General features: G+C 28.8%; 4 protein-coding genes and 2 long non-coding RNA genes across 8 annotated transcripts; 3 read left to right on the top strand and 3 right to left on the bottom strand.

Annotated features, from left to right (window-relative positions):
- Nucleotides 1-10,742: 10,742 nt before the first annotated feature.
- Nucleotides 10,743-11,306, top strand: LOC136081478 (hydra actinoporin-like toxin 7). The gene has a single exon (XM_065798794.1). It carries the CDS (start codon nt 10,743-10,745, stop codon nt 11,304-11,306), a length of 564 nt encoding a protein of 187 aa, XP_065654866.1.
- An 8,832-nt stretch (nt 11,307-20,138) lies between these two features.
- Nucleotides 20,139-21,760, bottom strand: LOC136081477 (uncharacterized). The gene is made up of 4 exons (XM_065798793.1): nt 21,689-21,760; nt 21,053-21,611; nt 20,791-20,966; nt 20,139-20,717 (listed from the first exon to the last, which is right to left on the bottom strand). Exons 1-4 carry the CDS (start codon nt 21,758-21,760, stop codon nt 20,139-20,141), a joined length of 1,386 nt encoding a protein of 461 aa, XP_065654865.1.
- Nucleotides 21,761-22,005: 245 nt separating this feature from the next.
- LOC136081067 (uncharacterized) lies at nt 22,006-23,207 on the bottom strand. The gene is made up of 3 exons (XR_010638859.1): nt 23,081-23,207; nt 22,874-22,935; nt 22,006-22,121 (listed from the first exon to the last, which is right to left on the bottom strand). It is a non-coding gene; the product is annotated as an uncharacterized LOC136081067 (long non-coding RNA).
- A 1,069-nt stretch (nt 23,208-24,276) lies between these two features.
- Nucleotides 24,277-24,657, bottom strand: LOC136081476 (uncharacterized). Its single transcript, XM_065798792.1, has one exon. The coding sequence runs from the start codon at nt 24,655-24,657 to the stop codon at nt 24,277-24,279; it is 381 nt and encodes a 126-aa protein (XP_065654864.1).
- Nucleotides 24,658-30,057: 5,400 nt separating this feature from the next.
- Nucleotides 30,058-34,314, top strand: LOC136081946 (uncharacterized). 3 transcript variants are annotated; one of them, XR_010639265.1, is made up of 8 exons: nt 30,058-32,249; nt 32,707-32,804; nt 32,909-33,039; nt 33,111-33,244; nt 33,461-33,530; nt 33,654-33,744; nt 33,832-33,984; nt 34,129-34,314. It is a non-coding gene; the product is annotated as an uncharacterized LOC136081946 (long non-coding RNA). The 3 variants fall into 3 exon arrangements; XR_010639266.1 differs by lacking the exon at nt 33,654-33,744 and having other exon boundaries at nt 33,148-33,244; XR_010639264.1 differs by lacking the exon at nt 33,654-33,744 and having other exon boundaries at nt 30,076-32,249.
- A 25,080-nt stretch (nt 34,315-59,394) lies between these two features.
- Nucleotides 59,395-60,757, top strand: LOC105847619 (hydra actinoporin-like toxin 1). Its single transcript, XM_065800398.1, has 2 exons — nt 59,395-59,608; nt 60,095-60,757. Exons 1-2 carry the CDS (start codon nt 59,604-59,606, stop codon nt 60,672-60,674), a joined length of 585 nt encoding a protein of 194 aa, XP_065656470.1. The 5' UTR covers nt 59,395-59,603; the 3' UTR covers nt 60,675-60,757.
- Nucleotides 60,758-60,948: the final 191 nt, after the last annotated feature.

Raw genomic sequence — 60,948 nt, 5'->3', positions numbered from 1 at the left:
CCCAATTGAGCTCTAAAAGTTTACAAATCTCGCCGTTTATAAATCTCGCTGTTTATAAATCTCGCCGTTTATAAATCTCGCCGTTTATAAATCTCGCCGTTTATAAATCTCGCCGTTTATAAATCTCGCTGTTTCATCATGTTAAAGCTGTCATGTAATTTTTTCAATTTTAATTGTTAAAAGTGGATTTTGTAGTTTATTTATTTTGACCACAAACCGTTACAGCGCGCTGTAACGGTTTATGGTCAACGCTGCAACGACCTGAGGTCAATTAAAATTAATTGATCAACGCGTTGATAGCGAGTGTTTATTATTTATTAAATTACTAAAAGAAATGACTGGAGTATAAAATTTTAAGCAAGTTACATATAAACTTTTGTAAAGTAATTTATTAGTTAAATTTTCAAAACTTGGTCAAATTAACATTTGACAACATGGAGCGAACGGTGGGGTGGAGGAGGAAGGAGTGGGTAGTTGATAGTGGCTGGCAAGTGGGGGCAAAAAATATTTTTATAAAGTGTTAGTTAAAGTAATGAAGAATGCATTTAAATTAATTTCATCTTAACGTAATATAACGTATGGTAAATCTATTACCGCAAAAGTTTTTTTACATGAAAAATCGTAAAAATTATGTCTTAACAATGTAAAAAACCTGCTAAAAAGTTAAAAATATCTGCTTTTTTTTAGTAATTATAAAATTATAGGTAAATATGTATAGTGATTTTCAAATTCCATTAGGATAGATTATTTCTAAATATCACAGATGTATTCCCAATATTTTCATGCTTTTACGTTTTTCACACATACTTTAACAACTTTTTGACTTTGAAGCATCATTAAGGGTTTACAAAATTGATTAAGTGCATTATAAAATAAACATTCATTGCCATTAACATATGCATGTTAATTGCAGATGATTAAAAAAATCTTTCGTTTTGACCTTTTTGCTAAGCTCTGGCCCAATGTGCCTCGTAATAAATTTTGTTACTTAAATGAGCATAACTTTTTGTAGAATTGCTATTTTGAAATAAGACTTTCACTATTGTAATGATGATTTCAGCCTCTTTCCAATGATATTTAATGATCAATAATAAAATAAAGTTAAGAATTTTAACACACGTACAGTTAAGAGCATGAAAATACTCACAGTATTTTCATTTTTTAGTACTTTAAGTGTGTACACTCAAAGTACTAAAAAATTATTTGTATTTTCATTATTGGTCTTCTTCTGTATTATATAGAATGACTAATTTTTTATGTGTCTATATGCAAGAATGAAATAAATTAAGCATATTAAAATTCAATACATCCAAGACTACCGTTATTTTTGATAAAATGATTGTAATTGACAGAATGCATTAAAATTGCAGTGGTTGAATTGATTTTAAAGTTAGTTAATAAAATTTAAAGAAATTTTCGCAATTTTTACAGGGAAAGTAAATATAACTTCAATTATAATATATTCTTTATTTGTTTGTGTATGCTCAATGGCAAAAACCTTTTTTAAACCTTTCAAAGTGTGCTGAGGACGTCATTGTACACCAACAGAAAATAACATTATTATGAAGCACCATAGAGAGGGTAAATCTTACTCACATATGTATATAATATTTTCGGATGTTCATCAATAATAAACGTAATGAACGTAATAAACGTAAGACAACCGCACAAAAATACCGAAGAGTTGTAAGATATGTAAAAAGCAAACCATTTTCACCGGCCAAACAAGTCGAAGATGATCTTGAATTACATGTAAGTGATACAACTGTTCGTAGGGGCTTAATAGAGAACAATTTATGTGCATACAGTCCACGAAACTTTCTTTTGTTGACAAAAAAACATGCCGCTAAGCGTTTGCAATTCTCAAAGTAACATCTGAATTGACCCATCAAAAAGAGGCGCAACATATAGTGGACCGATGATTCGAATATCGTTCTTTATAGAGGTACAGGTTCAAGACAATATGTAAGACACCCAGCTTATAAAAATTTTAGAAAAATATACCATTAAGTCTGTGAAATATGGTGGAGCCAAAGTCATGGTATAGGGATGTTCTCATATAATGGTGTTGGCCCAATATATAAGATTAATGGTATCATGGACCAACATATATATTACAAGATTAATGGTATCAATGACCAACATATGAACTACAGTTTTGCGGCTAACAGACGTGTTTTATTCAGAGGAAATAATTATTTTTTTTATTTTTTTTATTTTTTATTAAAAAAAAACAAACTATAAAATTGTTAAAAACAAATATCGTTGTTCAAAAGAAATCTAACGAAACGGGGAATGCAGATAAAAAACAAATATCAACAAATGTTGTTCGCAAATGTTTTCAAAACAGCAGAAAGATATCTTTAAACTTATCAGTGGTAACCTAAAAAATAATTAACGATAAAATAAACGGGCAACTTGATGAAATACATAAATTAAAACAAATTTGCGACTCATTAAAAAAAGAAAACGAAAAGGTAAACACTAAACTTAAAGAAATTACCAAAAGAGTAAGAATCCTTGAAAAAACAAATAAAAATATCGAATAAAGCCTAACAGTTACTCAAGACATCCAAGAAAAAAGTTATGCGAATTAGAAAAGAAAATTATAAACAAAAGCAGTATAGGTGAAGAGGTAAACAAGAAATTACGACAGCTAGAAGATAGACTCAGAAGGAATAATCTTCACATCGACGGGCTTCCCAAAAACGATCAAGAAACCTGGGATAAAACTCAAAGAAAATTGCTAATTTTATTTGAAAATGAATTAAATATTAAGAACGTTGATATCGAGAGGGCTCACAGAGTTGGAAAAAAAGAAAAAAAGAAAACTAGAACAATTGTTGTTAAAATACTACATTACAAAGACAAATTTAAAGTACTACATTTATCTAATAGACTTAAAGGATCCGGAATATACATCAACGAAGACATCTCATTTGAAACAACGGTCATAAGGAAATAACTCTTAGAAGAAACGAAGATACATAGAAATAATATCAAATATTCTTCTATAAAATTTGATAAGCTTATAGTTAGAGAATTTAGAAAGAGAAAAGCGAGAATTTATATTTGGAATTTTTTTTCTTCTTCTTTTTTTTTTTTCTTTTCTTTTTTAAAACTAATAATTTAACAGTTTATAAAAAAATACCCTATTTAAGAATTAAGATAATGTTACACTTAACTCAGAATTTAATTCATTACAAAATAGAATAAGATACTTCTAGATAAGCAATCTGACCCGGATAGTAATTTTTATAGTAATAACGAAGTATTTCAAAATATTAATATATTATATTATGACCCTAAATCTGAAAACATAATGCCAGGACGGGATGTAAATTCATTTTTAATTTTGCATTTATATATTAAGAGTTTTTAAAAAAATTTTGAATTATTTAAACAATTTTTAGGCGAGGTTAAATTTAACTTTAAAATCATTAGTCTCAATGAGACACGGTGTACTGATGATATATCGAAACAAATACAAATTCTCAGCTACCAAATTGGTTCAAAAAAAGGTGGTTCATCAATTTAGAAGATCTGGAAAGAAAGGAGGGAGTTCGTGTGTATTTATGAGTAATTTTTTATTATACAAGCTAAAAAAAGAATTGTGCTCAACCACTAATAATTGTGAATCACTTTGCACGAAAACTGATAAATAAAATCACAAAAAACATAAACAGTCATAGATCAATTTGTCATCAATGAATTCAAATCAAAAATAAAAACAGGAATATTTAAATGCGACATTTCAGATTACTTCCCTGTATTTCTTATCTCACAAATATGTGATATCTATGCACAAAAAGTTAAAAAAAATACGCGAAATATAAATGAAAAATCCATTGCAAAATTTAATACTCTTGTCTTAAATTTAAACTGGGGTGACCTCCTTGATATTGAACACGCATATTGAAGGCATACGATAAGTTTATTGATAAATTTCAAGAACTTTACAATACGGCTTTTCCTGTAGTTACAAAATGTGTGAATTGAAAAGACATTAAATCCAGTAAAAAAAAAAAAAGCAACGACTTTATAATAAGTTTCTCAAAAAAAAAAACTTTCAATAATTAATCTAGTTATAAAAATTTAAAATTTAAAATAATTATCTCAAAAACTTATTTTTGAGATGATTGTTAAAAAGGAATATTACTATACCTAGCATTTAATAAAACATAAAAATAATCCGAAAAATACTTGGATCATAATTAAGGAAGTTATTGATACGAAGCAAACTGACGGAAATAGTCTTCCTATAAATCTAAGCATTGAAAATAAAACTATAACATATAAATCTTTAAGCGCTGAAACACTTAATCAATACTTTGTCAGTGAAGGTTTCACTTTAGCGTCAAAAATAGAAACTACTGAAGTAAACTTTGAGTCATATCTTACTCCTAAAAAGGACCTTTTAGATGGATAATTATGAAATTACTGAAAAGAAACTTTTAGATGCAGTAATTCTTTTAAAACTAAACAAAAGTGTGGGGTTTGATAATATTAATAGTAATGTAATTAAAAAACAGATAAAATACTTAACAATCCCTTTTTTATATATTTTTAAACTATCTTTAAAACTTGGTATTTATCCGGATAAACTTAAAATTGCGAGGATCATACCCATTTTCAAATCAGGAGACATTTCTAATCCAGAAAATTACAGACTAATTTCAACTCTCCCTTGCTCCTCTAAACTCTCAGAGTGAATTATGTATAATCAAATTTTGACTTTTCTAAATAAAAATAATATTTATAAAACAATTTGGATTTCACCCAGGGTATTCAACTGACCATGCCATTAATAATATTGTTCACCTTATATTTAAAGCATTTAACGAAAGTAAGTTTACCCTTGGAGTTTTTATAGATATTAGCAAAGCCTTTGATACAGTAGGCCATAACATTCTTATAAAAAAACTCGAAAGTTATGGTATTAAAAGTACATATTTAGAATGGCTCAAAAGTTATCTGAACAGTAGAAAACAATACATATCACATCAAGAAAGTAAAACTGATTACATGACTATAACTTGCGGTGTTCCCCAAGGCTCAATTCTGGGTCCAATATTATTTCTTGTTTATGCAAACGATTTCCATACGTTTTCGAACATTTTAAACATTTTTCCATTTTTATTTTATTCTAATGGAGATATCAAACTTTTATTTAAAAAGGCAGACAAGGAATTTTTTAATCTATCGGAATAGTTTAAGGCAAACAAATTGTCCTTAAATTTAAATAAAACTAAGTATACTTTTTTTCATTCGTTCGATAAAGAAAATATTCAATTAAAACTTCCTGATCTATTGCAGCTCTAAAATAATTAGAGAGACATCATTAAATTTCTTTGGAGTGATACTTGACAAAAACTTGAGATGGAGAGAACATAAAAGAAATGATAGAATATAAAATATTGGCATACTATACAAAGCTAAGCAATTACTAAACCAAAACTGCTTTAAAATCTTATATTTCTTTCTCATACATTGTTATATAAACTATGCAAATATTGTATGGTGTAGCTTTAGTGTAAGTAAAATTAAAAAATTGCTTGGTACACAATAACACGCAGTCATAATTATTTCAAGTGCAGGTCGATTTACACGTTCTAAAGAACTATTTAAAAATCATCACATACTCAATGTTTTTCAGTTAATAACTCCCATAATATTTAATACACTTTTTAATAAAATTAATCACGTGTACTCTACAAGATTTTCAAATTACAATTATGAGTAGCCTAAGATGTACTATTTGGTTTCTAAATTTTCTATTGCCATTTTAATTTTTTATTTATTTTTTAAGAACTATCTTAATTGTCCCTACTTTAAATTTTCTTTAAATTTTAAGCTTATCTTTAGTTTTTTAGGTGTGTTTATTTTTTTTTTTTTTTTCGCTGGTTTTAACATACTTGTAAATATATTGTATGTTTACCTTTTAATGGTTGTACACGCTTGCTAATGAAAGCACGTCGGAGCGTAGTGTTAAGGCAAATATTTTCTTATTTTAACCCCGGTTTGTGGATTTTATTTATATAACACGGCATCGTATTCTTTTTTTTAATGACAAAAGAAAAAATAATCAAAGAATAATAAAAAAATATGTCGACATCCTCAATAATGTCACGCTGCCCTATGCTGTTGAAGATATGCCGCTAAAATGGGTCTTCCAACAAGACAAAAACCCAAAGTACACTAGTCGTAAGACAAAAGAGTAGTTTCAGGTCAAAGGGGTTGAGGTTTTGGAGTGGCCTGCTCAGTCACCCGACCTAAACCCCATTGAAAACTCATTGGGAGACGTTAAAATAACAGTTTCTGCTGCTAATTCAACTAATGCTCTGCAGTTATGGATAGCTATTCAACAAGCATGGTACGCAATGCCCACAGAAAAATATCTACGCCTTGTTGACTCAATACATCGGCGTTGCGAAGCCGTTATTCAAAACAAAGGTTTTGCAACAAAATTTAACAACAAAAGAGTTAATATTATTATATTATACTTATATTTAACATTTCAATGTTAAAAAATTAACTTTTTTTAATATTTAACTCTAGAAAAGTTTTGTTTTTTTTCCATTTTCAGACTACTGCAATCTTTTTTTAATAATATTGTTTTGTTTCTAAAATAAAATGTAAATTTACTATTGATGTAATTTTTTTTATTCTATTAGATGTAAGTGTCAAAGAAAATATATTAAAAAATTTTTAGAAATTATTAAAAAAAAAGTGCTCAATAATATTCAAAATACTCCAGGTACTTCTATTTTCATGCTCAAAGCTGTACCTGCAATGATAAATAACTCGTTGAACAACAATAAACAAATTTCACCATTTTTTTTACAATAGATTAAATAAAGATAAGGTACAAGAGAACCAACAGACGGTGCTGTTTAACTTAGTCTTTATAATTAAAAAATCATTGTTTTCATTTAATGATTGCTAGCCAATTTATTAAAAAAAGTTTCACAGACGAAAAGTGGATATTTAACGGATTGTTTTTGCTTCAAAAATTCTGCTACAGGTTCTCGCTTGATGACTTTTAGTCACTACGTAAGACTGGTTAATAAAAAGTCATCATTGAAAAAATGCGGATAAAAGATTCAAAGTTATTTTTCTTAACATATATACGCCTTTAAAATTTCTAACTAACTTTATTTGAAAGAGATAGCAATTATATTTCTTCAGACTAACTTTAAACATTTTTTTATACAAAAAATATTTTTTAAATGAATTAAATTGATTTGGATACTCCTTGTTAATAAAAAGATTGCAGCTAAATAGCTTTAATATACAATAAACTATCGGGGGTATGTATATAGTCGTTTCAAACCATTAATAAACTAATTTTTTCTACAGTTGCAACAGTTACCATTTTATTCAACTACAAGTCCAATTTAAGTTGATACGCTGAAAAATCTTTGATATTCTTTCAAAAATTTAAGGACTTGTGAGACAAAACCTTTTAAAAACTTCAGCTTTTAAGAGAAGCATTTCATTTTTCCGAATGAAATATTTCCGTAATATACCCAACTTGGCTCAGCTACAATTTTGCATAAGTTTTTGAAACATCGCTTTTTGACTACATCTAACCTCCATATCTTGTTTTAATTACTTTTCTCTTTTGCATGAAAAAAGAAATATAACAAATAAAAAAGAAAAACAAACTGAGCTGACTGTAGCAATTGCTTCACTTGCTACACCTTGATCCGCTCCTTTTAATAATTTACGTAGGCAATTCTTACCTTTTTTTTTTAATATCAAATATTTTTGAAATTGCTTGAAATGTTGCTGTAGATGCTTTTTAAGTCCGGTAATTACACTCCAAACTCTTCTCAATCTAAATAAAAATAATATTTACAAATATAAATGATATTTATAGATTAATGCGATTAAAAAACAAATTGGCTATCAAAATAAGCTGAGGCTTATTTTGATAGCCAATGGGGTCTGTTCAAAATTTAACCATCTTTTTTTTATAAAAGCATCTGATTTTCTATTCTATTCATCTGATTTTCTATTTCTTCTTTAGATTGATGTCAAATAAATTGACGAGTTTATTCAACTTAGCTGGTACCAATCAAAAATTGTTATTAACAAAACTGTAACTAGCAAGTGCTGTGACAATAAAACCACATTTTGTAAAAATAGACCCAGGTTATGCGCGGAATTCAACAAAATCAATACAAAAACATGTATTTTTTTTAAGGCCAAGTCCAAAACAATCAAGGCCAAGACCAAAATTCTCAAGGCAAAGAACAAGGCCAAGACCAACAGTTTCAAGGCCAAGACCAAGGCCAAGGCGTCAATTTAGCTTTAAGGCAAGGCCAAGGCCATGACCAAGGCCAAGGACTAACAACTCTGCTGGAAATCATCGGCAATAAAACATTCTCCTTCATCTTCTTACGTGGTAATGATGGAGGTAATCACGCTAAGTTGAGACAGATATGTTTTTAAGAAATAAATAGCATTTTTGCATGAAGCGAGATAAATTCCAAAAAAGATTAAAACATTGTTGCCACACGAATCTTTATTGAAAGAATTTGTTTATCTTTGTGTTTTACGTGAAGTAATAAGTTTTTACAAAATAAAAAGGCATTTCCCCCAAAAGATCTTTTTCTCCGACACATCATTGTTCTTTCAGCACAGTGAAGAAACAATTAATGTGTTGAAAGATCATGTAAAATAAAACGCTCAGTATTTGAGAGCCGATAGAAAATTTATATCGAAAGAATTAATTAAAGTAAAAATTTAACATGAGTTTGATTTAAGACTTAGACAGTTACATGCACAGAAACTAAAACTACATTTTTCTAAATTTATTGCGTATTCATGAATTTTAATTTATGATTCGGAGATATGGCGCGAGCTGCGTATAGTTGAGGTTCAACTTTAGTTTGGTTTAAGACGTCAGATTGACTTTTTGTAACTGATCGCGATATCGACGATTTATTGTTTTTATTTTGAAGCATCGTTTCAGCCCTGAAATTTTTGAAACACTTTCGAAACTGTTCAACAATAATGTTGTCACTTCTGGTTTTAGAACGTGTTTTTCATTACTTTTTATTCCTACTTTAAAAGAGCAGTTATATTAATTTGCCCAATTGAGTGTGACAGCATTCAGCACTACGCCTATTTCTTTCTTTATGTAATCAGACAAAAGACTTTCTGATATGGAAATACTAACTTCTCAAATAAAAATAAAAAATTCTCAAATACGGTTTTCTGGAATAGAACTTATGTTTTTTGAAATTAAGAAGGTTAAGAAATTTATGAAAATGTCGATAGTGAAAGTGATAGCTCATAGCATCAGACCTATTTGTAAATAATTTTCTTCAAATAAGTTAATTTTTCCTAATTTTTGTGTTGAATTCGAATTTTTCTGGTTATACTAAAAATGAAAACAATAGATTAATTAAAATTTTTTAATATTTTAAATTTAAAAATTAATGAAATTTTTTAATAATTTTAAAATTTAATAAATTAATATATTTTTGGCGTTTCTGGGATAATGATCGTTCCTCTAAAACATTCCTACAACAATTTCTAATCCTATTTATTCCTAATAAGATAAATCCACTGTTGTATAATATTCTAATGGAGCTGAAATCATTGATTTTAAAAGTGTAAAAATAACACAAAAGCAACAAAATAATTAAGATTTCTGTTGAATATTATCTTTTGTTCAAAAAGACGGATAAACATAAATAGTGCGCCTAAAGGACGTCTTTAAAGAACGTACATTTTCCAAACTTAAATTACAAATTCATTTCTAAATAAATTGGTAAAAAAATAGGATGCCAAACAGACGTCTTATCGACATTTTCTCGGGACGACGTACGCTTTAACCTCGAGGCGTATCCATAGTATCTCAAAAATTAAGGTACGATTCATAAAAGACGCTAATAATATTCTTCAACCGTCTTCCCTTGGCTAAATATAAAAGCTTGAATCTTGTACATAAGTAACCTAAATAAGACTTTTTTAACGTCTGAATTCCGACTGTGCCGAATGGCTTTGTTTTTTATTTTATGAAGTTGTTATGAAGTATGTTTATGCAAGCGTCAAGCGATGGGTTTTACAACAAATTTGTTTTTTACTTTTAAGCGTAAATCTTTTCGTTGTTATAATAAACTATAAGTGTTAACTCAAGTATACAATACTCAAGTATTAAAAGGATCTAGAAAACTAATAAAAAACCAAAACGAGACGAGAAAAGTTGAGATTGAACAAATGTTCAGAAACAAGTAGTAGGTAGATCGTGGAGTAAAAAGATTAATAGCTGATCAATAGCTAAGGAGAAGCTGGAAGAATAATTTTATAATTTATTATTACGTATTAAGAACTTATGGCGCTATTAAACGTTCTCTCTCTTCAACTTCTGCCCTTTTGCATTTTTTTCTGTATTTTATGAATGACTCTTAAACTTTATTTCAGCCGACAATAAAAACCGGTTTGCGTAATTAAAACAAGATTTATATAATATAAGTCTTCTTGATTCGCTTCAGTTTTTGATCAACTACTCGTTTTCCTACTCTACGTTTCATCAATTTTTTTCTAACCTCTTGCTCAACCTCAACTTTTATCAGCTTGTTTTATTTATGCACATATATATTCATAAACAAAATGTATGTCATTAAATAAATATGCTCAAAATTTATATATATATATATAAAGTATTAACAAACAAAGTAATACATACTTTACTCATTTATTATTTAGAAATATTAAAAAATTTGACTATGCTGCTGTATCTATGTTTAGTGAACTTACTTCTACCATTGTCTGATGCAGCAGTAGATCCAGAACTTGTAGGAGTTTTAGTAAAGGTTGGTGTGGATGCTGCTTTACAACAAATTGATGAAGTTTGGAAAGGAAATACTACCAGAGATTGGAAATGTGCCGTAGAAAATAAATCTAATAAAACTCTTTATGCTTTAGGAACAACAGCAGAATCAGGAAGCATGACTACAATCTTGGATGATATTCCTCCACAAAGTACGGGTATCTTTGTGTGGGAAAAGTCTAGAGGAGCTGCAACAGGGGCAGCAGGCGTTGTTCATTACAAATATGGCAACAGAATTCTTAACTTAATGGCATCCATTCCTTACGACTGGAATTTATATAGTGCTTGGGCTAATGCACGTCTATCAAAGAAAAAAGAGAGTTTTTCGGATTTGTATCATGGACAAAATGGCGCCAAAAGTCCTACAAAAGGCGGAAATTGGGGTGAGGTTGACGGAGCAAAGTTTTTTTTAACTGAAAAAAGCCATGCTGAGTTTAAAGTAATTTTTTCCGGAAAATGAGTACTAAATGATCTCTAATATGAAATGCTTTATTTGTATATAAATTAATATTTGTTACTTTATTACATTAGTATATAAAATAAGCTTAAAGACTTTGGATTTTCTACCACTATTTAAAAAGAAAGTGATCTTTTTTAATTTAATTGTAATAATAGAAGGACATGGCTCTTTTTTTTTTTTTTTTTTTCTGTTCATTTAACAATATTTTCTGGTAAAAATGTTGATGGTACATAATATATGAAGAACACGGAAACTCGAAGAGGATCGTAAGATCCTGCCATCGAGAACTGTTTAACGATACAAAAATAATAAACCAATTATTTCAAAAATATATAAAATGAAAAGTAAATACCGTTTAAGAAAACCTTAATACAAAAAAATAAGGTATCTCAATTATAAAATACCGCTTAACAAAATAATAAAAAATAAAATCAAATATTTTAAACTACATTTTGATAACACTTATAAAAGAGAAACAAGATCAGAAGAATTCGAAAATATTTTCTATTGAGAAAATAACTTTTTTCAGTTTGTTTTTGAAAGTAGAAAAACTCCAACTTTGAGAAAAATCAAAAATTTAAAAAAAAAAAATCAAAAATTTTTAAAGAAAATCAAAAATTTTTAAAACTATTTATTTCCACAAAAAAGCTCCGCGATAAGATATGAGACCTTCCAAAATTTGTATGCGAATAATGTTGATAAATAAAATTGTCATTTTTTAGATCGTATTTGTTTTTGGGCTTTATTGCATATAAATTTTGAAAAGATATAGGAGTTAAGTTTATCTTACATTTAAATATAAAGCAAAGAATGTTAAAAACATTTAGTTGGTATATATTAAGAATACTCATTTTGAATAAAAGTGGATGCATGAGTAAAACGATCTTCAAAGTTTATTAGTCGTGCTAGATACTTCTGTTGCCGATAATTGTTCTTGATTTAATAAAAAAGGAAATGCTGATCTGAACTCGCCTAATTTGCTAAATCGGCTAAATAAATTAGTTAGTTTGCATAATTTTTTATGTTATAAATAAAACATTTTTTGTTTAAACTTTTTCAATATATAATTCAGAAAATATCAAATTTTCAACGTACTTGCTCTTTATTAAATAAAATTTAAGTATGCGGTTTTTATATCGAATATTTTTAATGCTTGTAAATAAATGATGTGAATGTTTTTTAATTCCTTTTAGTTATAAACCTATCTAAGGAAAAAGTAAAAAATATTATTAAAAAAAAAAAGATTTCAAAATGATATTTATGGATTAATGTAATAAAAAATAAATTTATGCGCTTTACACTTATTTAGAATCACGGGATATTGTTACAGATGCCATCAATCAGGGTTTTGAAAACAATATATTAATGCACTAATCGATTAGTTAAAATCTGGAAATTTTAACGACTCGAAAGTCCTTATTAACTACCACAGTAAACGTACCATTGCTGAAAAGTTTTAAATCTAGACAGAGTTAGTACAATTTATTCACGCAATTTGGATAGCGCAGCTATAATTGCAATTGTTGCAGAAAAAGAGGGATCTTTGTCTGTCTCTCGCCTTCAGGGATCAGAAAAGAGGGATTAAAAAAGAGGGATTTTTGTCTGTCTCTCTCCTTCAATAATTAAGATGTCCATTTTAAACAAGTTTTTTACCACGAACTGTTTTTATTGTGGGCAATCTCATTAAGTTTGTAAATAATTGTTGTTATTAATTAAATAAATACAAAATGCAATACAATTTCGAGTCCATTTTTGAACTGATGTCTTTACTAACTTTAGTTCACATTTTTAAACTAGGTTTGTTTGTAACTTTCTTATCAAGATTAAAAAAACAAGAACAATTATTACCTTAACTCATCCGTGTGTTCAAGTGTCTAAAGAATAGAGGGAAAAAATACTTATTTATCCTTTTTTTTGCTCACTTTGGAAAAGAAGCTTTTAGTTTTTAATTTTATATTGTCTGAAAAAAGATGATTTCTTCCAAGAAACTTTGAAATCTTACGTTTACTTGGCTGAATGACAACTTTATGTAAAAAAACCAATTTTATTAAAGTTTCACAAATAACAAGAAGTATTCTTTTTAACATATGCTTTGTTAAACTCGTTTCGTTGCGTGATGAAATACTTTGCTATGATTTTTTGCGTGCAAGAAGCAGCTCTCAGTGATGAAAATGGCTCATGGCTCCACTGGTTGATGAAAACTGTGTACTGGTCTATCGCTTGGGCACCATTAGAAAACAAATGTAGTTGAGCTTAGTGTCGCAAATAGTTGGTTACTAATATGATGATATCTTTTTAAGCTCTACCAAAGCCCCAATAAATCATAATTGTTTCACCCATGCCGTCAACACGCCTGTAAAGAGTTAATAATGCTATATTGAGTTTGAGCAGCTTTGTTTAGTGAAAATTTGCTGTTTTGTATTTAGGCAATGCATGCGTGACTTGCTCTTTTGGCAGTGGTTTTCTTTTTTTCTTAGAGTGTAAGTTTTTTTTAAAGGATATTTTGTATTAGAATAAATTTGATAAACTTGATTCAAAATTTATACAAAAATTACAAGATATTAGTTATTTTGAATTTAGCTAAATAATTTAAGCCTCATTTACCATATTTATCCGTTTTTAACTGATAACTTTTTACCAAAAATAGCAAACTTAGTTAAAAAAAAAATTCTTGAACAAAGTAAAAAGTTATGTTTTAATTAAGAACCTCGGGCTTACAAAACCGAATGCTGTGCTTCTAATATCCAGGCTCAAACAGTGGAACTTAGTTTATGATACCGTACAAGTCACTGATCGGAGGAAGCGGCATCAAAGATTCTTCAACTTCTTCAGTCAGCGTGATGGGCTGTGCTTCTGCAACGATGTAACCGGTCTATTCCAGGCTATAGGTATCGCATGTTATTGTATTGAATGGCGCCTGTTCATAGGCAGTTCATCCCGGAGCCTCAAAGCCGTGTTGCTACACAATGGAAACAACTACCCGTCTCTCCCAATCGCTCACTCTGTGCATCTTAAAGAAGACTATAACGGTTACAAAATGTAGCTGAGGGCATCAAAGTATGATAACTACGGATGGGAGGCCCTTGGTGACTTCAAAATGGTATTAATCTTCAATAAGGGTTTTACAAAATTTCCTTGTTTCCTCTGTCTCTGGGACAGCCGTGACATTAAAGCGCATTATCGCACAAAGAGCTGTTCACAACGGACCGAACTTTCTGTTGGAAGAGCAATTTGAATTGGGGGCCGCTGATAAAACTTCATAAAGTGCTTACGCCACAGCTGCAAATCAACTTAGGCCTCATTAAACAATTTGTCACTGCTCTTGACAAGGAGTCAGTACCATTTCAATACCTCCAAGATCTTTTTCCAAAACTGCCCGAGGCTATGGCCAGGGCTTGTATATTCGTCGGACCACAAATCAAGAAGATTGTTGAATGTGAGGATTTTGCAAAGTTATTGAACAGGACGGAGAGAGCAGCTTGGAGCAAGTTCGTTGCAGTTGTTCAGGGCTTCCAAGGTAATCACAAAATTGAAAACTATGTGGAGTTGGTGCAGACTCTCATAAGGAATTATACCAAAATGGGAAGCAGAATGTCTCTTTCAAATTCAAAGAGCAAATAGACGCTTACTCCAAGGAGCAAGGCATATATTGGACTTTGAATCTTGTTACCAAGGACAGTATAAGGAAAACATGATGGGGTACTACATTTGGGGGCTAATTTGAAAGAGTGATTTCAGTACATTTGCAAATTTTTTTTTTTTTGAGTGGTTTTTCATTGTGTTTGTTAATTCCCTGTGCAGTTTTTGTTTTTATCTGATAATAATGACAAAGTTGAAAAAAATCGTTCTATTTTACTATTATTTTCACACAAAAACGAGTATTCTTCGTACTGTTGTCGTGTAAGCAAAGTTTGTGAAGTCATTTTTTCACATACTTTAGACATAAGCAATTGAAATATAACACTTAGAAGCCAGGAACAAAAGTTGCGTTACATAAATTAATTAAATAACTCTAGTTCATTTAAACGTACTATTTCAAATGGTGGGAAGTGATGTCCGTGGTGGGCCAGGTGGTGGTCAAAATCTGAAAAAAATATTTATTATATTCAAAACCATATAATAAAACATATTTTTTATACTCTAATTTACATGTTTGAAAATTGTTTTGAGTATAATTAGTATAATAATAGCAATACAATATCTTTTAAATAATATAATAGTATCTTTTAAAACTACAAAAATAAGTTGCGGTTTCATGTATAATTTCACACATTTTTTTCAAAAACTTTTTGAAAAAAATGTGTGAAGTTTTTTTTTTTTTTATGCATAGCAATAGTAAACAGTAACTTTTAAAATTTTATGAGCTTACGGAATTAGTTTATATATTTAAACTATTTAACAGTAACACTTTACGAAAAAAATATAAAGTAAAGATAGGCATTTATAATACACTTATAATCTGGCTTTAAAATAACGAAGTAAGCTTTGAGCATTTAATACTTTTATTTTGTATAAAAAGTGCCACATAATTTAGAGAACCTACGAGAACCTATATTAAATACTTAAACTATTAAAAGTAATATGTATACAGCCTATTTGAACTATATACCCTAATTAATAATAATTAATATTAAAAGTAGAAGGTGTATTTCCTTTAGACCAGGAACCATAACTTCTCCAAATGGTCCATTGATTGTCTTGCTTTGTTAAATCGTATTCGGTAGTATCACCTGCTGAATTAACATATGTTCTTCTGTAATTATAAAGGGTGATTTTTTTAATCATGTTGCATGACATTTCAACCGGTGTAAATCAACCTTTGCTTAAATAATCGCTTTCTTTTTTTGAATGAACGAAAAATATAATGTTGTGGGGTAAAAGATCTGCTGTTTTTATACTTCCCAAGTTGACAGTGACTTCTGCGACATTTTCTACATTGGTGACAACTTGTTCGTAGTGAGCAATACGTAGTAAAGTATACATTTCGTCTTTTTTACTGTTAAGATATAAAGATTTTTCCAAGGGTAAACTAGGTTTGAGTCTATATGTATTGCAATAAATCATTGGGTTTTTTATAGCCACTCCCACATTAGCAAGCGCTGTTATGTCAGCGTCTGTAATAGGTCTTACCCATTCTAATAGTTGATTCATATCGTTTTTAATATAAAACTCCAATCTAATTTGTTTATTTATTTATTTGTTTATGCCCCTAACTTTCTCTATTGGGTTTCTTTAACATTTTAAAATTAAGACTTGTAACTTATGGTATTTGCTTGAAATCAACTTTTATTTCTTGTAAACAAAAGTACATGTTGTTTTGTTTGTTATTTAAATCAATACAAATTGTACTGTTTACCTAACAATTTTTTTTTTGTTTAGCAATAATATAAAAATTGGTAGCATTTACGGACTTTTACGACTAAATAAAATAGTTCCTAATGATATGCCATTCTTTTCATCGAAATTAACTCTTCAGAGTTTCAGCAGATACTAGAGGGTTCTGAGTGAAAAACTTTATAAATGTATAATGTAAAAAGGGGATAGCTGCAAACAATAATGATACTCATTTTGAGAGAAGTAATGAAAATTGGCTTGCTCAAGATTTTTAATACACCTACGGCACATTAAATGCAACATCGTCAGTTAATGAAGTTTGAAAACCATGTTGTTCTTTTGAAAAAGCTTGTAACAGAACAAAAAGAATAAGCTCATCAATGTTAATAATATTTTATTTAGCCCTAAATTACTTGATGTAACAAAATTGAAACTAAGAAATGAGTTTAAGTACAAAACTGACACAAAAATGGCTGAAATTTGAAATAAAATCCCCACTAAACCTGCTTGGATATATTCACCTGATGAAGCTTTAGCATTAGTTATTAATGGTGATATATCAAAATCAATATACCAGCTTCTTAGAAATGGTGCTGAAAAAACGACTGCCACATATATCCTTTATATAATGGAATAAGATTTTCTAAAGCTCAATACTATTCCAAGAACATTCAAATAGAGGCTATTCAGTACAAATACCGCTAAAAGATTTTCTAAAACACACACTCTTAAAAAGCTGAGTGATATACAAACTACTACGCTAATCACAATGCTAATGAATTAACTAAGCTGACGTTTAGATGTATGGCTAGTTTTGATAGTGCTACATGATATAGTGTTTACAAACAGTTAAGTTAAAATGAAAATAGTAAACATGGTCTAACGAATGAAGAGTGCCTGTTGATTATTTGTATAGTACCTTTAGAACTCAATAGACTTTATAATAATAAAAAGATTGTAATGTTATTCATCCAAAATGTGCGGCCAATAGCTTAAAAATAAAAAATAAAAATTATTATAAATAGAGACTTATTCAAAACGTCGTGGACATATGATAATTTGATAATAGAGTTTCAAATTTAGTTATAAATATTCATTTTTTCTGAAGTAAGTTTTTATTTTTAAAGTTTATTGCGTCAATTTCTTTTTAAGGTTATTCCACCAGAAGAGTTTGTTATTCAGTTCCACTATTTTAAGAAGTTAAAGGATTTGAAATTAAAAAATTATAAATCCTCGTTTTTAAATTTTTATAAAGTTTGTTAAACAATTTTTAGTACTAGCAACTATTTAACTAAAATTTTTAATAAAAGTAAATATATCTTAATACAAAGTGATTCTTTGGACATTTAAAGGATTTTAGTAAAAAAAAAGATCAAAATAATTTTGTCCACCATATGTCTAATAACCGGCCCATTGTGCAGTCTTCACTATTTTAAGAAAGTTTCAGTAAGAGGTGTAACGACTTACTCTATGAAGAAAAGTAGTCATCAAGATACTTTACCCTTTTAATTGCACTGTTCTTGATGATATATTAGTTTGTGTGTCAGGAGTAGGAACTTTTTGTTTAAAAGGTTGGCTAAATAATTTTGTTGTAAGTGATTGATTATAAGAGATACTATTCTTTATTCTATTGCAAATCAAATGCTGTTGGTTCAAGGCTAGAGGAGAGTGGGGTAATGGCGAACGCGGGGTAACTCCAAATATGGTCAAAATGGCATGGTAGAAAAAGATAGTTGACAATTTTTTTTTACCTGCTAAGAGGGGGTCCCATATTCAGTTCCAGACGTGCAGTAGTGCAGTAAAGCTGCGCTCATTGCTCCTAACGAATTGATCCCCTGGTAAAATAAAAAGAGAAAGAAGAAGTTTAATCTCTTAGAGGCTGATTATGTGCCATCATGCAAAAAAAAAAAAGAGAGCCAGAGATGATGCAGAATTTTTTTGTTTAATTTGCGAAAATAAGTATAAGAATCCACTCACAGAAGACTGGAACATGTGTCATAAATGCCAGTCCTGGTTGCACAAAAGTGCAAAGCTCGTCTCGGCGTTTGTGGTTTTTGTTTGTAATTATTTTTTAAAATTTTAATAATTAAAAAATTAAATATTAATTTTGAAAGAGTGCTGTTGTATTAAGTTCAGTGGCGGACTGGGAAGGGTTCGGCCCACTATTACAAGTTCATTAGTGGCCCTATTACTACAGGTCCTACCCTCCCCCCCCCTTCCCCCCCCCAAAAAAAAATGTTTACTCATATTGTGATTACGGGCCTTTATAAACTTTGTGGCTCAACGACCAAATTATCTTTTATACAAAATAATAATTACTGAATGTTATAAATACGTTAATGGTTTTTATACCATTATTATATTTATGTTGTTGTACAATATCTAAATAGTTGATATTGTCATCAACATAACTTTTGCTAAAATCTTGTATAAATTAGTATGAAAACATAACATAAATACATAATAATATAATCAATGTGGTAAATTTGATATAACATAAAACATAATTAAACAAAATAAAAGTAATGATACTTTATAGCCTTAGTAAAAAGATTAGCGTATAAAGGAGAATGCATATTAAGCGAATAAATTAGTTTGTGAACACACAAGAGACAAGAATCACGATTATGTCCATTATCATTTTCTCTCATAGACTTGTCACATCCTAAAAAAAAAATGAATTACCTATTAAGTTTTCAGTTATACTTGCTTATACACCTAGGTTTAAGTTACAACCTACCTAAATTGTTTTTTATTTTACCTGTCCTGATATCAGTGGGAAGTTCATATAAATTATCATTAATCCCATCATCTTCTTCATGGCTACTGTCATCAATGCTATCATATATTATACGATTGGATTTGTTCAGCGGTTGTTTAACACTATTGTAAATACTTGCAAAATGTTTTAATTCAGCAATTAACAATGGATGGTCTACTGACGCCAAAGTAGACAATTCTTGTAACGTTGACTCTGGAAGATCATCTGATTTCAAATCCTTAAAATGTTTTGGTAAAAGATATGTCAACAATTAAACTTGTATTATTTATAAATCTCTCTGACAGGCTAGTTTTTAGTTGATCAATAATACACAGGAATACTTCAACCTTAAATTTTTGTTTGGGATTTATTGGTGGTTCATCGCTACATATTTCGTCAAACATTCGCTTTGTACGTCTTATTCTGTTTGCTTAAACTCGGATTTGACAATTTTATCTTCAGGTAATTTAACAGTTGTTAACTTGGTATTCATATCCGAACAAAATTTTTCTGATTCTGACATAACATCATCAAAATTAATTTTATCTATTTCTTTAATAGTTGCTTTGACCATTTCCCATGCAGCAAGGAGGTCTAAATTTTTAGTTCGTAAATAAGTTGACGTAGAACCAACAGTAATAAATATTTTTAAAAATACATGAGCTGTACTTATGGTTTTAAAATTGCATAAATTTTCTATTAAAGACGAGGCCTCGGATGAAGACTTTGGATCAAATTTACTTGATGTGGTAACAAAGAGCACTAAGAACAACTGGATATAAACAGTCAGCACCTCTGAAAACCCATTTCAATGCTTTTTCTCGTGACCACCATCGGGTTTCACCAATTTTTTGAAGTTTTCTTAATTTATTCTGACCAGTTCCTAGTAGTTCCTGTTGTTCTTTCCAAACATTCATTCTTTTGTAAGAGTCTGAGAAGAATGTTGATAGACGATTCAATAATCCAAATAGTTTAATAGCATCTTTATTATCACAAGTATCACAAATGCATAAATTCAAAATATGTCCATAACACCATATGTAAATACTGTTTTCATTTTCTTTTTTTATGTACGCATGAAGTCCATTGAAATCTCCTCGCATATTAGCAGCACCATCAAAAGACTCACCAACAATGTTTTTAAAATTAATTGAATGGTCATCAAAACATTTTTTTAATAATTCATACATGCCTTTTCCAGAAGAATTTTTTACTTCTAATACAGCAAATAGACGTTCCTTTACTTCAGATTTAAAAACATATCGTATACAAACAGCAGCTTGGTCTGTAGACCCTATATCTTGTGTGCTGTCTACCTATGAACAAAATATTTAAAATATGTATTATATACACATATAGAAAAAAAAAAAAAATTTTCAAATAACATACTTGTATACTAAATTGTTTATCTCCCAATTCACCTTTAATTTTTCTTCTTATTAACTCTAATATAGCTAAGATAACTTTATTAACTGTATTCTTAGAGAGCATTGTTACTGAAGATCCTCTTCCTTTAGAATTATTTGAAATATTTTCTTTGCGCTTTTTACTACTTTCAATTGCAACTGTCAAATATTTAAAATTGAATCTCGCTTGGCTGTAAACTTTAAGAGTTCTAAAAAGTTTCCTCTATTATAGTTAATATTCTCACAGTTAATATTATATAAAGATTCAGATGAACCTGAACCTCTATAAGGGAGATTTTGTTTCCCCAAAAGCTTAGCAGTTTCAAAAACTTGCTCTAAAACATGAATACGTTCAAGTGCTTGTTTTTTTTTTAAATTCATCATATTTATATTTACAGAATTTTCAATATTGTAATTATTGGATGCTAAAATATATGCTTCCACAGCTAAACCATGAACTTGACTATTTTCATGTGATTCAATGGTGGCATATATATTTTTGAAATTTGTACATCCAGAACAAAAATTACTAGCTGAAGAACTGAATACCATGCAAATTGTGCAATAAACAGCTTCTACATAATTATTGCCTTTACATTTTACAGTCAACCATTTTCTTGGTATTAAATTACTTTTTAGGTCTGTTCGATTATATATTCTGTGAAGAGACCAAGCTACATTTTCTAAAAACTTAAGTTGACAAAGGTGAATTGTATTAACAAACTCCAATTTTTGAACCACGGTTAAATTTTTAGGATTTGTCGGAAATTTTAAATCAACTTGTATAGTATAACCATAATTTTCCTACAAAAAAAAAAAATCTCATATAAGTTTAATGGGTAAACCATCTAATTAAAATGGCAATAAGTAAATTTCCTCACAATAGGAATGTCAGTTGTCGATGTACAAACCGAAATAAAATCAGAACCAGTTTTACCAATACTGCTATTCATAATACCTGTCTCATCATCTATAATACTATTGATATTGATATTAGAACGTATAATAATATCTTCTACCTAATGCAATCAAACAATTAGAAACATAAGTTTTTTGTATTTTATAGTCTACAAGACTACAACACAAAATTATTTAAAAGTATTAGTTTCTTTAAATATCTTTGTGTACATTTTTTTTTTATTTACATTTTATATACTTTAATATGGTATATAAGATACTTTAATACTTTGTACTCACACTAGAAAATGTAGGATTTTTCGTTTCATCAGATTCTATTACTAATTCCAAACTTTTTTCATTGATGTTTAAGTTATTGGAATTATGCACAGTAGATGTACTAGTACATACAGGATCCTGTAATGATAATTCCAATATAAGTTATTTTGAATAAGAAACATAAGTTTTTTTATTCTATAGTCTACAATACAATATTAAAATAAAAGTGTATAGCTAGGTTTTTTTTAAAAAATACCTTTGTGTAAATTTTTTCTTTATTTATATTTAATATATTTTAATGTGGTAGGCAGTCTTGTTTAGAATACTTTTTAAATGTATTTGAATATAAATACAAATACTTTTTAAAAATATTCAAAATACTTAACAAATATTTTTTTTTAGTTCAATAAATTGCATATTATAAATGTTATTTTTATTAATAATTATTAATATATAATATTTAACTAACACGATATACAAATGTATAGATATTTAAACTTATTTATAAATGTTTCAATGACTAAATATAATTCTCTAATAAGTAGTAAGTACAAGTGTCCCGTATGCCATGGTAGAGAGGAGCAGATAGGGGTTTCAGTCATTTTGTTATCTGCTTGTGTTTTGGGAAACCTTATTTATAAATTCTCATAACAAAATTTAAATTAGTATATTACGAAAAATTGGTAATTGGAATTTCGAGTTGAACACTAGAATAAAAGTATTTAGTATTCTCGAATAAAAATACAAAACAAAGTATTTTTTAAATATTTAAAAATACACGGGTTGAAAGAATTTGAAAAGTATTTAAAATACAAAAAAAGTATTTAAATACAAGTATTCGAATACTTAACAAGACTGCTAGTAGGTATATAATATACTTTAATACTTACACTTGAAAATATAGGATTATTTGTTTTTATTTCGAATTCCGATGTATCATCATTAAAGTTATCTAAAAATGTTAATGCAATATAAATTAAAATAGGTACTTAAGAACTTAAGGTACTTCATGTCTTCATATATATTTATTATTTATATACATATACTATCTATAACATACCCACTCAGAATTGAATTATATAAACTTATAAACTTACCACTTCGTGTATTGATAGTTGAACAAAATTGTAATTTCTTTTGTTTTGGATGACTTCCTGCTGCTTTCAGTTCGGCAATTCGTTTATCTCTAATTTTTTCCGCTCCTCCTTTACGATTAGTTTTAACTTTATTCATTTATATTTTTTAGAATTGACTATTAGTCCGTAGTCGTATCTTATATTATACTCGTTAGGTTAATGCACCTATTGTACTTTCTGGTAAATGTACAACGAACAGTATAGGTAATACTCAACAACAAATTATTATTAAGTTAATAATTCTTCCGGCAGTTGTAGTCAGTTTCTTCCTGATGTACACCACCACGGTACCACCCACTGACCACAACCACACACACACACACAAAATATATTGTTCGTATTAATTTATAGATTATTGATGCGTAAATATGTTGCTATCTATGGCTTTGTCTGCTTTTTCAGAGGTTTTGTCTGCTTTTTCTGCACTTAGTTATTACAATAGCATTTTATATGTTATTACACAATAGTGTTTGTGATTACCCCAAGGTGTGTTCGGAATTAACTCACGTACGTAGGGTAATACGGAACACCAATTTTATAATAAGATATATAAAAATTGCTTTTGAAGGTTTGTGACTGAATAGTTAGACCAAAGATAAGCAATAAATATGATCAATTTTGTATAACTGGTGTCTTTAATTTGAATTTCTTCTTATGTTTGTTTTAGATGTCCTTTAAATTGTCTCGGTTTTTATTTTCAGAAATGTGGATGTTGTTACTAATAACGGTTTTTTCATTGTTCAAGACATCAGACTGTTGCTGGACTGGTTCTGTTAATGGATTTACGTCTTGTTGTGGGGCGAAATCTTTTGTCGAAAATGTATCAATTTTTCCATTTTTAAATTTGACACGTGCGAAGTGGAGCGATACTATTCGAAAAGTTGAACTCTATCAACAAGTGGATCTCCCTTTATTTGTATCTGATGTCAATATAGGATTGTAGAATCCTGTTCTGTAAGGAAGTTTGGTAGACCTATACTTATAATTGATTAGCGTTCTTCGTCATCCTCTGATGGAGTGTTTCGTTAGTAGCAGTACACAAAAGTTCTTTTACAGAAGATAGAGCCGTTTGCAATGTTATCACCCATCTATCTTTTCTTAGACTTTATATTTTCAGGGCCAGACTAACAGCCTTATGTATTGTTCTATTTATTCGTTCACATTTCTTTTGGGTGACATGAAGTAGTTGGAGTTTTAATAACACCGTTTCTATTTAAGAATACTTTTGCTTTTATACTTTCAAACTGGGCTTCACGATCTGTGTGTATAGATGATGGTGCACCAAGTAATGAAAAGAGACTGAAAAGATGTCGTATCACAGTGTCGGCTGTTATGTCCTTACATAGGAATGCAAATGGGTAGCGTGAATATTTGTCTACTACTACGAGGGTGTATATATTAGCTGTGACGGATTGTAAAGGCCCAATAAAGTCCATAGATAAGCGTTCCCAAATTCTCTTTGCCTGAATAAGAAGACCAGTGGAAGGTTTGAAGAAACATGGTTTGAGTTTGTTACTAGGGCTGCTGCGATTAATCATATTTAAAAGTTTTTGATTAACGATTGGTGAGAAAAAAAATCGAAAAAAAAATTGATTAATTTATCAAAAATTAAAATAAAGAAGTTTTTCTTTAATTACAAATTAAATAATACTATTTGAATTTATTTTTTTAATACAAATTCATTTTGGTTTAAAGTAATAAAATATTCAGGCGTAATTAATAAGAATGGTTATAATATTATATTGGTTAAAAATGGTAAAAAATTTTAATTTATAAAGTTGAAGAAAACATAATAAGTTTGATATTATTTTATATTATAATTAGTTAGTAATTCATTAATATTAGTAAAAAACATAAAAGTCTCAAAATAAGTTAATTCCAATAACAGTTTTTTAGGTCCATTTTGTTCCTGTAAAAGATATGAGCAAAGAAAGCTTAACAAATCAATCGTTTCATCATTTAAAGATGTTCTCAATTCTTCTTTTTTTGTAATGCTTTCAGTACATTCATATGTGGCCTCATTCACTTCATTTAAAATATTTTAATTTACATTCTCATCAATGAGAAATAAACGATGAATAATTTCTTTAGCGAGTTCATTTCTTATTGATCGTTTTATTTTGCATTTTTTGGGTAAGTGTTGGGATCATTTAAATATCAACAAGTCTTCTACTTTAGGACGTTCAAATATTCTTCTACTTACTGATTCTTAGAATTTCATAACAGCGTTTCAGTGTGACCAGTATCACTTGATTGTGTTTTCAATTAAGTAAATAAAAATTCAAATCCTTTCAAAGCATCAATTTTATTCCAATCTTGCTGTTCCAATTCTTGGTATTGAAAATTTTTTTCAATACCAAGAACCTCTTCAGTATTGCAAACATTGAGTTCATGCGTGTAATTATATCAACTACTGTGGCTTTTTCCTTTTTCAGTTTATCTTGATACTCTCTTTGCAGAAAATTATTTTTTATAGGTAATTTTCCAAAAAAAAAGGCCTTATTCTCTAACTTTTTTTATTGATGATGTCAAAAAATGAATATCAGTAATAAATACAAATCTTAAACAAATTTCATTTTGTAATCAAAAGGGGCTACTTCAAGCCAACTTTGTACTTCACTTTGTATAAAATCTTCCCATTGTTATCACATTCTTGATCACTTATTGAAAAGTTATCAAGTTCTTTTTCAAAATATTTGTCTTCAGGTTTTACTAAATCAGTATGCTTAGCATATAAGACATCTAACACAATCAGATGTATGCCATGACTATGACAAGCTTGATGATAAGTAATTGTCCATATTTTTCATTTCGGACGATACATCTGTTATAAAAGCGATTGTGTGGGTTTTGAACTGCAAACTAAATTTCTCTAGTTTTTTAATAACAATCTCAACTGCCTTGGTAGCTGGCATTGTATTTTTTACTTTTATCATACCAAAACTATTCATGTTTCCATTTTTCTTATGGATATTCATACACATAAAACGTCTAATTTTTTTGGAGCTCCACTCCACGCCGAAGTTGAAAATGGTGTTTTATCTAAAGCTGTTAACTTTGTAAGAATTAACCCAGGACAAGAATTTGTCTTAAAAATAGGCGGAAACTAACTTTTGAGAACTACTTTGTGCAACTAATGAGCTTCCTGACGCAGGCTCTAATAAAAGGATGTGTAATACCATTATGAAGTAAAACGCGGGGTTTATAGTTTTTTTATTAGTAATAAGTGGAAGTCATGGCTTATTCAGTTAGTTAAAAATGAAACAGTTTCTAGCTCCAGTGTCGAAAGTCCAGTGTATAAAGTTGCAAAACTCTAAAATGCCTGCTATTCTCCTATTACAATTCATCAATTAATCATTCTATTTTTTCGATTAATTGATAACAACCCTAATTAGGAGAAACATAAAGTTGTGACAAGTTGGTTTACAGTTTATGAAAATGTGAAATATGTTATATATATATATATATATATATATATATATATATATATATATATATATATATATATATATATATATATATGTATATATATATATATATATATACATATATATATATATATATATATATATATATATATATATATATATATATATATATATATATATATATATATATATATATATATATATATATATATATATATATATATAGATAAATAGATAGATAGATAGATATAGATAGCTAACTTCAAGACATTCTGCAAACTTTATACTAAATTTATAAAACGTTTATACTAATGTTGTTTAAAATTGAAGCATGGACTTGATTGGTCCCACTCTGAAAAAATTCCTCCTAATTTTTTAACATTAAATAATGATTGTTCAAAATGATAAATCAAAAACAAGATAAAAAAATCAAGAAAAAAAAAACATGTAATCAAACATCATTAATGTTTGATTTTATGTTTTTTAGTTAAAGTAAAAATATTGCTACTTATTGAAATCGCATATTATGGGGTCCCGCTATTTTACATATATTTGCAACAATCTCTGATAAATTAAAGACCAGATTTTTAACTTAATGGTGTTATGGCAGTGGTTCTCAACCTGTAGGTCGCGAGCCCGCCAGGGTTCGAATGGCGATTTGAGCAGCCGTGGCGCAGTGGTTAGAGTTCTGGCTCAGAACCCAGAGGTCCTAGGTTTGATGCCAGCTCAAGCCAACAAGCGACATTGGTACGAAAGGAGGCGTGAACTTCCTGTTAAATGCTCTCCCGCGGTGCTCTGTGATAAGACCGTAAGGACTTCTGGGAGCACCTAAAATAACTACAAAAAAAAAAAAAGAAAAAAAAATTTGCCAGGGTTCGCCTAAGACTATCGAAATATGGGGATTTTTGTCTCTATTCTAATATGTAAAACATGATGTTATTGTACAAATTAAATATAAATGCAAGTCATAAAGATAAAATTCATTTACTTGTAATTTAATTATAATTAGAAATCTATTTTTAAAAAAATGTAATTACATAATGTTTTGTGATTAAACATAAAACTTTAGCTATGTTCAGTTTTTCGCAATGAAAATAATTCCTGTACATGCGGAAATTTATATTGCGATATATAATTTTATATTACAACAATAGCAAATGTACAGTTACTTAGGTCTATGAGCGTAAATAATTTTACAGTTGGGGTCGCTATATCATAGGGGTTGTATTAAAAGGGTCGCGGCAATGTAAAGGTTGAGAACCGCATTATAAAATAAGGGTGATGTATATCACACAAAGTTTTAAATTTTGAACTTAGACTAAATAAACCTTAAGAGGTTAAACTTTTTAATTCTAACGAGCCGAATTTCAAATTTTGTGTTTATCACATTCAAATAAGTAAAACCTTTCATAATAAATCAATTAAACGTATTTTAAACTTGAAGAAACTATTTTTTTCTCCCCTTATATTTGCAGGCATACAACTGGTTAGAAATTAAATACATAACTTAAAACTTGTTTAAAAATGTTGTTTTTTTTAGTTAATATTTTACCTTTTTACGTTTGTATAGTATCGTCATACCAAAAAATGATACCTCAACTATGAAGCAAAATTCTATAGGGGAGACCGGGGCTAGTTGGCTCGGTTTTTACTCTATGAGCTCTGTAGCCCTAACAGCACATTTTTCGAAAATATTAAAGTGTAGTCTTAATGAGTATGAATTTGGGTAACTTATAAAATTTGCATTCATTTACAAAAAAAAATTATTGGGGCTTTTCCAACATACCTCCCACGGGGTAAGTCGGCACAATTTATAAAAATGATTATTAATGTACTATTAAGTGCAAAACTAATAGAAATTTTTTAACTATTAATTTGTGCAACAATTTTATCCCAAAATTTAATATTACTTCTAGCTGGTACCAAATATTAGTCCGTATAACAGCCAAAACAGTAGCTCACTTTTCATCAGTGAAAAAAAAAACCTAAAAAAAAAATTTTTTTAAATTTTTTTGTAAGAATAAATTTTTTTAATATTGTTAAAAATTTAAAAAAAAAAAACTAATTTTATAAAAACATTTTTTTTTTATAGTAAATGCTATGAGTCAACTTACCCCGTGAAAATTTTGCAAACTTACCCCGAAAACCTTTTTTTCAATAAACAGCACGAATCCTGACAATACTATAGTGAATTATGAAATGGTCAGTTAGTTCTGTGTAATTTTTATCACTTTTTGATAAAAGGCTCTGAAGATAAACGCAGTTCGTCAACTTACCCCTGCGGCCAACTAGCCCCGGTCTCCCCTACCTAAATTTAGTTAATTTAAAAAAATTTTAACTTCATTTAATTTTAGACATCCAAAAGGAATAAAATTTTAACAATTTTTTATTTTTTATTTTTTAGTTGTGCTAAAAAAAACTCAATTAAACATATCCTTTTTATTAAAACGCAAAGTTCGTGTATTTTCCATAAAGAGATAAACCGTTTTCCGCTTTATTAACTCTTTACTTGACATGTTATCTAATAATAAATCCAAACTTAATGAATCTTAATTAATATTAAAATTGTGTACTTAGCTGTTTTTAATTATTTAATTATTTTTAGAGTTTCTCAAAAACACTTCGTTTCAGAAAACAGGTCGTTTCAGAAAACAGTTTCAGAAAATTTTTCTGTTTTACATTTAAAAAAAATAGCTGTTAGCATCAGTTTTCTGTTTTTTGTAAAATTTGCTACAAAATAGTCCAATATCTAGCATTATTTTTCATTATAGTAAAATTTAAGGAACACGAGTGAATTCGGAGATTCGTTCGAAAGGCGAGATTGAATCATTGTGCAAAAGTAAGTTGAAATTGAAAAAATTTCTTTAACTTTTATGAACGTCGGTTTAATTTTAAGTAGAACCTCAAACAGTTTTTGCAAATTTTTTTTCTCAGCAATAAATTCAACTCTTCCTTAAAAGATGGTGAAGCTAGACTTGATGACCTTTGAAACCACAATAATCAGAAATTTATTCATCTCCTCGAAAACCGAAAGTTCTTTTTGCTAATTTTCCAGCAAAGAGCAGAGTGTCTTTTGATGGAATATTCACCATCATAGCCTGATGACCTTTGAAACCACCATAATCAGAAATTTATTCATCTCCTCGAAAACCGAAAGTTCTTTTTGCTAATTTTCCAGCAAAGAGCAGAGTGTCTTTTGATGGAATATTCACCATCATAGCCTGATGACCTTTGAAACCACCATAATCAGAAAATTTATTCATCTCCTCGAAAACCGAAAGTTCTTTTTGCTAATTTTCCAGCAAAGAGCAGAGTGTCTTTTGATGGAATATTCGTTGGATCTCCTAGTGATCTTAATAAGCTCATCGCATCGTTAATCCATCTTTCACTCCCCTCTAAAAAATGAAGCGTTGATTTGATGTTGATCAACGTTGATTTTGCGTTGATATTAGCGATCAACGGCGATCAACCATAAATGGATGTTGTAGCAACAGCAATGTTATCAACAGCAAATCAACGTTTATTTACAAACACTGAGCGTTCGTTGATTTACTGTTGACAAAAAACAAATTTATTGAGCCGTTTACTAACAGTAATTTGCTGAGCATTTTCTGCTGGGATTTTTTTTGTTATTTTTGGTGGTTATAAAACGTTTGTTCAAATTTTAATTGTATTATACGGTATAAAATGAGTATAAACTTATTGAAAAACATATATTTTATTAAGTAATTATTTTTTCAGTTCTTGAATAAAGATTATCCTAATGAAATTAGGGTAGTTTTTTAACTATTTGAGGATAATAGAACATCTTAATATAAATATTTTAACAATTTAACATGAAAAAGTCACAACTTAGCAGCAATTTGGCTTATTAATGCTTATTATAATAACATTACTATTATCATAGCAAGTTATTAATGGCTGCAAGTATTTGCCTGATAAATTCTGACTGCAAACTTAAATCATGTAGTACAAAATGCAATTTAAATTGATTTTTTCTGTATAAGAATAAAAATGCCTTTTGTGATGTAATAAAATAAAGATAATAATGCCTAAATATGACAGAAGCCTATATATGAGAGAATTTATGAAAGAAAAACGAAATACTGAAAATAGAATAAAATATCTTCTTGAAGAGTGCAACATTGTTGGTAGAGGAAATTGCGTTCATCTAGATTTAGACATTCAAAAGATTTTTGAAGTTTCTGAAGATGTGCACAGTGATATATTGATGTTTTCAATCACTTCGCCAGAAAATAAATTTTAAAGGTCCCCGATGTATTAGAATAAGTCAATCTGTTAAAGACAGTATTTCAAATGAACTCATAAATTTACGAAGTTATACACCATCCAACTTTCAACATAGACCACGCTCTTTAAATGAACTTGAGAAGTGGAAAGCAACAGAGTTTCGATTATTCTGCTTTATGCTGGACCAGTTGTTTTAAAAAGGAAAAATAAATAAAACTATGACTTATTTATTTCTCTTTCAATTGTTATGCACATACTGCTTTCTAATAAAATGGCCAAAAATGAATTGTTAGTGGCATTTGCTAAACAGCTGCTTATATAGTTTGTCAGAGAAGTACAAATTTTGTATGGGGAGATATTGGTAACATACAATGTTCATAGCATGATTCATTTAGCTGATGATTGTGTTAACTTTGGGGAGAGTCTTGATCATCTATCAGCTTTTCCTTTTGAAAACTTTTTGGGTTGAATTAAAAAAATGGTGCAAAAATCACATCAGACTGTTGCCCAAATAGTGAATCAATTAGATGAGAGAAAAAAGTTGGATATTTTTCTTAGAGAAAGGAATGGTAAAGAAATTTTTTCCCAAGTGGTAAATAAAAAGATCACATCAAATCTATGAGACAGAGTTTATTTTATTCAAGACAAATGGTTTATTTTAGTAGAAGAGGTTTTGGTAGATCTTGTAAAATGCAAGGCTCTAAATCCTCATTCAGTTCGAAAGTTTTTTCCTGATTGTTTTGAAACATCTTATTTAGACGTTTGTTATGTAAATTCATTAGCCAACCTAAAAACAATTTTTCCGAAAAAAAAAGAACTTTTGAAGAAAGGCTTGATGATACCTGTTTAAAAAGGTGGTTATGCTTTTTTTGTGCTTAGACATTGTGATATTGCTTATGATCACTGATTTCTTGAATTAAAAACACAAACTTTGATTATACTTGCAGACCATCAATTTTTAAAGAATGTCTGTGCATGTGTCATTTTGTAAAATTTGTTGTAAATTTGTCAAATATGTAGTTCATTGAACAAATTTAAAGTGAGTTTAATGCATTTTAATTTATAAATTTTTTGTGTGAAACAAATATCTGGTATGTTTATAGAAATAATAAAATATTTACACTGGTGTTTTACATTAATAAATCTAAAAAGCGTTTTACAAAGTTCATTGTTTTTAATCTCTAATGTATTTTTAATTTTATTTTGTAACTTATATAAGATTGTTTAGAATTAAATTGCACCAGAATATTGAAATTTCATTTGCCATTGTTGAACTTTAAATGGAAAAATTAAAGAAGTGGAAGTGATTGCTAAAAGTTGGATGAAAAATGATGGGAAATGCTTCTGGCTGCCATTTAAAAGTTCCGCTGCGATTCGTAAAGCTGTCACAACCTTGCAGGCATCAACCTCTGATTGGAAGATATACCCTGCTAGGATTTTATACACTACAGGTTTGCATGTTACTATAAAAAAGTGTAAAATAATTGAATTAGATATTGAACTGTATGTTTTGACCAGGGCACTGAAGAGGATAATCATGTGCTGGTGCAAATTTATTTTAGGCCTGCTTTACAATATGACTATAGTCTCATTTAATATCACTTATTTTAAATCCAATATTCCAACGGGCATTTGTTTAAATTATATGTTCTGAATGTCTTTAGAATGTTTAAAGAAGATTTCCAACGATTAAAAAAAGTTTTTTTAACTATGTTTTTAGTTTTTTTTTTTAACTTTTAGTGTTTTTTAAAAATTAAAAAATTCATTAATTTTCATGGGTTTTTCATTAAAATTCATTAATTTTTATGCGGTGCACCAATTGCACTCCATTCTCATAGGACCTGCTGTTGCCGCAAAAATTTCAATTACATCTTCATTAGATATTGATAAATGATTTTATGTACATAGATTTGTGTTTATTAAGAAGCTCAGTCACACTTAGAGAAAGCAGCAGATACTTCAAATATTGAAACTGACATCGAAGAGAAAAAAGGGACAAAGCAAAAGTAAATTTTACTAAAATTAGTTTTTAACAAATAAAAAATTTTGCAATAAAGAATTACACAAATCATGCACTTTTTTTGTTTATAAAGTAAAGTTTATATTAAAGGAGAAAGACAGCAATGACATTTTATGAAAGTGATTAAGATATTGTGATTGGTGATGAAGAACTATACGGAAGATACTATTTTGATAGTTCAAATAGCTAAAGAACATCTAACGTGATTCCAAATATAGCAGGTTAACTATTTTTGTAAAAGTAAAATAATGGTTTGTTAAAATAAAATGCTTTTTTTTTTATTGAATTATAGATGTTTTTAAATCAATATCAACTCCCCATTTACACAGTGAAATAGCAAGCTTTTCAGTTGCTGAAAATAACAATGACTTCTCGAAAGAAACTAATCTATCTCAAGGGAAAATGATGTTGTCTTCAAATATATTGGTAAAAAAAAGTCCTAATGTTGCTTTTGTTCTAATTAAAATCTGTGTGCGTGTGCAGTAAAAAAATTAATAGAAATCAGAACTATATCTTATAGAATATAATTTTGTTGACAAATATTTTATAAATATATGTTTGTTGACAAGTTTAAATAAAAATCACTATATAATGTTTAAAAATTTTATTTAATTTTTGTATGTATAATTTATCTACACCTAGGTAGAAAATGGCTCTAAAAATTGTGTTTTGGATAAAGAGGATAGCAAAGAAAAACATTTGTCTTGCCAGGGTAAATTAAATAAAAGTTTTATTTATTTTTTCCATTTAGGTAATTTTTCATGGTTAATTTTTTACAAAATATTTTACATAAATAATAATAATATTATTTATTTTACTACATTTTTTTTTAAAGATTTTCAAAAAAGATTTGCGTTGAGTTGCGTTGAGATGGCAAAAATAGTTAAAAGAGAAAAGTGATTCAAGAGTCAATTTTAAAAATCCATGTATTGAAATTAAGATAATTTCATTCATATAGAATAAACATAATATGTGTTCTGACCCTTAAGTAATTTTTATTTTTTTAATAATAGATAAGTTCTCTTAGTCGTTGTGGAGGTAATATAAATCGGCTTTTGCTTTTGGAAAGTTGTTGATGAGCAAGGACGCTGGGGCCTGTTTTAATGTCTCGGGTGGTTCATTGAAGATAAATTTTAAAACATACACCCTGTATCATATGATAGTGGGTAAGAATGGTTTTATGCATTTTTTTAGATTTTTTATTTCACAGGAAATATATTTTGTTTATCCTAGTCAGTCATTTATGTAACTATTTGCTATAATTTCTGCAGTTTGATTTTTTTCAAATTTGATTTGAATTTTTGATTTAGATGCGATTACACGACAGCATCATGATGCAAAAATTTGCGAATGTTATTCAGGCATTTCGAAATTTTTAAGTCAATCAGGAACACGACTCAATCGAAAAGTTTTGAAAATGAACAATGCTGCAAACGCTAAATAAATTGTTTGAAAATGTAAATTTTGTGTTAAATTCAATAAAAAAACTTTCTTAATGTAGTGCCTACTTTCTTTCATTATTCTTTTGAGTTAGCTTTGAATTGCTCTATCAATAACCTTTTTGCTAAATCTTTTATTTACAGCCTGTTTTTTACAAAACAAATTAAGATTTGAGCAATATGTATAAATTTTATATACAAATATTTTATATATATATACATAATATATATATATATATATATATATATATATATATATATATATATATATATATATATATATATATAAATTATAAATCAGTAGAAAATCACTTAACAAAGTTTTTTTTCATTTAACACTGTGTTTCATAAATAAAAAGACTCATCAGATTTACTGAGTTTTTTATTGATGAGTGCATTTCTGATGAGTCTTTTTATCGATGAAATACAGTGTTAAATGAAAAAAAATTTTCTTAAGTGATTTTCTACTAATTTATAATTGCTCAGTTCTTTTAAGAACATTGAGCACTCTATTTTGTAGAATACATTTTAAAGTTGTCTAAATATATATATATATATTTCGTAAACTGTTGATATATATTTTTTTGATATATGCATCAAAAAGCGATATCAAAATACCGTCGGCTATTATAAAAATCAGTGTTGAATCACCAGGAAAAAATGATTGTTGATTATACGTTGAAAAGCAACATTCGATCAACGTTTTTTGTAAACACCAAATCAACGTTGATAAGTGGCTAACATTTTGGACAAAAAATCAATATGGAATCAATGTTGACGAGAAACATTGAATCAACATCAAATCAACGCCTCATTTTTTAGCGGGTCGTTCGCTTTTTGAGTTTTTTATTTAACTCTTTTTCGATATTGTTATTTAAGTTCAAAAGTTTTCCAGCATAAAACCAATAACAGCATCAACTGTCAAAAGTGTTGAATTTTCACGACTCAGTGTCTCAAAAAAATTTTGATCAGCTCCACGGAAGTTTGCAACATCAACAAAGCATTAAAATCCGCCATATTGATCAGATCGAGCATATTTAAGTAAGCTAATGTCTCAAATACACAAAGTTTTGTTTTAATAAGAGGATCAATCATTGTGGGATAGAATTGCAACGATGTTGAAAGTCAAGGTGCAATTCGATTTCACGTCCAAATGCTTAAGTTACTTTTGACTGAAATATTTGATTTCTAACGGTCGAATTTCTGATACTTGACATCATCTAGTGCATTTTTCAAAACAGAATGGAAATCGATTTTTAAATAATCAACTTGGACAATCTGTATGTCATTATTTTCAAAACTGTCAAGCAGATCTTCATCATCAGAGTCCAAATCAAACTCACTTTAACTAATTTATGCGTTTTTCTTATAAGTGCCAGTTACAACAAGTGCCAGGTTGTTTTCAAATTAAAAATTCTTCTTTTTTTTTTTACCTTTCTGTTAGAAAAAATATCAATATAAAAATTAAAAACAAAAAAATAGGTTGCAAAAAAAAAAAAATCGCTGTTTCCTGTTTCCTAATTTTGTTTAAAAAAACAGCTGTTTTTCGGTTTCTGTTAACAGCTGTTAGAAACCTTAATTATTTCTAATAAGTTATCTGCTAATTACTATTTAGTAACGTAATAAATATATTTTATCTTAGTAATATCTTAAGTTTACATTTTTTGATAATAAATAAGTTCTGAAATAAGAGTATCTATATAAATCAAAATAAATATGCAAACAAAAACTTTTTAAAAAGTATTGAGATTAGAAAAAACCACGGTTCTATAATACCCTAATGAAGCTATAATCATTTCAATCATTTTAAAAATGAAAGTGCAGCAATTACTCTAAAGTAGTAAAATAATTAAGATTTACTGTTGAATATTATTATTTTCAAATGTGTGGATAAATATAAACAAGTATTTATGTTTATCAGCCCAATCGGACAAAAATATTATTCCACAGTAAAACTTTTTTTTTTTTAGTTATAAGTTTGCTGTTTAAAATAATTACAACTCTCGTATTGGTAAAATATACACATGGCGGGGGCAAGAAGAAGACAAAATAGTCTTATCGCCGAGCTCCCAAGTCTTAATTATTATCGTATTAAGGTCCTTTAAAGGTAGCACTACGTTTAAAGGACGTCTTCACGGAACATACATTTTGTGACCTTTTATGACAAATCGTGCAGCCGTGGCGCAGTGGTTAGAGCCCTTGCTTTATAAGCAGGAGATCCATGTTCTAAACGAGCTCTCGACATATTATCGCGTCACGGTAAGGAAGGAGGCGTGAACTTCCTGGTTAAATGCACTTCCACGGTGCTCTTTGACAAGACCGTTAGGTCTTCTTGGGGCATCTAAAAAAAAATTAAAAATAAAAAAAAAAATCCATTTCGAAATAAAGTGGTATAAAAACAGGACGCCAAGCAGACATCTTTAAGACGTTTTCTTGGGACTAAATTTGTGAGCTTTAAACTAAAGGCATAATCATTGTACTTCAAAAACTGAAGTATGATGTTTAAAAAGGAAGCTAATAAAACAACCTTTAAACGAATACCTGGAACCGAAAATAAAAGCTTCAACCACGTACATAAATGCGGTAGTGGTGTAGTGGTTAGTGCGCTTGCTCTGTAAGCGAGAGGTTCGGAGTTCAACTCCCACCACGTCCCTGGAAGTACCGCGCTCAACTTAGTTTCTCCGCGCAGCGGTCTTGCTCGGCAAGGTTTGTGTTTTGGAGTTAAAGAGTTGAGAGAGGGTTGCACCACGAATAATAACTAAAAAATAAAAAACACAAAAAAATGAGTAGCCTCCTCGACTGTAGTGGCCCCCTCGGGCCTTGGGGAGGCGAATAATCTGATAAAAAAAAATAAAAAAAAATAAAAATAAGACGTCTTTTAAACTTTTTAATTCCGACTGTGCCGGATGGCAATGGGGATTAGAAAATAGCTGATTAACAATAATGGGTGAGCTGGAAGACCAATTTTGCAATTTGTTATCACGTACTATGAACTTACGGCGCTATTAAACACAAGCCTTTCTCTAACCCTCACCCTTTTCTGTACTTTATGAATGACTCCTAAAATTTATTTTAGGCAACAAAAAAACCCGGTTGCGTAACTTAAAAAAAAAAAATTTTTAATGATTAAAAACAGTGTTAAAAACTAAAATATAGGCCTTTCAGCTTCTCTTCAGTTCTTGATCAGCTAATAGTTTTCCTACCCTACGTTTTACCAATTGCTTTCTAGCCTCTTGCTCAAACTAAACTTCTTCCAATTTTTTTATTTATACACATATATAAACGAAATGTATGACATATTACATAAGTATGCACAAAATTTACAAATATGAAAGTAATACATAATTATTAATTGCATAATTATTATTAATTAGTTATTAAGTTTAACATTTTTGGTTAAAACTTTTTCATTGAATCATTCAGAAACTTAGTATCAAATTTCCAACATACTTGCTCTTTATTAAGTAACAACTTACGTATTAAGGAATATTTACGTATTCATTTCTTATCAATTATATTAAATATCAAATATTTTATATGCTAAAAATTGCTGTAGATACTTTTTTAAGTCTAGTAATTGTTCTCCAGAATCTTCTCTATCTAAATAAAATATTATTGAAAAAAAAAAATATTATTTAGAAATATAAATGATATTTATGGCTGAGTATGATTTAAAAACAAATCCCTAAATAGACTGAGGCTTGGGTTTTATTTATAATTTAACTTTATGCATCTGATTTTCTGTTCTACATCCAAAATCCTATTTTCTAATTTTTATTCCGTTTTACAATTGTTATTTTGTCTAACTTTTATTCCGGCATATTGTTAGTGTTCAAGTGTGTAAAAGAATAGAAGAAAAAAAATGCTTATTTGACCTTTTTCGTTGTCCACTTTGGAAAAAAGAAAATTTTAATTTTCTTTTTTCCAAAGTGGACAACGATTCGTGTAATGAGAAGTGTAATGAAATGCAACAATACTTGTTGCATTTCATTACACTTCTTCGATTTAACTACGTTTCTTGAACTCAAAAGCATTATTATAGGCTACGGATGGATTAACCTTTTTATTTAAAATTTAATTTTTGACTTTTTTTTCTTGACCTTGTTACTAGGCATGAAAAAAAGTTGGATAATGTAACTTTTTTTCTAAAATTCAATACTGATTTAATTGTCAAGAAAATCATGGAATTTACATAAAAAGTTTGGTTTAGTCAGTCAAATTTTTTATTTTTTGAAAAAATTTGTTGTTTTACTTCTTAAAAATATCTTAAATTAAGGTGGCAGTATAGTGAAATTAAAAAGTGGATTTTTACAAGAACTTTTAATTACAACGGTCCCTTGACGAAAAGTTTGGTAATAAAAAACAATATAGCTTAGGAATTATTATGATTTATGGTTTTCCTTCTACGTATTCTTTGTTGGTACAAACTTACCTAATTGCTTATAATCTTTTATGGTTTTGTCTTTCAACTAATTTGAAGGCAGCTTTTATTAAGATTTTTTAATTACTGCAATTTTGATAATTCATTTCAAAACGTAAAAATACCCAGTGGGAGTTCGACTTGCAACTAACTTGATGAAGAGGATAAAGACAGCAATTTGGTCCCAATGATTGCTTGCTAAATTCGCAATATATTATTGTATATATATAACTTAATTGCAATTAGACTATACTATTATCATTAGGTTTTTTACAAACTATAGACAGCTTTGGAAATAATTTTATTTTTAGTTGAAGATGCTGTTATAATACCATTTTTAACTAAGAAATAAAACCACATCTTTATCACATTTTAAACATTTCGTTAATTTTTCATAAAATTTACGTGCTAAAATATAATAATATAAACAATTAGAAGTGAAGATTTTTAATATATATATATATATAAAAAAAAAAAAAGAACGCAGAAACTTGTAGAAGACCGTAAGGTCTTTTCGTCGAGAACCACTTTAAAATGACGTGTTACATGTTTACATGTCAAAATGTTTCACGTGCATTTGCAATCATAATCAACACGAGTTATCTCAGTTATTGAAAAAGTTAGCGTAAATTGTGAATGAGCTGAGATAATAGTTTAACAGCATTAATGAAAGTCTAAATAATTTTTTTATTAATGAAAGTCTAAATAACTTTTTTATTAATGAAAGTCTAAATAATTTTTTGTTGCCAATTGCAAAAATAAGAAGAGGACATCAAAAAAATTAGTAAAACAGAATTCTTATTGCTCATTTTTAACGGTAACAGTTATTAATTTGGCTTATTCGACTCAAAATCGAGTTGAATAAGCCAAATAATATTAGTTACCGTTAAAATAAGCAATAAGAAATCTATTTGGTTAAACTCAACCATTTTACCTTCCAAATTAGCAGATATAGCTAAAAGAGAGGAAAATGTTGAGAAGTACTTTATGTATAAGTTGACAACTTTTTTTATTCACAACGTAATTCTTATTCGTGCAAGATCTTACAAAGCTGACTTTGAGGAAAGTTTTTCTAAAAGAAAATGCCATAATATTAAGTCTAAATTTGACAAGCTGTAAATTTACTGTTGATGGCGGAGCACTTTAACATTGCGTACATTAGATTAAAGGAAGAAAACTAGGCGACTTCATTTAAACTTAGATAAGTAAAAACTATGAATCTGCTATTTAAATTTTTGATGGCTACAAAAAGATAACAACTAAATCCAATAAGCACACAAGAAGGTATCTACAATGGTCGTCTTACTATAAACATAAAAGAAAATATTAGTTTTGCATATTCGTAAGAAAACCTTATTTTTAAACACACACAATAAAAAAGAATTGATATCATATTTGGGCACTGTTTTAAATAAAGATTATCAACAGTTGTAAATTTTCCAATTCGATGCGAACCCTAATATTGTAGCAATGTCTTTGGAGCTATCAAAACATCCAAAAATAGTAACAGTTGCTAATGACACAAACATCGATGTCATGTTGCTCATTTATTGAAAAATAGAAATATTTGATTAATACTTTTACAAGAACACAATAGAACACTCTTGAGTTTCAAAGATTGCTAATATAATTTTGGAAGCATGAAAGAGAACAAAAAAGTTTGCTTTTTATTCATGCTTGGTCTGGATGTGACAAAACTTCAGCAGTATATGGTAAAGAAAAAATAAACTTTTTTAATTTAGGAAGAAATTGCAATAAACTTTAGGATTTTGCGAAGTCTATAAGTGGTTATCAAAAAAATCAATCTAAGGTTGGTAAAAATTCAATAGAAATGTTTAAAGAGTTGTATGATGGAAGCAACAATGAAACCTTGACAAAGCTTAGGTTAGTTTGTTATTATATTTACCTTATAATAAGAATTTTTATAAAACTTGATTTTTATCAAACTTCTTATAGAAATTTATTAAACGTTAATTTTAAATATACTTTTGTATCAAAATAAATATCTTGATTTGGTTTGGACAAACAAAATGGAATTCTTAGTCCAGTCACAACTGATAAAGACGTTGCCCAGCAACAATCCAATTTCATTGTTGTATATGTAAAAGTTAAGAATTAATGTGGAACGAATCTCTGTACATGTTGAAAAAGTGGAATTAATGTCTTTTACATTAATGTTTTACACATTCATGTGACGGCTAGCCATAGTTGTAAATGTTACACAAGTGTATAGTATATTATTACGCTTAAGCATTATACGAAATAATAAACTAAATAATTGCTCATTAAGCTAACAATATATATAACTATATATAGTTAATATAAGAATTTTAATACTATTCAATGCTTATATACAACGATGGATGGCCATTACAGGAGTGTTAGTACTTCGAAAAAGAATCAGAGAATAGAAAATAAATTCTATAATAAGTTAAAGAATTCATTGAATCAATCAATAATTAGGTTATCTGTGAGGAGAGCAGTTCAGAGGGGTGGGGCGTAGGGGGTGTCTAACTCCCGCGGAAAAACTTATTCAAAAATTAGTCAGCAAAATTGAACACTGGAGTCGGCAAATTTGGATCTTTAGTTGGCAGTCGGCATATGGCTGCCAAAGAAGACTTTTTTTTGGTTTCAACTTTATTTTTATTTTTTTACGGCCTCAGTTGACAAAAAAACATTTTTGGCCGTAGACGGTAAAACCCCTTTCCCCCTTCCTTCCCTCCTCCCCATTTAAAATCTCTTCGCGACGACCCTGTCTGTGTGCGCAATTAACATTGAAGTTAATTCAGATAAACAACTTGGATGCTTCTTGCAAAAATTCATAAACTGTATAAATGTCACAAAATGCAAATTAATTTGAACTTTCCGCCCCGAGAAAACCTTTTGGGGTATGGCAGTACACAAACAGATGGTCACATTGGCATAGATTCCAAAATCAAACTATTACGTCCGTGGAAGAAAATTTGATTTTCGAATAAATCTCAAAATCAGACTATTGCGTCTATGTGCGAAAAATGGTTTAAATATGGAAAATTAATTTTTCTTAAGATAAAAATAATGCACAACTCTAAACCATGTTTTACAAAAAAATAAACAAAAAAAAATGTTTTACAGCAAAGAAAGTTTTAATGCTCTAAATCATTGATTCAAAATAGAAGATTACTGAAAACAAAACAAAAAAAATTTAATACATAAATAATTCTTAACATTATACTTTTTATAAAATAAATTTTATAAAAAAGAAAATTTTTTTTTTTACGCTTGCAAAAATGAGATTTAAATAATAGTAGAAGAAAAAGTGGATATTTTTTTGTTTCATTAATATTCTAAAAACATTAAACTTAAGAAGATAAAAATAAAAGATACTCTAAATTTATATTATAACTTAAAATAATAAGGTATTCCAATGCCGATGCATTGATTCAGTTGTTTGCTCTCAAATGTTTAAAATGCATGCTTGCTGTTATAGTCAATCAAGCAGCTCAACAGTTTTGTTTAATAGTCTGGATGCCCATTTGATCTTTTGTAGCATTGCCAATGAGTGCTGAAGTTGTGATGCATTGATTTAGTTGCTTGCTCTCAATATACCCCAAGTGAGCAATTGTGGCGGGCAATAAATTGATCAACATGGAAAAAAACGGCAAGTGCCTTTGCGGTGATAGTTGTGTTTGGGAGATCTACATAGGAGCATCTGAACTCAGCAATCTTTAAAGAACAGTTATGTTTAAGATTATTGCCAAAGCAAGGACCAACTACTGCATTGAATTTACAGATCGTTTCAATTAATGGAAACGTCAAAAAGTAAGCATGGTTTTCAGCCAACTGTTGAAGTAAGACAATGCTTTTCAAAAGCTTTCTGCAGTCGTTTCCTGCAAATTGCTCTTCATAAAATTGCTTTTTCAATTTAAGTTGTTCACTTCCCCACGAAGCAAGTGAAGCTCCATGCGTGGAATGAAAATTAATAATTAGAGTATCATATGGCGTCACGATAATGGGTTCATGAATAACATTTTGGAAGTCCTTTTCTCTTGTGGAGTTGGCTCCAGCAGTTTTAAAAGCTTTATGATTACTTTGAATGTACCCGAAGGATCTGAGTTAACCACTCTAGTAAAGATTTTTTGACTCCATATTGCTCCAAGTGCAAGGGTGAGCGCATGAATGAGATTGTAGACCACACACAATGTAGGCAAGTTTCATGTCACATGATAAAACAAAAGTTATTCTATGAAGACCCAATTTGTTCAGTACCTGCTCGACATTTTCATAGTTTTCAGGAAGATTTGCTGAGATAGCAATTATCATTTGCCTCTTAACTCCAGAGTCTTTTGAGCTGTTAAGGTACATGCAGCTGGAAATAATTCTTTACGCTTGGGGGTCCAGAAAAATATTTTTTTTTAGTAAAGCTTTTTTATTTTTCTATGGTAAATTCTTAGATACACACTTCTTAAAGCTTTAATTAACTCTTTTTAAACATTCATAAATTTTTAAATTTAAAAATTATTAACCCAAAAAATACATTACCCGGAACGGAAGGAATAGGTTTCCCTTTACCTTGATTCAGTCTTACAGTACTATAAGGTGAAGGAGTCTTATTTAAAATCACCAAAGCAGCTACTTTTCCAGCTGTAACATTGTCTTTTGTGGCAACATTCAACAAATTCTGTCTAAGCGTTTGTTTGGTGCAACTATGATAAAGACGTCAACCAATGATAGAAAAGAATGTTGAACATCGTTTCTCAACTACTGATTGTTCTTTTGGATGAACTATTTTTTGGGCGAACCTTTACTGTTCGATAGTCAAGCAAGGGGTGTAGAGGAGCAACTTCACCTGAATTTCTTCTTCTAAGAGCTTCGCGGCACTTTTTATATATCCCAGTCGGAACTCGAGGGTCGTTGAAATCAATATGATTTGCTAAAACCTTTTTTGAACGCTCAAACAAAAAATCAGTTATCACACTGTTGGCTTTTTATAAGCACAAAAAACATACAGATTTTCTGCATTCATCGTGATTCTTTGCTTTTTTTTGGCATTTTGTGAGAATAAAGTCAAGTTAACTTTTAAAGGTTAAACCTGTATTATTACTATTTTTTATTTTGCTGTGATCTATTGTGATAAAAACTAAATTCAAAGGAAAACTACTAAAACAAATATAAAATCACCATACAGTCTTAAAAAAAAATTTTATAATCCAAATAAAAAAAAACTAAACTTGAAAATAACAACTTTTACTGATAACTGAAAATCAATTTTTCTCTCATGGGCTTAATAATCTGATTTTGGGATATATATCAATGTCACCGCCTATTTGTGTACTACCATACCCCAAAAGGTTTTTCTTGGGACAGAAAGTTCAAATTAATTTGTACTTTGTGACACTGTGGGCTATTTCAACATTTGGAAAAATTTCTTGATGTAGGGACATCAGTTATGGACAAGAGTTAAATATTAAAGAGTTAAAGCGAGGCTCAACCATATTACTTCTGATGTATGTTATTTACTGTATCATAAAATATTACTATTTTTACTGTATCATAAAATGTAAATGTTTATAGGGAAAAAACCCAGACCGAAAATTCTTTTTTTTTTTTTAATCTTCCTAAAATCACAATAGTTTGTTTAAATTTTAACAAGATTTTAAATAAATACAAATGAACATTATAGTTTAACAATATGATCTGTTATGATCGTTCATTGGCAATTTTTATAAATTATAACCTCTTTCTTGGTCGGAATTTTAGTACTTTTTGTGAAAATTGATAGAAAGATTGTGTTTTGACAATAATGTATAGTTAATATACGTCAGAACCGATTAGAACTAGGATCAATTGTAAATAAGGGAATTTTACAAAAGACTTTAACTTAATTCATGTTAACGCCGATGACCGGAATTGATCTGAAGACTCCAAAATGGTGTTCTGTAGATTCACTATTACATGCAGTAAAAAGATTTTGAAAACTATATATAAAAAAGAAAAGTTTCTTTAAATATTAAAAAACCTGAAGCAAAAAAAATTATACCATTCAAAGCTCTTGTTTGGACATAATACGCTGATAGAACCATGCTAATTCTATATAAAAGAATTCGAATAATTTGTGAATCGCCTTAACTATACCGAGTTGTCAAACCAAAGCGACGAGTTGTATCTAGAAAGACGTGTACTCTTATTCTTTACGCATACCCAAGGGGGTTTATTAAATCTTCTTGCGCATACCTTTGTTAAACTGTCAAAATGGCTGATAAATTTCCTGCAATTATTGAATTAGGTTATTGCAATTTTTGTGAAAGCCAGAAAGTAATTAAAAGCAGTATTTCTATCTTTTCTAAATTTAGAAAAGATAGAAATACTAAAGAATCTTTATTAATTCTATTCCTTAATAAAAATTAACAATATACTAATTATTTAAAAAAAAAAAATTACTTTGTTCTTCTAAGTACATCTACCTTTTAGACATAGTAATGTTCACCCTGAAAAAAAATAATAATTTCAATACTAGACAAATAAGTATTAATACATTCTTTACAAAACAGAATAGTTCGTACGGATCACAACATCCTGACCAAATTAAAATTACAGACTCCTTAGTTGCAACCTTTATTGTTGATTGCTCACTTCCATTATCTCTTGTCGAGAATTCGAATGAGAGTGAAGGAGAAACTAGAAATATTGTTATAGTTGATTACAAAGAAATGATCTGCATGAAGAAGATCAACTCATTGTGAACAAAGCTATTGAGCAACATGTAACTGAAAGATTGGCCTGCAATACATATTCATTGCACCTGTGTGTAAAAGATGGACAAACTCATCTTAAAACAGCTAACAGTTTATTAGCCAAATGTTCAAAGCTGGCAAATTTAACACACCAAAACACCCTTTTCCGTGGAAAATGGCGCTCTATACCAAAAACCAATGCTACAAGGTGGTTCAGCATGTATGTTCAGCTGTCCAGCATTATCATATTGGATCCGTTAAAACTTTTGGATTTGCTCAAGAGAGACCATAGTAATCTTATCTTGACACAATTTGAGATAGCAATGGTGCGTAAACTAGTAGAAATCCTTCAGTTTTCGCAGAAGCTACAGATTTGTTGCAGGGTAATAGTTATCCAACAATAGAATGTGTTGTGCCTTGAATTGTTGGTCTGCATAAGTGTCGACAGATTATATGAATCAGGAAAACAAGATTAAGGGAGCGAATTCCAAAGAACTGATGTTTGAGGAAAAAAACTAGACGAATAAGAATTTTTTGAGCACTTAGGAACAATCACAGATGAGACTTAACTAAATGGCGAGAAGCACGAGAATGAATTTTCGTAATTGGCACAAGAGATGCTAGCTCTTTAGAGCATCACCCATAAAATTATTTATATGAAAAAGAAAGAGAAACAACATTAAAACAATGTGACAATGGTCGAAGGTTGGCTGCAAGAGCAGGTCCAGCTATGTTTACAATACGTTTTTGCACCTTATCTAAGAGATAAAGAACATCATTCGAAGATCCATGCCATATAATGCAAAAGTATTCTATACCAGAATAAACCTGAGATTTATATGGATGAAGAATGGAATCCGAAGTAAGAATCCGAAGACCAACATACCAAAGGCTTTAGAAATGTTGAGAGCAATAGACCTAACTTCACCTTATTTGTCTAATGCCCAATAAAGCTAATATGTTTAAGATGAAAGATTAAGTGTTTGTAAATTAAAAACTCAAAAACCTTGCTTATGATAGGAAGAAGGATAATGGAACAGTAGTTATACAAGTTAGATTGTTCTCCAGAATTTTTGAAATTCGGGATAACAGATGCCGCTTTCCACCTAGCTGGAAAACAAGACTCTGATAAGCACTTGTTAAATAGTTTTGAAAGTATAGACAACAGCTCCGGAGAACACTTCTACAAGACGATAACAAGTATGTTGTCTAGACCACAAGCTGTAGAAGAATCTGAACAGGAAATTAATTTAAATATAGAAGAGTGATACGAATGTCAAGTAATGGATCAACCTATTTGTTGGCTATATTAGATAAGATGTGATTAGTGGAATTAAGAGATTAGACTATGAAAGTGTTTAGCAAACAGCTCAGCTTTGTCTTTAGGTGTATTAACAAAATCTGAACTATGTTAGAGAGGTGGAATGACAGATTTGCCCTTTTTATATACACTGTAAAGATTCTCCGGAAGGCTTTGGAGCCTAATTTTTAAGATGAAATACAAGATTTTGTGACATGAGAGATAGCGGGTTTCGGCGTCAGACAAAACTTTTTTACTGTGGTTTCTAGCAATAGGAAACAGTCGTCTGTTTTCTGGAGAATTGTTTTGGCGATAGATATGGAAGTAATGGTGAGGCTTGACTTGGAATTGCAAAGAGGGAATAATTGATCACATGCCAGCCTAATCCAAGTAGTTATATAAGTAGCACATTTGTCAGCAGGAAGACTAAAGATTTCTACCCGAAGGCCATCACAAAAAAAATTAAGGAAAGAGTTCCAGTCAGCTTTAAAATTGTTGTAAGAGGTATGATGATAGGAGGATTCTGATAATGAAGAAGAACAAGATTAAACAGTTGTAGAGAGATCAAACCGTAATCAGAAGCACCTAAGGGTGAATGTGAAGAAACTGAGCACTGACTATGATCAGAAACAAGACATTAATCGAGTAGAGAAGGTAAATGATTCAGATTGTTTGAAAAGCAAATTGGAAAGTTGACTATTTGTGTTAGAAATTGAGAAAAACAAAAGTTGTAGGCCTTAACATCTGCACTATAACCAAACCATTCAGTGTGATGATCAATAAATTTACCAATAAAAACGATATTGCCTGAAGGATAAAGAGAGGGTTTGGTTAATTTGATCAAAAATAAGACCAAAAAGAGTGCAGTCTTGAGATCAAGGAGAGCGATATAGAACATAGTTAAAGGTGATAGAGTGAGGTGGAGCTAAAAAAAAGCACATAAAGGAATAGTCTGTGGATTCAATCCTAGTTTCCCAACAAATGGGTAATTCTTAAGAATATAAATGCCTAGACCAATCATGTGACTATTGGAGTCTCTAAAGGAAGATAGCCATCAACGCTATCTAATTCTGTCTCATATCAAGATGAGACAGCTGAACTAAAGTTCGTCTCACAAGAGCATGTAGGTCTGGTGAACTTTGCAAGGGATGAGACTCAACAGAAGAAAATTGACCTCAAAGACCACAAGTTTAGTGATTGATTGATTTAAAGAATTTGGTTATGACAATGGTTTTTTGTGTTTTATAGTTTTTTATACTTTAGTCAGTTTTTAAATTGACTAAAGAACTTAGCTCAATGTACATTGAGTACTCAGTATACTATCTATTCCAAGCAGTTGCCTCATTTCTTTTAATAAACACTAAGTCGTAACAAAAGCTCCAAATGTAGCCTTAATATTACACACCAAAAGCACGAACAGGGACACCATCCATGCACAATATGGCACTGTTATTACTTTAATATTTTACAGCTGTTGATAGAATCTGTCTCTCTGAGAGCTAGGACAGAGTTTGGAAAACCTGACTGCCAGTTGGCCTCAGAACCATAAATCTGAGTTCTATAGCTGTACTTCATTAAGAGATAATAGAATGATTTGTCTAGTCATAAAACATAGACACAAGTAAAATCCATGTAATGAGTTAAGAAAATCTAGCATTCAAAATTATAAACTGGAAACAATGTGTTATAGATACATCTACGCCAGCCTAATAAATAAAGAAGAGGTGCGAAACTGGTCAACAAGTAGAACCTGTTTACCCCTTACATGAAGCAGTTTCACTGTTGTATTCCTTTGATTCATTTAACCCCATTTCCTCTATAGCATGATAACAGGTATAAAATTATCAAAAAAAATATCAAGACCTCGCAGCTTTTGAATCCATCTTGTTCGACAAGTATCTATTAATTTTTCTTGATTTGGATATTTTTTGAGACAGTTACTGCGTTTAGGAGATAAGTTAAAAGAAAAAAAAATTATTTTACTTGGCCGAGAAGATTTTTTACTTTTTGAAATTAGCATGCAGCCGCTACAGCTAAACTAAGTTTACGGCTTGCAGAGTGAACAAAAATACCTTTTTTATATTCACCTGCTACACAACAACAACAACGACAACAACATCGACAAAAACAATAACAACAACAACAATAAAAAGCAATATATTTACCAATTTTAAGTTATAAAAAATAAATGTAAAGTCTACATTCTGGATGGTTCATTCTCATATAGCTAGGTTAAATCAAGAAGAGCAACCATGAACAAAACAAAACAAAACAAAATAAAACAAACAAAAAATACAAATAAAATAAATAATACACTCACAGAAGGTTGCAACTAGTCAACATTCATATTAACATCTTATACATTTTTTAAGGTGATATATCTTTTATCACCAGTGATACAACTCTGGTTTCTATTTATCTTGATGTAGCAAGTAGTATTTTAATTTGGTTTTGAGGACATATTTTTTAATGTTGTTAAAAGGATTGATTTGAATTTATTTTGAATTTTAATCCAGTTTATTAATGCAGAGTATTTATAGGAATATTTACCATAGGATTTTGTATTATATGTTGGCACACTCTGTGCACCTCTACAAGAATTTCTTGTAAGTTGACAGCTAATTGCACTGCGTAGAGTAAACCATTTGTTAAATATATGAGGGAGCTTTTTGTTTAGACAGCTATGAATAAATAAACAATATTCAATTTTAATTATATCATGCACTTTTAAAATTTGTAGTGCGGTTAAAGATGTGAGTGTATGTGAATTTTTTGGTAGAAATTCAATAATCCAAATTGCTTTTTCCTGCATGATAAATAGGCGATTTACAATACCTAATTTTTTACTCCATGATAGAAGGAAATATGTGAGGTGAGAGTGAAACAAAGCATAGCAAATATATTTTAGAGTTTTTTGTTGTATAAAATGTCTTAGCTTTGACAGAATGGCAAGAGATCTATTCAACTTATTAGATAAATTGTTATAATGGTAAGTCCAGGCTAAGTTTTCGTCTAGCTTTATACCCAAGTAGTTTACAAATTTTTTCATTCTAAATTTTTTTCCCATTTAATTTAATTTTGAGCTGCTGATCTAATTTTTTGTGACAAATTTTAAATAATATTAAATTAGTCGTTTTGGAGTTAAGGGAAATTTTGTTGGCATTTAGCTAGTTGCTTAGTTTTTTAAGGTCATAGTTAACATATTTGTTGATTTTTTTTTAATAGGCTTATTAAAACAGAGAAGGTTTGTGTCATCTGCAAAGTGTTGGACTCTACATAATTTTAAAGCTTTGGACATGTCATTTATATAAATAAAAAACAGCAAAGGGCCAAGGATGGATCCCTGAGGAACACCTGCTTTGGTATTGTTCGGGTCTGAGCTCACCCCACTAATGGATACTAACTGAGTTCTATTAGTAAGGAAAGCAATTAAACATTAGCCTTTCAAGAATTTTATCAATGCTGGAGAGGAGGCAAATTGACCTGTAGTTTTACATTTTACATAAAAGTTTTAAAAATAGGATTAACTTTGGCAGTTTTTAAGTTTTCTGCGAAAATACCACTTGAGAACGAGATATTAAAAATTTTAGAAAGAGTTCTTGAAAGTTCCGTTTTTAATAGTTTTAGAATTTTACATTTATTGTTTTATTGTTATGTAATGATTAAATTAGAAGTTGTTTGAGAGTTACTATTAATAATGTTTTGATACCTTTCCAGGTTGCTTTTATGTTTTTTATGTTTTCAGTAAAATAATTATCATAGTAAATTTTTTTAGTTCCTTTGAGTTTAGATTGGAGGTTATTACGAAATATTTTTTACTCATCATGAAATAAGGTTTTATTTGTTTGATTTTTAAACCTAATGTAATTTTTAAAGAGATTATTTTTGTGCTGTATATTTGCGTTCTTCTGATATCTATGGTTTAGTCTTAAATTAAATGTTTTGTTGATATCATGCAGTAGGTTAATGTTGGAAATAGTATTCTCAAGAGACTGAGTACAATTATCAGGGTATATTTTTGGTTCTCTGTCTAAACTAATTTTGTGAAAATCGTTTCTAAATGCAACTTCATTGAAACTTTTCCAGTTTTTTTCCTGAATTAAGAGCTTTTTGTTAGATGGTGGTTTAAGAATATTATAAGCTATCAGAAATTGGGAAAGATGGTCTGAGATTGTGGTGGTAAGATTCCCTGCTTTATATTTATTTGATTTAATATCTAAATTTAATATTTGATTTAATATTTTTTGTCAATTAATGTTTTTGATGTTTTACAGATACGAGTAAGGTGGACAATGTGAGGTAAAAAGTAATTTATGGCGAGTGAGTCTAAAAAGTCTTTAGTATATAAATCTGTGTCACACTTTAACAAATCAATATTAAGATTCCCTAAAATAAATACAGTTTTATTTTATTTTGTTAGGTTTTTGAGTAACGGATTAAGATAAAAGGATAGCAAGTTGTCTAAAGACATTTTTGGATGCTTGTAAACACAACAGAGAGAGTGATGAAATATTGATATGAAAGACATAGAATGATTTGTCAGCTGCTATACATTTTAAATCATCAATATTAGTATAATAACTGTTTATTGAGATTTTTTGAGTTTGGTTGTTGTTATCAATATGTGTTTTAAATCTGTTAAAGATTGAGTGAAGGCTCTCTATGGGAAAATCTGATACTTGATAAGTTTCATTTATTTTAGTGTCAGTATTAGTAAGATTTTCATGGTCAGTTATAGTTTCGTTATTGAAGGGAAATATACTAGCTACGCAATTTATACAAAACCATGAACAATTTTTGAGTTTTTTAGTAATTAGTAGTCAATATCATTAAGGTTGTTACATTTTAGGTGAACTTAATTAAGGCAGTTATCACAAAAAATAGCTTTTTGATTTTTATAGACATTAACTTTGTAAACAGCACATTTGCTATTTGTAGTTTTCATTACGGTAAAATGATATGGCGATAAGATATATAAGTAAGAATATTTATATGAATGTAAGTAACTTCAATCTATTAAAAATGAATGTAAGTAACTGCAACCAATTAAAAATGAATGTAAGTAACTACAACTAATTAAAAATCAAGAAACAGAATAAAGTAAAAGCAATAATCAAAAAAGAAAAAAATAATAATAAACAAAAACAATATATATATAATAATGGGATAAATATTAATTGTCAGGTAAAACAATTAATTTGTCTTGCTGTGTTTTATGGTTGCTGTGTTTTATGGTTGTTAACCTAAGAGAAATATAAGTAGCTAATATTCGAAACAAATCAAGAATTAGATAAAATAAAAGATAAAATAAAACAAAGAAAAAAAAAGGACTGAACAATACAAAAAACGCAAAAATAATAGAAACAACCAAAAAAAATTACAAAAATTATAAAATTTTTGGTTTTCGAGCTATTTATAAACGCGTCGAGCTTTTTATTTTTCTTTTTTTTTTTTTTTTTTTCAAATAAAAAAGAAAAAAAAACTTCAAGGATTAAGACTTTTAATTATTCAATGAAACCAACCAAGTGCACATTTTCTAACAAAAGAACTTTATACTGTTATCCGTTGCAAAGTCAACCCGCATCATCATACCTTTTTCTTCTATAATTTTGAATATCAAGTCCAAATTCTTGAAGTGTATTAAATACATTTAGAGACCAGATGCACCAGTCTTGAAATCAATAAATCTTAAGAAATCCTCGCAAATCTCATTATTTGAATTTAAATATCTTATAACAAGTGACATTTGCTCATTATTTGAACAGTCAACTTCATCACAAAGAATTAAAAAAAAATTGAATGCTTAACATTTTTTATTAAACTTCCTCAATTGTTTTCCCACAAGAATCAATAAGTTGGTTTTAAATAGTTTTTAATAAATAGGTTGCATTTTCGGACTCAAAGAAAGATGATTAGCTAATATTTGATTACCAGCCTCAACCAGAAAATTTAAAAGCTCTATGAAGTTACCTACTCCAACCTTTTGTGTAGAACATTACCCAATAACAGGGTGATATTTGGAATCATCACGGTCTTCACGAAATGCTTGATCATTTCAAACCAGAAATATTATTGTTTTGATTATTGGAACTAATTTTTTTCGGTTATCAGAATGAAGTTTCAAACAAGAATTATTTAAATCAACTTGTGTTTTGCATGAAAGCATAGACCTTTCATGCAAAACACAACTTTTATCGTGTTTTTTAAAATCACAAACAGTCTTACCCCACTCTTGACAAGGTTTGAAAACTAAATTTAATATTCTAGACTTATTTAGAATACTAGCAGCCAGGGACGAATATAGCATTTTTTGGTCTTTGAGATATATAACTTCGAGACATGGAGCAAATATGGTCATAATTTTTGAATGTTGAAATATTATACAATAAAACTTAAAATACATTGATGAATATAAGTCTAACTGAGAATAGTACAAAAATATATTTTATAAACTTGTTGCTCTTACGTTTTGGGCTGGGGACATTATTATTTGACACAAGTCTAAATATACAAATGTTTGGAGTTTGCTCCATGTCTGGAAGTCATCTATCTCAAAGACTAAAAAATGCCAGATCCGCCCTGTTAGCACCTAACAAAATACAAGGAAGATAGTAAGCTCCGTTTTCTTTGCTAGAGTAAGCTAACTAAGAAAACTGGCAAGCCATTCAATTTTAAATGATCTTTTTGTATTAGAAGATAATGGAAAAACAAATATAGAATTAGGATAAAATACTTTGTTTACCATTTCTAACAAATTTGCATAGTCTTTGCCATGCGGTTAAAAGTTTACCGCGGGCAAGGTACATTGAAACATCATATAAAGAATTTGAGTTTTTATATAAAAGAATATTAACTGAGTTGGAATCTAATGACTCAAATGATTTAGAATCTACTAGAGCGGACGACGCCGAGCGGGCCAGGACCACGTGTCTTCATAAGGCTGTAAATACTTTTATAGAGTTGTTCATAAGGCAACTCTATAAAAGTATTGTCTTTTTTAAAGTTAATTTTAGATTGGATTTTGACATGTTTTGCAGAATTAACTTCTTCTGTTAAAGAAACATCAGAGAACTGTTTTTTATTTGTGTCACTTTTAGAACTAATAAAGTGTAAAGGATAAGTAGAATTGTTTTTTATAGCAAAGTTCTTGTTATCACATGAAATTAGTCTGGACTTTTAATAATTGGTACAAAATGGTTAGGTGATCAGTGATTATTATTTTGTATTACTGACATCAGTATTACACTGTAAAAGATTAATGATTTTCTTTGTAACATTTTTCTATTCAATTTTTTAATTTTCTGTTATTCATTGTTGTATAAAAAATTGGTTCTTTTGAAGGTCGCATATATACAAGATTACTTATTATTTATTTTGTAAATGTCTGATAACTATGCATTAAAAGAATGTTTCCTAACTTTTTTCTGTTTTTTCTTGATTTATTTTTTGTATTTCATACATAGGCCTTATTACCCCCATATGGGTAATAAGACCCACTTAAGGTATATTAAAAAAATATGAATAACTTTTGTTATAATTAATTTCTCAATAAACAGCTATTATCTTTACATCAAGGAATGATTAAACTTGAGCAGCAATCTAAAATATTTTTTTAAACTTAATTTTTTAGGCCTAGATGACCAAAAGTCTGTTAGGTGGGCCTTAATATCCACAAGGTTACTTAAATTCAGCGAAGCAAAAAGACTGATGCACACGCATTGGTACCGTCCAAGATTCAAAAAGCGGCAAGGCGTGCACTTTTTTAAACCTCGACTATAGTCAACTTTTAAAAAACTTTTTACTTCACCGCCGGGCTTGCGCTTTTTTAAACCTTGGTGGCGACACCCTAGATCCGCCCCTGGGGTGTCAAATGGAACTACCATTTTTTTTAGCTCAATAAAGAATCTAGACGAATAGCAATTAAAACATAAATAAACTAATAAATAAAACATAAACAAACACATTTACATAAAAATATGAGATTTAAATTAGATCTAAACAATGACATTAAAAATCACCGCATGGTTCAGTTGAACACCAAATTGGAAATACATCTACTTTCACATTTAAAATCGTTTTGTAATTTGTGGTTGTTTGTTGTTCAGCATGTGTACGATTACCTCCTATCATTGTATTTTTTGTTCGTTTTCACTTCTGTTCATTGAAGAAGCTCCTTGTTCTCTTTTTTAATGGAAACAATCGCCTTCAAGGTAATTGGCGACTATTGTTGTCTTGACGCTATATTAGATTGTCTTGATATTTTTGTTTTGATAACCACCGATGTCAATTAAAATGTTAACGTTTTTTCGATTTGATCTTTGATTAAACGTTTTGGTTTAAACCACCTTTTCCGAAAAAAATTAAATCTCCGCTACAATTCCAATAATTTATTGGTATGCTGACTTATATTTAACACCTAAAGTTTGTGTTAGAGTTACCTAATCTTAACGCATTCAAAATATCTTCTTCTGTCATTTGATGAAGATAAAACGAAATTTTTTGTTTTAACTTGTTCGGTTCTTCGTTCGATAAATTGGATAAGTTAGATCTGGTTGTTTCAGAAGCGGATTGTAAACAAATTTAGTGAAGTGTTGCCAAGAAATTAATCTAATAACAGACTTTCGGGTCATTGTGTATTAGCATAAAAAAAACGTTATTATTTCAGTTCCATTATTATGCTAGTGCATGCAAATGCCTAATTTGATTTTATCAACTTGTTTAAACTCATGTCGAAGAAGACCTTTTATAATAACCTATAAGTTTACATTGTGCACTCGCAATTAGAATTTTTCTATTCTCAATTGCATATTACGATTTCTAAATTTCACGTTTTTCTCAATTACATGTTACAATTTCTTAATTACAACTTTCACGTTCTTAATTACATCATGAAAAGATGTAGTGTCAAAATCTAATATTATTTCCAACACTATTTTTGTCGCCTTTTTAGATGCAAGTTTTGAGGCAAAGTTTTAAGCCATTGTTATTGAGATTTTTATTGTTATTGTTTCGCCATTGTAATTGAGATTTTTGTTCTGTAATAATTTTTTTTTTTTTGTAATCGTACTAATACCTACAATTTTTTTTTTTTAATAAATCAAAAACAGCCACAAAATTTTCTTACTATGGATTCTATAGTTTTTCTTTATGAAAGTTATTTTCTTAAAAGTTTTATTAGTTTTGTATATTAAAAATTGCTTAAAAGTTTTATAAAATTGTTATTTATTAGTTTTGTAAAATGTTTCCAATTTACCAAACTAATAAAACTTTATTATTCTTTTTATCCCTTACTTATTCTTTTCTCTTTTTTGAGCACAAAATATGTTTATTAACTGCTAGTTTTATTATATCTAAATTATAATGTAACAAAATTTAAAATTTAAATATGAAATTTAATTAGATAATAATATTGAATAGCTTTGTTATAACTTTGTACATTTTGTAAAAATAACTTTATTGTGTCTTATATATATATATATATATATATATATATATATATATATATATATATATATATATATATATATATATATATATATATATATAATATATATATATATATATATATATATATATTTATATATGTATATATGTATATATATATATATATATATATATATATATATATATATATATATATATACAAAATTTATATATATATATATATAAAATACAAAGAAAAAATAATGAAAAGATCCTTAAAGCTATATCGGGGTAGTACTGCTCCCTCAATATAATTTTTGTTCCTAGGGGCCTGATAAATAAAGGTTCGCAATTTCTAAGATATTTTAGGACTTAAAGTTTCTGGTCAGAGGGATGCATACCTATCCCCCCCTCCCCTCCGGATCCGTCACTAGTTTCTTCGTGCAATTTTGCTTCTCAAACGCCAAGTAACTTCTACGCCACTCTTGCTATCAGCTATAGAAATTCATCAGTATAAATGCATACTAAAAGATCTGGAATATCAAAAATAACTTTTATTTTTAAGTTGAACGGACAAAAAGATGAAGGGGAGGGTAAGCAAATCCCATAAGCTTTTTCTATTAAATAAATAAAGACACATTGGAGATCTCTTAAATACAAATCAAGATTACTTTTTAACTTTGAATGGATTAATCTCAAATTCAAATTTTAATAACTCTTGTGTAAACAGTACGTAATAAACACTAAAATTTTGATATCTGGTTGTATGAACTTCGATAGAAAAGTAAGGACATTTTCTGTCAAGAGAAAGAGTTTTTTTAATTGACCTATCAAGCTTTTGATGTCAAGAATCTGCAGTCAATATATTTACATTTTTCGGAGAAACTAATCAGCTTTAAATAAAACTTTTAAATTTTTAAATAAAGCTTTAAATTTTTTACAGACCTCATAGCCATATTTTGGCGTACAACAGCGTGACGGCCACTGCGTATATTATAATTTTTATTTTTTGTTAATAACTTTGGCGAAAATTTAGCCAAATATTTAGTTTATATAGGGGAAGGTTGCGTAAGTTGAGCATGTTTTCAGTGTAATATATTTTGCTCCAAAAGCAAAATATATTACACTGAAAACATGCTCAACCTCCTCAACCATAAAAAAAAAAACAATTATAAATCTCTCCTAACTCTAAAAAAGTTGGCAATACTATCGTTTGAAAAAACTGCTCTTGAAATACCAAAATAAAGCTCCGCGGGAAAAAAACTCGCTTTTCTTAATAAAAAGCCGTTTCTTGAGCGTCTAAAAACGTATCTTAAGCCACTTCACCGAGTACTATTTTAATTTAAATAGCATGACAACAGCTTATGTATTATCTCATATAACCCATGGAATTAGCAGTAGATAAGCGTAAATATTGAGGATGTAATAAATTTTTGATGATCTTATTTCATTCTGACGTAATTACAAAACATTGAACAATGATTATTTATAACGGGGGTGGTAAATTTTTTTAACAGTAAAACAATCAAAGAGTATTAACTATAAACCAAGAAATTAAAAAAATAAAACACCATTGAACTTGTATGAATATTCTTAAACAAAAAAGTTCGCGAAAAAATCATTAGTCTACCCGTAAAAGAGGTTATACCATCTTAGGAACCTGCTCATCTTACGCAACCTTCCCCTACATTTTTTAGAAAATTACCCAGTGGGTACGGGACGTAAAAAAGACGTCTTTTGAACGTTCAAAAACGTCCAAAACATATAAATATTGTAATAAATTTAAAAAAATAAATTAATAAAGTTTAAAAACAAATTAAAAAATAATAATAATAAATTTAAAAATTAAAAATGATAAATTAAATTAAATTAAATTAAAATTAATTAACAGTTATAAAGTAAAGTTAATTACAAATAAATTTAAAAAAATTGTTTCAATATTTTCAAAATCGATTTATTGTTTACTCCTAAAGTATTTTTAACTAATTAACTTAAAAATTTGCACAAACATTATTAAGCATTTAAGATGTGCACTATATAAATTTTCAAAATTTTTCTCATTAATTGTAAATTTAAAAAAATAAGCTATTAGTTAAAATCTTTTTTAATTAATTAGTAAAAAAAACAAGCTATTATTTTCAACAGTTATTAACTGCTGTAGTTGAATTGTAATTATAATGAGCTATATAACTTAAAAAAAGAAGTTGCAAGAGTCACATTTTATCTTAATAAACGTACCACCATTTTAAAAGTAAATAGAAACCTAACGTATAGCGACTCCTTTTATTAATATTAGAAAGCAGATGTTAAGTGACCATTTTCCTCCAGAATTTGCATTTCTGGTTCCTTTATGTTAAACAAATGTATGGTTATAAAGATCATACATTTGTTTAACTTTAATATTAAGTTAGTATATAATTTAAATTATTGTGATTGAAATAACACAGTGGTCATTGTGCTGTTATTAGTCCTATGGTTAGAGTGCTGAGTTAAAAAATCAAAAGGACTGGGGTTTGATGCTTGTTATTCCCATAAAAACGGTTGACGAGCAAACTTCATCACCAAATGCTTTTCTGCAGTTTGAACGTTCAAAAACGTCCAAAACGTATAAAATATTGTAATAAATTTAAAGAAATAAATTAATAATCTTCTTATTGTACCTTGAATTCAAAAAAGTAAATAAATATTGTTTCAAAAATGATTCACATATCAATGTAATTAAATGATTAAGAAACGTAAGATTTAAGTATCAAACTCACATAAAAACAATTAAAGACATAAGTGTAATGGCGTTATGTTACTTCGATTTGGAGCTGAAATATCTCAAGTTAAGTTTTCGAATAGATTTTGTTCTAGATATTTATCTATAGTAAAGATATGTAAATTTTTATGGAGCAATAAAGGATTCAAAATACCATAATTAATGGATGCATGTAATAAAACCCCTATGCACATGCATGTGATGCATTATTACGGGTAAATTGATGCCTACTATAACTTCATTCATCCACAGTGAAATTAGTATTTTAGCACATTTTTGTGCGTTGTTATTAGAATTCAAGTGAAATCGCGTTACGTAAAATCTTTATCTGCGTAAAAGTAGAAACTCGTATTTTTGCGACATCGCGTTCAGAAAATTTTTATTAACGGTAAATAACAATTTGTTAGTTTAAATAACACACGCCATAAAATTAGTTTTCCTTTGGGACTTTAATTTTTTTCATTATCGATTTTAACGCCGAGGTTTATCATATAATTTGTATTAAGAAGTTGTCATTAATTTTTTTAATTTAAATCTAGCTCTGGTACTATGAAACAATTACTAAATAAATAACGATTTTTGTTTATTTTTCCATCGGGATCAATATGCAATCATAAATTACAAATCTTTTAATAAAGTAGTAACTTGGGATTTAATCAAATTGCATTTATATATCCATCATTTTTGAATACATGTTAATGAAATTTCACTAACGTTGATATATATCTTATGAAGTATGTCATCAGTTTAAATTGTGTTTCAAATTTTTTTTAGTTACAATTGTTAATGATATTTAATATTGGTATAAATTTATACTAATTTAAAAATTTGGATTTATAAAGTTTTATAATGAAAATTTATTTAGTACATTATACTACATATCTATAAATGTATGAGTGTATTTATGTATGCATGAATGTATGCATTTATTTATGTATGTATGCATGTATGTATGTATGTATGTATGTATGTATGTATGTATGTATGTATGTATGTATGTATGTATGTATGTATGTATGTATGTATGTATGTATGTATGTATGTATGTATGTATGTATATATGTATGTATGTATGATGTTAAAACATTAAACAAAAATAAATGACATATTAAATAAATATATATTATATTAAACATATATTTATGTATATATTATGAATTAAAATTATTATATATAAGTATAAACAAAGTGATATACATTTTACACCAATTATATTTTAGAAATACTAGAAGTTCGACTATGCTCGTGTATATATGTTTCGTGAACTTACTTCTACCATTGTCTGTTGGAGCAGCCAGTGGGGCAGCTTTAGGAGTTATAGCAAAGGTTGACGCAGATGCTGCTTTACAACAAATTGATGATGTTTGGAAGGGAAATACTAGAAGGTATTGGAAATGTGCCGTAGAAAACAGATCTACTAAAACTCTTTATGCTTTAGGAACAACACAAAAATCAGGAAGCATGACTACAGTCTTTGCTGATATTCCTCCAAAAAGTACGGGAGTGTTTGTGTGGGAAAAGTCTAGAGGAGCTGCAACAGGGGCAGTCGGCGTTGTTCATTACAAATATGGCAACAAAGTTCTTAACATAATGGCATCCATCCCTTACGACTGGAATTTGTATAAAGCTTGGGCTAATGTACGTCTATCGGACAACAAAGAAAGTTTTTCAGATTTGTATAAAGGAAAAAATGGTGCTAAATATCCTACTAGAGCAGGAAATTGGGGTGAAGTTGATGGAACAAAGTTTTACTTAACTGAAAAAAGCCATGCTGAGTTCAAAGTTATTTTTTCTGGATAAGAAGATTCGAAAGCTAGTTATGAAATATAATTTGTATGTATTAAATTAATACTTGTTGCTCTATTAAAATAGTATATACAATATTTACAAAGTCTTTTTGTTCCCATTCCTATTTAATTATTAGGGGGTCATTTTTCGTTTAACTATATATATTAATGTAAATCATACCTTAGTTTTGTGTGACACGTGACAATAAATCGACATTTTTTTCTCTTTTTGTTTCTGGAAATTTGCCTTAAACTTCTAATATTTATGAAAACTTGTCCAAAAATAA

Source organism: Hydra vulgaris, chromosome 06, assembly GCF_038396675.1.
Source record: "Hydra vulgaris chromosome 06, alternate assembly HydraT2T_AEP".
Classification (NCBI taxonomy): Eukaryota; Metazoa; Cnidaria; class Hydrozoa; order Anthoathecata; family Hydridae; genus Hydra; species Hydra vulgaris.
This window is presented reverse-complemented; position numbering and strand designations above follow the sequence as displayed.

Bases quoted from the DNA above. Each gene is read 5' to 3' on its own strand.
- LOC136081476 (XM_065798792.1), bottom strand. From the start codon at position 24,657: ATGATTAATCGCAGCAGCCCTAGTAACAAACTCAAACCATGTTTCTTC.
- LOC136081478 (XM_065798794.1), top strand. From the start codon at position 10,743: ATGCTGCTGTATCTATGTTTAGTGAACTTACTTCTACCATTGTCTGAT.
- LOC136081477 (XM_065798793.1), bottom strand. From the start codon at position 21,760: ATGAATAGCAGTATTGGTAAAACTGGTTCTGATTTTATTTCGGTTTGT. The intron at 20,967-21,052 runs GTGAGAATATTA...AATATTTGACAG, and splicing joins ATCTTTATATAATATTAACT to TTGCAATTGAAAGTAGTAAA. The intron at 20,718-20,790 runs GTATGTTATTTG...TTTTGTTCATAG, and splicing joins ATAAACAATTTAGTATACAA to GTAGACAGCACACAAGATAT.